General features: G+C 26.4%; 2 protein-coding genes across 4 annotated transcripts in view; one reads left to right on the top strand and one right to left on the bottom strand.

Moving 5' to 3' along the window:
• LOC145830027 (sphingolipid delta(4)-desaturase DES1-like) overlaps positions 1–4,658 on the bottom strand; it is a 12,222-nt gene extending 7,564 nt beyond the window's left edge. The window contains exons 1-3 of the mRNA XM_082937922.1: positions 4,559–4,658; positions 3,714–3,924; positions 1,850–1,954 (exon numbers count right to left, since the gene is read on the bottom strand). Of these exons, the coding sequence (XP_082794048.1) occupies positions 1,850–1,954; positions 3,714–3,924; positions 4,559–4,640 (398 nt within the window). The 5' untranslated portion in view covers positions 4,641–4,658. The remainder of the gene's footprint in view (positions 1–1,849; positions 1,955–3,713; positions 3,925–4,558) is intronic.
• Positions 4,659–23,956: 19,298 nt separating this feature from the next.
• On the top strand, positions 23,957–66,548 carry LOC145849762 (guanine nucleotide-binding protein subunit alpha-14-like). 3 transcript variants are annotated; one of them, XM_082954814.1, is made up of 7 exons: positions 23,957–24,111; positions 36,826–37,010; positions 39,176–39,336; positions 47,839–47,967; positions 53,482–53,611; positions 58,641–58,794; positions 66,238–66,548. In XM_082954814.1, exons 1-7 carry the CDS (start codon positions 23,988–23,990, stop codon positions 66,420–66,422), a joined length of 1,068 nt encoding a protein of 355 aa, XP_082810940.1. In that variant the 5' UTR covers positions 23,957–23,987; the 3' UTR covers positions 66,423–66,548. The 3 variants fall into 3 exon arrangements, with proteins under 3 accessions (XP_082810940.1, XP_082810938.1, XP_082810939.1); XM_082954812.1 differs by lacking the exon at positions 23,957–24,111 and adding an exon at positions 28,777–28,941; XM_082954813.1 differs by lacking the exon at positions 23,957–24,111 and adding an exon at positions 32,807–32,939.
• Positions 66,549–72,089: the final 5,541 nt, after the last annotated feature.

Raw genomic sequence — 72,089 nt, 5'->3', positions numbered from 1 at the left:
TTTTGTGTAGGAAGCTTCCTACAGCGTCATTGTAAAAATCAACAACGCAGCCTAGAAAAAATATACACTTATCAATTGATAATATATTTAAAGTTACAGTAATTATTGTAATTTCTTTTTATAAATGAACTTAATTATTTAAAAAACTGATTGCACTTGAGTTGGTTGAATTACTTTTTGCTTGAATGTTTATAGCATAACAAGATAATTTTATTAAATAAGTGTTTGGAATAAACTTTCTAAAAATGCTTTACAAATGATATATTGTAAAAGTGCTTATAATTGGTTTAGCAGACTATAAAAAACAGCATAAACCTATGCGTAGTAAAACTACACCTAATATAAAAAATCAATAATATTTCGTTTTAAACAACATTTGTACACATTTCTAAGTTGAATCAAAATATAGAAGTTAAACAGAAATATAAATTTTGTATTTAGTTACTAAGCTTAAACTTGAGCCTTGTGGCTTGAATTTAATTGAAAAAGAATTGATTTTAAATACAGACTTTCAGACATCAACAAACCATCATTTAACAATAATTTAGCCTTATCTTTTCGTATATTAGTTTTTTTCAAATAAAATAAAAGCTTATTTCTGTTTTTTAAATAAAACAATATTCCAAACTAACTCACCTTCAAATAAGGTTAATTTACAATTTTTTCACATAAATAATCAACTTATTTTTATTAGATAAAAACATACTTTAATATTTAAGACTACAACATAAATAATAAAATATAACAACAACCTCAAAACCAAAAATAATTTCAAAAACTCTACACAACTTGATATTGCATTTTAGATACTATTTTATTTTAACATAATGCTTATCACTTTCTTAAACCGTTTAAAACATGCAGTCTTATCGATGCAAAACACTGTAATCTAGTTACATAGAAACCAACTGTAGGCGTTTGAAAAAAAAAGTCATATTGAAGTTAGGGAAAACAAATCAATTAGGACATAAAACAATTCTGAGTGACTTAACTTCATAAATTTCTGTGTTGAAACGAACAATTAAACTAAAACAACATGTCTTGGTTGGTTGACTGTGTTTAACTACATAAAATATTTTTTCATGGATGTTTTTTTTCAATTCAAGACATGTAGTATTTTTAAATTCTTAATACGTACATTTCACATCATTTTTTAAACAATATTTTTAACTTAAATACTAAAGGTTGCCACTCTTTCTGGTTAAAAATCTAGCCTGGGTTGGGAGAGAATATTTTTTTAAAAGTGGAAGACTGAATAAAAATACTATAAATCAAGTTTAAAATAGGTGGAAATGATAAAATATTTAAAAAAAGAATTACTTTCATTGCTGAATACTACTAGCCTTTAACACAAAACAAAACCCTACACTGGTCATCTTAAAAATTACATTTCAAAAACACTTTCCTGGTTTACGCATGTAAGAACAGACTTGAAAAACCCAACAACTAATTATTTTGAAAATAAACAAATTATTTAATAAAAACCAATTTTGCGCTGAATAAAAATACAAACTAAAAAATTTAAAGAATTCTTTTATCAAATAATGATTTGCCTTGTAGGTGTCTTAACTGTAATTCAAAGAGAAAAACAAAAGATGTAAAAAATTAACGTAAATTTATATACTATTTGCAACTGAGTGTATAGAAATTACTCTTTTTTTTTTTAGATTTCATTTCACAAACGTTTTCAAAACTATACGAGTTTCATTATCAAGTGGTATATATTAAACAAATTTGAAAAAACTTTTGGTTAGTAAAACATTTTGAAAGAAAATTTCAACTTATGACGTGTGAACAAATTCAAATAAATGCATGTTTCAAAGTCTAGCAAGTAAAACTAAACACAAACCTGTGGTGGTCGACATGGTACTTTTTGAAGCCGATGGACATCGGGACGCCTATGGGCAGGTTGGCGATCATCCCGAAGTACCTGTTCCACAGCGTCTTGTGGTACCTGCGCGTTTGAAAACACTTGAAATTAGTTGTGGTAAATAAAAATCAATAATGTTTACTGTAGGTTGGTAACATCTGTAAAACAGTAATGAACGTGTGTAACATGTTAAAATTTGCTATAATTTCACGTGTGCATTTATGTGCCCCAGTATATCATGTGCCTAGTGTGTGTTTTTTAGCAATGTTGAAACTTTATGAGAAATGTGTGTTCTTTTGTTTTGTGCCTTGGTTTGAAAAAAATATTAAATTAGTTGTACTGCTGATTTTGTTGTAATCCAAAAATATCTGTTTTAAAGTATTATGTAATATGTACCACTTTAAATTTTCAATAGCTACCAAATGTATGACTTAGTGTGACTATTGCAAGCAGTGTTAAAAAGAAGTTAAAAAAATAACCAAGTATATTATGTTCAGGGTTGCCACTGGTTTTTGAGAAATTCCTTCCAGGTTTTTGAAAGTACATGTTTATGGGTTTATTTTTAGTTTAAAGTTAAATTTAAGGTGAAAAACTGTGTTAGATAGTATAAAAACATTGAAAAGATACTGTAAAGCTACTTCAAATGTGTTTTCTAATCAAAACTTTCCTACTTAACATGTAAAAATTGTATAAAGCTCCAGGTTATTTTTTTTGCCTAAATTTTCAAATGGCAGGTTTTTTGGGGTTTCCAAGTAAAGTGGCAACTTTGTATGTTAAAGGATATAAAAGTTTTGTTAAAATATGTTGCTTATTTTGTCACCTAGCAGCTTTGTTTTTTTTTTAGTAGAATTTGCAATTTAATAAACATGTTCTACTTTGTCATGTGCAGATTGTTGTATTTAGCTGTATAAAAGCATTTTTATACATTTGTGACAGTTTATACTATTTGAAAGTTTTCCATCATTTTGTCTAGTGGCGCCTGTTTAAAAATGTATTTTTTGTTTTCTGTAGAGATGTAACAGTTGCAGATTTGAACAGTTTTAAAAATTTAATTTTGTTTTCAACTGTAAATAAACTAACACACATATAGCAGTCAAATTATAAAATAAAAATTAAAAGTCATGTATAAAGTTTATAATTATTTTTGTATCATCATTCAACATACTGAAATGTAGAGTAAAATATAGTTTGCTCAAATGCAACATTTTGACTTATATCATGTATTGCAAGTTGACTATTACAAACGAAAAACATAAAAAAATATTAAAATCTTGTTACTATAAATATTACGTATAATAAAATATACTGAACAACTGTATGTTGATTATTTTTTTGTACAATATCTAAATCACTTAAAAGGTAGATGTGTTGTTTATACCAATATGCCTTAAAAAAACAAAAATAAAAAATATGCAGCTTTTAAGTGAGCTAATTTGTTAAATTACTTTAACATGTTGATACTTATTTATTAATATAATACAGTTTTCAACTCAAGCAGAAGCTGTATTATGACTTATAAAATGTAGAAAAAATATAAAACTTCATTCTTTTAAACAACTATACTTTGAAACACTTAATCAATTAATCAAATATAAAGTTGTTAATTGAAGTTAAGTAATCAAAGTAAAGTTTGTTTATTTTGCTTTACATAAAACAGCAAGTTTATTTTCCTTTGATTTATTACAAAACATCTATTAATTTTTGTAGCAATGTTTATACTGCTTTATTTTAACACCTGGGGGTTCAGTGGTGTAAACTAACCATTTCAAACAATAACTAAACAGTACATAGCACATGTACATGTTTAAAAAATAGAAATAATTTAATGAAACATCCAACCAACCCGAACGCAGTGTTGTGGCTGATGTCGTGTATGGCCAGCGTCAGAGAGTGGTTGATGGTGCCTCCAAACAAGTAGGCCAGCAAAATCAACGCGGTCCACGACATGTCTTTGACCAGGTAGCACATGATGACCTGTGTGCACACCATTGCTAGGACGACGTACACAAAGTGGTTGTCAACCGTGAACAGCTTCTTTATTTGCGGGTACTTTTCTGGTTGAAATAAAATTTGTATAGATTGTTGTTTACAATAATTTTTGTGTAGCTTTAAAAGCAGTTTTGATTGAAATATCTATTTTTAAGTTGTGTTGGACAACTTCTTTATATGTGGGTACTTTTCTGGTTTAAAACGACTTAGTGAACCTTTGCTAGATTCTATCTGTGTTTTTTTTTTCTTTTTTTTAAAGATACTTTCTTTGGAAACTTTAGTTTCTTGTGGGTTTTAAGTAATGATGAGTTAGTAGTGATGAGTTTTAAGTAAGTAAATGAGTTTTACTAATTAAAATTATACACAACTTTAGTATAACAAATTCATGTCAAAAAATTATCTGAAAAAAAAGTATTTTCTTGATTAACAGCAGTTATAATAATAACAATTTGTTATTAGTAAATTTTTTATAAAACTTGCTATATGTATAACAAAAAGTAAACTAAATTTGGGTATTTATACTTAGTGGAAAAATATAAACTTATTTTTCATTATTGCTATATGAATATTTGTTCGACAACAGTCTAACAAACATTTCATCATACAAACTTTGTTTAATTGTCAAGTACTTATTTCAAAGACACTTTATATTAACAATCACATGAACAATATTTTAATCAATTTATATACAAAACTAACTGAACATGGCTTTCCTTCTGTCACCATGGGGCTGATCCGTGTAAACCCACTCAAAATCTGCTCTGGACACCTTACCGCCCATATTTATAATTAAATAAGCTGAAAGTACTACATAAAAATTTGCTGACTAAGTATGATATTTATTTACAACATTAGCTTATATAAACTAAATATATAACATAAAATTTGATTTTTGTAATGTAAAAAATTTTTACCACTCATCAATATCAACTGAAAGCATAGAAACGAAAATAGAATACTTTGTTATTTTTGTTTCATAGCATCAAAGATTACATTGGCAAAAGTCTAACAGATCTTGGACTCACAAATGCAGTGGTCCTGATAATTGGAGTATTATGAACAGTTTTGTGAATCTTGCATTATTATAAAGTAAAAATGTCTTTAAATATTTGCTTTGTTTCATAAATAAAATAAGTTTAAAATAAAGTAATTTTTAATTACATTTACAACTCGAAATGACACTAACTTTTCTAAATCAAATATAATAAAAAATACAGTATAAATTATTTGAATGTAGTATAAAAAAAGTTACATATTTTACATTATTTACATGTTGTTTTATATACTATATAATTACTTTTTAAACATATTTTACATTACTTTAATGCCAAAATCTTAACAGTTTGGGCAATATTTGGAAAGATGACATGAACAACTTTTATTTAATTTTATTTCTGGTTTTTAAATAATTTTCTAAAAATGTTGACACTTTCAGTTAAATTTTGGGTGAATAAACTTAAATTTTTAATGTTAATTGATTCATTACCTATCAACTTATAATTTTAAAAAGTTATCAAACTTCTGTCCACTCTTCAACAATATACATAGACTTAAGGGCATAGGGGTGGGGGGAATCCGACATTTTTATTTACTAGAAATAACATTGGATCTTATATGAAAGCTTGAAGTATAAACTACAAGCCAGTTTTTATATAATAAAAAAATATTATTTAAGTATTGAGATATTGTATTTTTTACAAAAAACTTCCGATACAATCATATGGTCTTCAAATTCTTTGAGGTCAATTTTCTTGGAAGTTTAAAAAATCACTAAAAATCTATCTCCTCCTTCATTTTTTGAGCTAGAGACCTCAAACTTTCAAGAAACGTTCCTTTTATAGTTTATAAGACTATGAAAGTTGGAATTTTAAAAATATTGAAAAATAAAAATCATAGACAAAAAAAAACAAAAAAAATAGATGTTTTTTTTTAATAAAAATTTTATTTTTATTAATTAAAAAAATTCCTGCATTTAATCTTTTTAAAATTTAATAATACACTTTCTGTGAAAATTTGAAGAAGATTGCTTAAAAATGAAGGAGGAGATAGATTTTTAGTGAAATGGTCTTTTTTTGCATTTTTAGTTTTTTGAAAAAAAAAATACAGGTTTTCTTTTTCCCTTTTAGAATTAAACAAAACGTAAGGTAGAAAAATTCCTTAATATTAACCTAATTACTGAATAAGTATTGTAAAGCTATTTAAAATTTAAAAATTCTGAGATTTACTTTATCTAAGGTTTCAAATATCCGGTTATTCCAGGTTTCCAAAGAAAATAGCCATCAAAATATTACTAAAAAGATATATATACTTCTAATATTAAATAAATGTTGAAATACAGGCTAACAACAACTAAACTGTAGGTGCCAGTATATAATAATACAACACTGCAAGTTGTTCTGAAACAACTATTTAACTATTCTGATAGACAGAATAGAATTTATAGACATATACAAATTTATATCTAAACACAGAGTTACCACCAAAAATATTTAAATAAAACTCTAGGCAAAACCATAAAAAATGACAAAATTTAAGAAAAAACTCAAAAAATGTTTGTCTGTTAGAGAACAACTATATTAAGCTACTGATAGGTACTTTGGTTTATTTTATGTCCATAAAATTGTCCTCATCTAGCAATGAATACTGAAAACATGCTTTAATATTTACTTAATACATTCTGATGTCTAACTAACTACATTTTTATTTTGACAAACCCGCAAGTTTTTACATGTTAATTGCAAATAAAAAATTAGATTGATCATAGGCAGACTTTCTAAACTACAAACATTATCTGTTTAAACTTTGAAAACTACTAATTGAGAAACAATAACAAGTGTTATCTACCTCTACTATTACAGTACTAAAATAATTTTAAATCACTATATTTCAAAAAAAATTTAATATTTAAAAACTAGTAGTGGACAAAATAGGGATATTTTAGTTTTCTAAAATATAACTTTTTTATTAAATTCTTAATCAAAGAAGACAAATCATATAAAAAAATATTTTAGATCATCATGATTTAACCCTTAAATTACAAATTACTATAATTAAAATAGATTTTAATACTTAAAAACAAGTAGTGGATAAAAAAAAATAGAGATACTTTAGTTTTCTTAATATTTTTTTTTACTTAAATAAGATAAAATTATACAAAATACTACTTTAGACTATCATGCTTTAACCTCTAAACAAAGTAGTCAACTAATATTAAAAGACAAGGAAGTATACAATAAGTAAAAAATTAACACTTTTTACATCTTAATTCCTAACCTTTTATTCTTTAGTTCCTTCACATAAAGTCAATTTAAAACTAAAAAATATAAATAAAATACAGTGAAATATTCTTCAAAGTCTGTTATAGTTTAGAAACTATATTGTCTTTAAGATTTAACTCTAAAATATAAATAAAAACGATAAAACAAAAAGCAATATTGGTTACACTTACACAAAAATTTCAATCTTTTACAAAAAAAAAAGTAAAATCGAGAGAAATTGTCTAGGGATGTAAACAAATTTAACAATTATTTTTCTTGGAAAACTGAAGGGTTTTTCAGAAAATTGCAAATTCTAGGAATTCCTAGGGTAGTAAAAATCTTTTACAAAAAATAAAGAATAGTTTGGTACATTGATTTCATTGTTCTATCAAAATAAAAGTTTCTAATATTTTTTTCAGCAAGGAAGTATTAGTATTGTACTCCCCCATTTAAAAAATCTTAGCCCAACAAGACTGCAATAAACATATAAGCTTTTTGTCAATTCTGATAAAAAAAATAAATCAACACTTAGCATATATGGCACATCTATAAATACCTACATAGCTTTAATAGCCTTAAGAAGTCTGGTTTTAAAACTTTTTTGTAAAGATACAAAGTGTGTTTTATACTTAAGACTGATGGAGAAAGTACCTATTTTAGAGTTTTGTTGCTAGCCAGAAAAAGATGCGAACTTTGAGCTTTGTGGCTTTTGAATAAAATCAACTTTAGGCAGCTCTGTTACAGTTTTAGTTAGTAGTTTTACAACGTTTTGATATTATGCGTTTTAAGTTTTTGGAAACGTTGAATAAAAAAGTTAGAAATTAACATTGATAAAAAAAAGTAATATCTACTTGATCGAAAAGTTATTAATAATGATAATTTACCGTTGATTAAACAAAAAGTTTATATAATAAGTATAATGATACGCATAAATAACTTAATAAAAATGTAAAATGTTGAGTTTTTTTTGATGTTTTTTTTTTACCAAATCTTTAAGGTAAAATATAACTCTAACTAGTATAACATACCATTTACAGATTTTGAAAAAAAAATAGTGTAATTTAGCTGTAAGTAAATTTCAAATCTACTGCAACTTATAAAATAGTAAACTTTTTTTTTTTTTCTGAATAAATTAAGTTTTGTTAGTGCTTATATGTATTTCTTTAATGCTGGTCTAGTACTGTTACTGTAGTACTGTAGACTTCAACATTTTTGTAGACTATTTTATGTAAAATAGGTTGTATAGTTGCTACAAAACTTAGAATATTTAAAAAAACTAAGGTTAATTTTGTAAAAAGGCTTGTTCTTCTGTTAGTTTTATTAAATTAATTTAGTTTTTAACTGCTTTAAAACCAAGCATTAAAATTATCCCTACTTTAATTATTTGTATACCTTTAAAAAATCATCTCTTTTTATTGTTTTATATTGTTTATTAAACGAAAAAAAACGCTCAAAATGTTCTAAGACCTAGTGTACAAAAAACCTTTTGTTATCGAGTCGTAGATCACAAAAATCCTACACTACTATTCATGACGATTTATTACTACTTATATTTGTAAAGTGTTAGGAAATTCAGCTATTTTAAAGTTTAAAAATCTGTAATATTTTACCAACGACAACAAGTACAATATAATTTACCGGTAGTTTTTAATCAAGTTTCTTTATAAATGCTTACATATAAAAAAGTATTGTTATTTAGAATTATATTTTTAAGAAGAAAATATTATTTGACTGGAAATAGTTCAAAATAAACTAATTGACATAAGATACATTATAAAAAGTCTATCTATACTTCAGAATTAGAAACAAGTTTTTTAATTTATTAGTTACTTACACTAATTTATATAACATTGGTTTTCAGTAAATAGATACATTTAAAAATAGCATAATAATAGCACCAAAGTACTGTTTCTAATTTAAAAGCGCAAAATCTTTGATTATTTCATTTAGTACTTTAGTCTAATAAAACTTTTGTAAGTGCGGGATAATACAACTATGTTTTTTTGTTACTTCTCTTTATTACTGTATAAATTTTATTGTCACTATAAATTTGAAACACTATTAAAACGAAAGTTAAAACATTATTTATTTGTCAAAGAAAACTTAATATAATATTAATCAAAGCATAAAAACTTCAATCTTTCAAAGTGTCTTTTATTTGTTGTATGCAGAAACAATGTTTTTTATACTGTTATTAAAAATTAAGTGTTTGTTTTACTTTTAAACAAATACCGATTACTAATAGTTTTAGTTCTGATAAAAGACAAAAAGAAACATTTGTTATTGTTTACCTGGTATCTTGCATGAGATAGTTTTTTTCTAAATATACTCAATAAACGCTTGATAACAACATCAGCAAAATAATTTAAACATTTAAAAATGTTGATGATTAAAAATGATAATAACAATACCTTTAAGTTACTTCATATGTGCATCAAATGTATGTTTGTAATCAGTGTTACTATAAATAAGTTAACACTTGAGATAGCCTATATTTGATGATGACATTGTCACACTTAGTCAAGGTTAATGTTGCGCTTCATTGAATATTGAAACCTGTGGATTTATTGAGCTTTTAAAAGTTTAAAGAGTTTAAACTTAGTATCGTATTTGTGACAGTGCTTTTTAGCATTAAATAAATTAACATGTATTTATATGATTTTTTTTGTATAAAGTTATTTTTTATTCAATTTGTTATTAAGTTTAATTTAATTTAAATATTTAAAAGCCTTTTTTTCAATTAATAATAATATTCTATTGCTTATTTTTTATAACAATTAATAAAATTTTTGAAAAAACTATGATTATCTGAATATGTAAAAATTTTGACAAGTCTACAATGGTTAGCATAAAAAAAATTTTTACAAGTTATTAAAATATTCATATAATTCACGATAGTGATAAATAGAAACTTTATTTCATTTATTCACGAAAGTTTAAATTTAGATTTTTTGTATGTAAAAACGTATATATTTACACTCTTATTGAAAAATATTTATTAAGGTTTATGCTTATATATACGAAAAATATAGATTACATTAATCTGAGTCTAAACTATATTTGAACCTGTTAAATTTAAATATCGATCTTATGAAACATTGTAAAAAATAAATACAAAAGTCATACAACTTTAAAATAACGAACTATTATAGAGAAGAATGAAAATACTACTAAGCGAGCTGGATACAAAAACACTTTAAATCTGATTAAATATTTGCAAATACCATATATATTGTTTACGTGCTACTATTATTTAAGTTTAAATCACAACTGTAGTGGAAGATACACTTCGATTCTTTGTATAGAACATCTGGAACTGAAATAAGTTAGTGTAAAAGGAAACGGTTTAAACAAAAATATTAAATAAAAACAAAAAAAAAACTTTAGCTTTAAATTCAGTAAAAACTGTTTTGAAAATTATTTAGTTTGATAATTTATTTTTTAATTAGTTTTATAACTCCAAAACCAAATTAGATTATCTTCTTTTTTAAATGAATTCTTTACAGTTTGTATAAATTTATCTTCATTAATTATTTTTATTAGAGTTCTGTTCAAGTTGACAATAAATTTTATAATTTAATTATTGCTTATAAATTTATTTAAGTAAGCTTAAAAATAAACTTTTACTTAGATGATAGTTTTCCAATAAAAACACAACTAAGCTAAAGTATAGAATTAAAACGGCACACCTCTCAGTTAAAAACATATAGTTTATGCAAACTTTTATAGTTATTTGCATTTCGCATGAAAATTAAAAGTAAATAAAGACATAACATCCACTAACAATTTTAAAAAATATATACAGCTACAGATAGGGGCATTCAATAAACTCATAACTTCTTATTGTAAAAGGTTAACTTTATCAAAAGTTAAAAATTCATATTTGAATGAATCAAACAGTTTTTTTCTATGATATTGATTCCAAACAACACTTATTAACTTTTTTTGTCTTCTAGTAATAATATAAAACAGGGGTCGGCAAATTGGAACCCGCGAGGTAGTTTTAAACTGAAAGTATGGTTTATTAGAACAAACATTTTTTGTTTAAAAACTTAAAATTAGGCTCGATATTTAAAAATTACTTACAACTAGTGCTGTACTGTCGCTTACTTATTTACACCTTTTTTCAGATACTAACCTTAAACCGAATACTAAAACATTTTAAAATAACTACAGCCTTTGGAGAATCTTCTTGTTCATAACTTGGCGTAAAGTGAGTTTAACAAGGAAAGCAGTTTTTGATAATTTGCTGAACTTTTATGTAAAAAAAACTTTTTATTTACCTTTTTAAGCAGATGTGTATACAAACTGGTTTTATTCTTGTTTTTATTAAGTTTTTTGTGCACCAGGTCCTACGACCAAATATTTTGAGCGCTTATTTTTCGTCTTTTGATAAACAATATTGATCTAGTGAATGTTGTTTTTATTTGAACGTGAAGAATATTCAACTTCCAAATTTTTTTTAAATTGGTATTTTATTTAAATTTTTATTCTGTTTGATAAAGTATCACCATGTTTCTAGAACTGCGTTGTAACTGTTATACTAGTTGCTTAATTAAGAACTGACAATCATCGAATCAAGTAAGTTGCGCAACAAGCGTTGCTCGAAAATACATTTGATAGAGAGTTTTTATTTATTTTAACTGGTGCTAGTTTTTAATGAAACAAAAATTGCATCTACTAAAGTTTTTTTTTTTCTTATCAAAATTTAAATGTATATTAAAATTGACCGTAACCAATGTACATGTGCAAATATATCTTTTTATAAAAAGAAAATTATATAACTTATTTTTATTTTTTCTTTTAATGTCTTTATTAAACGATATTTCTTGTTTAACTTTTAAAAGCTGAACCTCATTTATAAGCTATAAGTGTTACAGATGATTATGAAATAAAATAAATTAAACATATCTAAATTGTTTTAAGTTTATTTAAACATCGAAACTTTGGAATTAGTAATTATGTTAATAACCTTTTACGGTTAACTTAATATAAAAATAGGTTGTTATTATGTAAACCAATTCCTTTTGTTCTACTACTTATATCAGGTTTTGTTATATTTAGAAATATTTTCTTTTAGAAGTCTAGAATTTATCCGTTTTGAATTCATGTTTAAATGAAAAAATATTCATCAACCGAAAGATCGCTATAATTCAAAGTTGGGACCAAAAAATCTTTTTGACTATCTTTTCTGCAACCCTCTACCTTTTTGACTTGACTTTAGCCCAAAATTAAATCTTTAACTTAAAACCTAGTTTAAAAACTTAACAAAAGGCATTCTGTTCGTCTAATTGGCAACAACCACCATTTTCAACGGTCCTATCTTTGACGAAATTTTTCGCGGTAAAAACTCTTGTCGGCTGTTTTATCACAATCTTGCTACTCTCACCGTTAACATCAATGCACACCGGTTCCAGCTTTTTAGGGAAATCCGCGCTTCCTTGCGCTGAACCTTCGCTCAGAGTCTCGTACTCCGCTCCGTCCCTGATGGAGATCCTCAGCTCTTTCCTCTTGATGTAGCACTTTATGAGCATCGCGATGTACGCGAAGTAGACCAGGACGCTGAGGGCGCAGAGCCAGAAGAAGTAAACGCCAGGATCGCACAGCGTCTCCAAGCTTCTCCACAACGCTCCCTCGGTCGTGCTTTGATATTCGCTCCGAGCTGTCGTGACGTTGCTCTCCAGGTCCGCAATTTCGGTACGGTTGTTTGGGAGGTATTTTGAAGTGCTGTACATTTTGATTTGTTGGGTTTGGTTGGACGCTTTTCTGGCCTCCAAAGGTATATCTAGTTCGCTTTTGTAAACGTTCATTTTGTTTGTTTATTTTAAAAAGTTTGCTCTAATCCTAAAATAAATTAGATAGTTAATACTAATTTCTTCTTACGTTATTCTTTTAATACTGTTTTCAAAGTTTTCTTTTCTTAGTTAAGTTATTTTTGTTCAAGTTTTACACAGGTAAAGAGTACGTTATCTTTTTACACACTTTTTGTTATTAAGTAAAGTTTTTTCAAAGTTAACAATCTATGCAAATTTATATTTTGAAAAATAGTTATAGAACTTTTATACAAAGAAAAAAAGTAAAAAAAAACTGGTTTATGTTAAAATGTTTAACATTTTTAGTAGGTTTTTAAAACAAATCCATAGTTTTTGTACTCTTTTACTTATTTCAAAGTATAGCAAATCTAAAATGATTTCGGTATGTAAAAAAGAAACTATTTATGTAGTTAAGCTTTTTGTAGTGGAGTATATATTTATTTTACAAAAAAAAACGTTTTATCTTCAGGTCAGTAAGTTTTGTAAAAGCAATGTTTTAGTTATTATTAGCAGTTATATAAATCTATTAAAAATACTTAATATATTAATAATAAAAATGCCTAACTTATTAAATACAATTTATAATTAAGCAATAAAAAACATTATGGCTTACAATTTTTTCTTTTATTGACAGTCGATTTTTCATAAAAACAGATAACTATAAAATCCATTACTATAATAAAATTAGTTTACTAGTTGTAGAACAAAACTTTTAATTTTACTAAGCTATTATACGTTTAGTTTTATTATAGGTTATATAAGTAAAAGATTATCCAACAACATAAGTTAAACATTAAAATGAAAGTAATAAAATTAAGTACTCTAATTGTTTTAGAATTCCAAGTACAAAAACTTACTAATATACATTTTTTATTGTCTAAATTTATTACATTATTAAAACCTGTAAGCTAAGAATATAATTATTATTTCTTATGAGTTTTTAAAACTCAACTTATTTTATAAACTTTTGAATTTTTTTAACAAAAAACTTAATAAAATTATCAAATTTAAAAGTAAAACTTTGGCATACAAAAGTAAAAAAACTAGTAAACTTCATATTAAAAATAAAATACTTTTGATTATTAAACCGATCAAGCTCTAACAACTGAAAACTTCTAAGTTTTTTTATTTTAACATATTGAAAATTTTAAACTTATTTTAAGCATATTTATTGAATTGTGAACTTCAAAGTAAATTAAACGAAATATAGTTTATTTGCAATATCTTATTAAAACATCTTAAATTTTACTAATTAAATTGTTTTGGTATTTTTGTATCAAATCTAACAACTAAAAATATTTAATAAAATAGTTTTACCAAATTTTCAAAAAACAAGTTAACTCAGTTAACTTCATTATTATTTTTTAAATAGTTTCTTTGTAAACAGGTTCATAATGAAAACGATAATGAAAAAACATACATTGTTTATTGAACCAAAAAAAAAGCTCAAAATAATTGGTTTTAGGACCTGGTGCACGAAAAAACCTTTCAGTCACAATTTTAACTTTTTTCTTTTTTCACATTTATTTTGACTATGTGTTTGATTTAAAAAAATAGATGATATAGCTTGTGCAATAAAGTGTTGTTCATTTCATACTTTTGTAAAACTTGAAATTAGTTTATATATCATTTTATACAAGTATAATCTAGCTTTTTATGCTCGAAGACATTTTTAACAGTTTTCTTTTTAATTTCTTTAATTTTTTATTTTTAAATAAGTTTTTATTTATCCTTGCTTTGAAAACCCTTTGTTGCTTTTATACCTGATTCAACATAATTTAAAATAATGAGTCTAGATTTTTAATGAATACTTTGAATAACAATGTGCAAATTAAATATTTTGTTTACTACCAGGTTTCGGAACCAAAGAAATTACAACCTTTTCAAGGATAATAAAATAGTAAACTACACATAATAATGTTGCTTATCTTTAATGTTATTTAAAAATATTTCACGCATGAAAATTAATACAATACTAATGAATGATTTAAAAACTTTAAGGTTTTGTTGTTTTGTAATATTCAGCAAGTTTCAAAGTCGGCTGTTTTTATTATATGTTACCCAGGATTGAAAGTAGTTTGTTTTTCTGTCAAGTTGATCGTATGGTAAAATTAAAATTATAATGAGATTGCTTTTCAACCATTTAGAAAACAATCACTGATTAAACCAGTGGTCGTCAAGCTAAACAAAATCTGTGCACCCCAAATTGCAAAATAAAAAAATTTCTGCACTCCAATGTACAATTTTCTAATAACTTTCCAATCTTTTTTTTTTAATAGGCCCCTATTATCGAAAATGAAAAAGTTATGGCCCACCCAACAAATTACTCAAAAAGCAACAATCAAAAACACCTAAGACCTATTTTTTTGTTCTTCATGTGCAACTCCAAAATAATTAGTGTAAGTTTCCAATTTTAGGGTTATTTTTCATGCACACCAAATCGGATTTCAGGCTCACCAAAAGTTTCGTGCACACTAAAACAATTTTCATGCAAACTCTGAAGACCACTGGACTAAGCTATTTGAAAAAGGTTTATTCATTTGAAAAGCAAAGCAAAAATCGCAAAAGTTACAAAATTAAAGTTTTTTAAAACAGATTTTACTGTAACCTTCTGGTTGATTACGGGTTTAACTTCTTCTTGAGTGCAGAATTTCAAATCCATAAACTTTGTGTTATGAAATGTTTTTTTGTTGTTGATTTTACTTGAATTCTGTCTGAGTAAGTTTTCCGTGCCTACTTAATAAACACGTCAGTTTATTTTGTTTCAAACTTTCACAATTTGATGTTCAAAAACTTTTATCGCAAACTAGGTTTGGTAGCGTAAGTCCCAACAACTTAAAAATTTATTTGTTTAAAACAGGATATTTAAGTTATAAAAAAGGGCGCACGCTTTTATATAAGACATATAACAAAAATAAGTTAAAAAAGTAACTAATCAAAATTTAAATTAACATTACATCTGCTCCAAAAAGTTGGCATGAAGTTTTTTTTTTGTAATGATTAAGTTGTTCTAGACTAACCAGTTTTTATTCCGGCCATCATCAACAACGTTGAGATGTATTTAGTAACCAATGAACTTCGCCACGCGTTCGTGGGTGAGTTTTTTCAACTTGTACAGATATCAATATATCTTGCAGTAATTAAAAGGAACTATAATATCATATTTATTTAATATGTATAATTTTTAACTTGTTTACCTTAAGCCATAGTGTAAGTACTTTTAGATACTTTTGTTATAGTCTAATTACTTAAAATCTACTTTTCTTAATAAATTATTTAAAATCTAAGTCTTTGAAGTGGGCTATGTTGAAAGTGCTTAAGTTTGTTTAATCCTATTATTTTCTATGTATACATTAATTGTTTTTGTGAAGTTTGTGGATGGTAAAAGAGCTACTTATACCTTTATACGTAAAATCTTGTTTATGAAGTTTTCTTATTGTGCTTATAAGATCGCTTTCGATTGAATAACATACCTTGCTGAACAAAGCGTTTATAGCGCTGAACTGAAACAGCTATCTGAGGCAAAAGTTTGTTTTGTCAAGCTGAACTTGTATACATAAACATTTTTAAAACATAGTTGATTTTGGTATTGGTTAATCGTAACAAAACAAAACAACAAACTTCTTGGTAAAGATAAATTAAAGTTTGAGTATTTAGCATGCATGCAGTAAAGTTGCGCACGGTAATACGTATTAAATTATTTTTGTCGCCTGTTTAATACAGAGAAACGCGCGTCAGCTTTTAATAATTTGAGTCATCTGCAAATAGATTTTATTTAAAAAGCCATTAATTTTCAAAATGAAGGTGGAGAGTTGTTTTTTGAGTATAAGTTTACTTCTCACTTTTTTATCTTCTTTACATCAAGTTTTTTAACGAAATTGTTAATGTTCGTTTCTTTCTTGAAATCTCAAAAGAAAAATTTATGAAATATTGACAGGTTAAAAGTTTAATAGTGCTTTTGCCTATGCTATTGAAACAAAGTAACATTTTAGGCTAGTTATTTTCGGCTTTGAACATAGCTGAAAAAGTTTACTAACCTGGGAATACTTTTAGGTTAATCTAATTATGTTAGTTTAGAACTTTTAACTTGGTACGGCGATTAATAAGTACCTAAAAACAAAATATAGACTTTTTATATAGAAGCTATTAAAAAGATTGAACATTTTTATATTGTTTATATAACGGCAAAAATAAAATTGCTCAAAATATTTAGTCCTAGGACCCGGTGTACGAAAAAACTTTTCGGTTATCGATTCGCACAACACTTGGATAATTTTTAACGTCTTGTCCAGGACAGGAGCTGTTTTATAATATATAAAAATTATTTTTATTGTACAATTATTTATTAAAACATATTTTAAAATATTTTTGAATAGACTTAAGTTTTGTTTTTAAAAAAGAAGTGAATAATAAAATAAGATATTTTGTTAAATTCGACATTATTAGAAAACTTTGAATAGATTAGTGTTGTATTATTTTTAGGACAAAAAAAAATTAGGTTATTTTTAAGACTAAGTAAGTTTTGAAAAAACTTTGAGTACAAAAAAATACAATTTTTTTTTATTTTATTGCCTATATACTTAAGTTTTTAAAACTTTCTTAGATCACTATGCCTCATTAGTTATCTTACATTTTATAAAGCAACTTTGAAAAATACAAGAAAGCTATAAAAAAAGGTTACATTCACTGGCAGAGTTTTTAAACCAAAAGTAGTAGAAGCAAGTTTTTACTTTGAACTCAACGTTTTTTTTTGACTTAAAAGTTCGTACTCAAGTTAGAGATGACTGATTATTAAAGACAAGCCTGCATATATGGTTTTTGGAGTACAAAAATAATCTTTTTTTTCAGTTCCAAAAGCTTTGAAATCCAAAAAGATTATTTGTTGTGGCGTTTTTAATGAATGCTTGAATTCTCTCAAATGCACTGAAATTCTATTGTGTTATTTCTGCATTGAATTTCAGTTATAATATAAGAGTGTAATGTTTTGGACATGTTATTTAAAAACTATCAAAAAAACATTTTGTAAAGCAACTGAATAAGTTCTGCATTTGAAAGTTTATTATGGAATATCTTAAAAGTTTATGAATAGTTTTTTTGTGTATAAAAAGAAAGAAAAATGTAAACACTCACAGCTATAGTCAAATGAATGGTGTTGAAATATCTTTCTGTCATTGAGTCTCACACCATTTAATTACGGTTATAAAATGTCAGTCTCTGAGTTTACCTTTGCACCAAATATGTTTTCCTGGCAAAAGCGAGTGTGCTTTAATGTATGTATTTTAAACTGCCCTTCAATATTTACTTTTTTATTAACCAAGAATAAAATAAAATATTACTTTTAAACTTGAATAAAAAATCCTTTGGTGACTTGTCATATGGAAAACTTTTTTAAAGTTAAAACAACAACGAAAACCATAATGATAGACTACTTATCAGAGTGTTGTCATGAATAATTAAAGTTTTATTGCAACATAAATACTAAAGTGATTAACTTGAACTTTTTACCCTGTTAAATAAATGTTATCAATATTACCATATGAGCAGTAATTTTGGAAATTGATAGGTATTTAGCTAAAAACATATTTTGCCTTATTTTAATTAACTTAAGGTGCTTATTTTTATGGGTGGGTGTTAAAATTACAGGAGCAGAAAAAAATTGTACAAGGAGACTAAATTGCATAAAGACACTTTTGCACAAACTTTAGCACAAGGGGACTAAATAAAGACAAAATTGCACAAAAGGTCACTTTTGCACGAAGAAACTTTTGCATGGGTTAAAATTTTTTACATTAAAAAAATATTTTTTTTATTTTGTTTTTTTAATTAATTTAATTCAATTTCTTTTTTACTTTTACTGATATCACTAACCCACACCCTTGGTTAATAACTTTTATTATTATTTTATTTTTTTACTAATTAATTTTCTATTTTTTATTTTTATAACAGTTATTATTTGTTTTTTTTTTTTTTTTTACTATCACTGTTACCCTTAACCCCTACCCTTGGTTAGTAGCTTGTTTCTTATTTTTTAAATTATATTATTTGTGTTTTTTTTGTTTATTTTAATAATTATTTCATTATTTTTATTTTTATTTTTACTATCACTGTTACCCCTAGGTCGTTAAACTTTTTTTGTCCTTTTTTTTTATTAACTTATCTTTTATTTTCTATTTCTGTATTTTTTTTATAACTTTTTTTATACTTTTTTTACTCTTGTACAAAAATGACCCACCGTGCAAAATTGACGCTTTGTGCAAAATTGTCTTTGTGCAATTTTGTTCCCTCATGCAATTTTATCCCCTTGTGCAGATTTGACTTTGTGCAAAATTGACCCTTTGTGCAACTGTGACCCGTTTCCCATAAAAAACTATAAATGTATTAAAGAAACTTTTATCTTGGCCTAAACCAATTTTCTAAAAATGACCCAAATGCAGAATGTATGGGATCCAAAAATGCAACCTTAGAGTTTAGCTGAATTTTTTTATACATGTGGCTAATTATCTCACAAACACATTGTGAACAATTTAAAAGAATTCATAAAAAGTTTAGTTGAGTAATTTCTTGATTTTATAGAATTTTTATCACTTTTCGTAAGTTTTCTTAAATTTCCAGTTTTCTTTACAAAAAACAGCAAATGCTACAAAAAAATTCAATAATTTTTTTTTGAATTGTTCACAATGTGTTTGTGTGACAATTAGCCACATGTAAAACTATTTTTAGCTTAAAACTCCAAGGTCACATATTTTGGATCCTATACATTTTGTATTGAAGTGGTTTTTAGAAAATTGGTTGGAGCCAAGGTGAAAGTTTCTTCAATTCATGTTAAAATTTTGCACAGGGTGTTTTTGTAATATTTCAAAAACACAATCCAGAAAATCAAAAGCAGCTGTAAAAATAACCACCTTACAGTACCTACTTGAAATTTAAATGCTGTGAAATAAAGTCTCTAATTATACTTTAAAAAAAAATTATAGTTGAAAGTGTAGTGATTTGATTTGATTTTTTTTTGATTTGAACTCTACTATTATCAGCCGTACTTAATCACAAAGTGTGGGAAAATCATGAAGTCATAAATCCCCAAGCTGCAAATGTTCATGCTACAAACAAAAAAGTTGCACCAAGAACCCAAACATGTAATGCCACAAAAATGTTCTAATGGGTGGTCTATCATGTGTTAAGCACTAAGTTTTGATCTTCAACGTTCAACTTGGAGAGTTTTTAGAAGTTTGGACCCCTACCTCACTGGGCTATACTTTTTAAATTTTACACTAAACTAAAGTAAAGAATGTAAGTCTTGCTAAACTTTTTGTTAAAAAGAAGGTAATTGAACAATCAAGATATTATTTAGGATAACTTGCTAAATTGTTTTACTAAGAAATAAATTAAGTCTCAAACTTCTTTTCAGAATGCAGTATGAGTTCACTTACATTATAAGTTAAAAAACAATCAATTTTGTCATTTCCCAAACTTTTTTTCATAAGGCCTCCTTTGAAGAAATTAAAAAATAGTGTTTGCTCCAATAAATTTTCTCTAACTATTACCCTACAAGGTTGCCAAATACAATTGGAATCCTGAAAAAACCAGGAATTCTGAAAAAAAAACTGTAATTTGATAATTCAGACATAAAAAAATCTGGAAAAACATGGAATTATGAACATATTTTACACATTTAATAGTCAAATTTTAGTTTGACACAAAAAATATATTGTATAGGTCTAAGTTTAGTTATATGTCATCATCAAATCATTTTAAAATACATTTAAAAAAGCTTTGCAGTACCTTATAAATGTTATTATACTAGTTTTTAAACTTAACTTAAATAAAAATAGACTTCAAAATGTTTACTTTCAAAAACCTGGAAGCAGTTTCTCAAAAACTAGTGGCAACCCTGTGGATTAGATCAGAAGAACAATTCATAAAGACAAAAATATTTTTGTATCTTATAAATTTTTTTTCATCAAAAAACATTTCAAGTAGCTTTACACTATCTTTTTAAGTTGTTATGCAAATTAGATACAGCTTTTTCACCTCAAGTTAAATTTTATACTAAAGTTAACCAAAATTTGTTTTTTAAAAACATGAAAGAAATTCAGAAACCCTAAAAGAAATTAGAAAATATTTAGCAACCCTGTACCCTAAGACTAGCCTTTTTAACCACAAGCTCAACAATATCTAGTTTAAATTCAGATGATGGTCTATGCCCCCTTCTTTGCAGCTTATTGCCCCCTAACTTTTTTAGATGGCTCATTTAAAAATATTCAAGTATATTTTTTTGCTTTTCATTATCAACACCAGAATGTTCAGTTTAAAATTATGACCTCCCAAAGGCCATTTACTAGCCATTCCAACCTTTGGCCCCTTTGCAGCTTGTGGCCTCCAAAGGGGGCATATGACCCACTATTGGAAACTCTTATATTGGAATATAGGTTAGTTTAAAATTATGGTAAATTAATAAAAAAATGTATTACAAACAAAGAAAAGTCTGTAGACTAGTACTAGTTGTTTGACCTTATAGACTTGTTGGTCGTTACAGTTTAATGAGAATGTAGTTTTAAATAATTAGAGTGTTGTTGCATCATAAATAATGAGCATATTGTTTGAAACTTGGTATAAATGTTAAATAGAGGTTGTGAATACTACAAATATGAATTTCATTAATGTATAAGCAGTAATTTTTAAGTTTTATGTATATATCTTAAAATTAAACCATGGTCCAAAAATAAAATTCATTGCAAAAAAATAACTTCATTGTAAGATCATAATTACTGAACATTATAAATACTTATTGATTTGAAATTTGGGTATTTATTATTTAGCTTATATAGGTTATTAATAGTCTGTATATGTTTATAAAATCATAACTTACGTTCAGTTATTTTGGAAGTGGTTTGGATTTTAACTAATTTTTTTTCAGTGATAACATAGTTATCATCATTACCTCAATAATAGACATCAAATTTTGATAATGTTAAATAAAATTCTTTAGTAGTACACTTTGAGTTTAAATGTTGTAAGTGAATTAATTTTGATAAAAAGTGTTTTTTTGACCAGAACTCAACTTTTCAAAGTATGTATTGATGTATGATATTTCTTCATGTGGTATTATAATAACTAGGTGTAGATTTGAAGTAAAAGCTAATCTTTGAAAGATCATATGTAGTTTGCATTCGTCGCTTGTCATTCTACAAACGCCCACAAAATTAAAACTTTTACATTGAAAACTAAGGTTGTTGAAAAATTCCAAAGTGTAAACTCCAAAGCAAGTGTTTATTGCCTTGCAACTAAAAAGAACACCCAAAATCCAACTGCGGGACCACTGCCACCAAGGTGAAACCAAATCAGCTGTTATAACTTCTGTTTCAGACTTATAAAACACTCAAATCAGAAAGTGCTAATTCATTGTTTGAAATGAAACTGATTTATAAATCATTGCACTAAACCTTAGCTAGTATATGGCCTTGAAATTTTGTTTGAAGGTGTTAAGTTTTTATTTCACCTATTTTATTTTCAACACATTCTTATTTCCAATTAGGATAATAGAGCACTATTTGAAACTTATCTAAAATTTCCTCTCAAAAGTATTTGTGGTCACACTTGCTGCTACTGTGCAGTAAAGATGTTTTCTTTATATATTTCTTCATTCTCTTTATATTAAAATAAGTTTTTACTTAATATCTAAACTTATACATATCTTTTAAATTTAAATTTAAACATAAACTTATTTTTTTGGGTATTGCGGTGAAAACTACTGCTAGATACTTTAATTTGTTAATTTTCATTAATGTTATTTATTTAAGTCATTTAGTTTTACTTACACAGCCTACCAAAAAATAATTCAATAAAATGACAAAAAAAGACATTTTCTGTTTTAAATTGCAATTTGGTCAACAAAAATCTAGTCAAGTTGTTAAGAAAAATAGATATAACATTTTTCAAATATTTAATTATGTTATGTTTAGATAAATAATTATTTCAATTAAAAATAAGGTGACAAAAATAACATTTTTGTTTAGTATGCATGATCATTTTTCAGTATGGAAAACTATAAAGTTTTAATTAATTTAGAGACATGCTGCAAGTTGTTACACAATATTGGCCGTGCCCTCGGGTCATATTTAGCTTTTATTGATATAATTTAATAATAGCTGTATTTCAATAAGAATTAGTCAAAATACAAATGAAAGTTTCTAGATTTTAAAGTTTTAACTTGATCTGAATATTTTTAATACCAGTAAAAACAAAAAAAAATTCAATATGTAGTAACATGCTTCATAAGTAAATTATTAAAGTTAAATGTTTCATCTTGGCTGTTTTCTTTTTATATAATTTCCTGGTACATTTAAAATGTTTTTGCTTGAAAGTTATAACTTTAATCAAATGGAAAGTCAAAATAAAGTAGTTAAATAAATGAGTATACTAATTATGGCATGAAATTTTATTAAAACTGATAAAACATATGAAATAAAAAGCTCTTAAACTTTAAAATCAAGTACCTTTAAATGAATCAAGTCAGTTAAATTATTTATGACAAGTATTTAGTTCTTTTGTTTCAATTGTCAATGAACTTAAATTATATTTTTACTATCATTTGTTTTTTTTTTTAATAATTTTGTTTATTTAAAAATTTTTAAGCCTTTTAGTACATTACAATAAAAAAACTAATTAATACCTACTGGTAAAGTTTAACCCTTATAATTGGTTTGATTAAAGTTTTAATTAAATTTCAAAAAAAAGAAGAAACAGTTTAAGCAAATGCTTTAGTGTTTCAAATCATGAGTAGTTTACTTTGTGTTCAGTATATAAAAGTTATACAAACTCTGATAATAAACAAACTAAAGGCAACCTTACAAATTATCAATGTTCACTTTAGACTTTGTTACTTTACTGCGTTGACCTATTGATCTCATAAATTTAACACTTTGTGAATTTAATTCAAGTATAAATAAGTCGCATAGCAGTAATTGAAACATGTTACAACCGTTTTTCACACCCACATCCCGGTAACTTATTTTTTACTTTTCAGAATCATTTTAAATACTTTCAAGTTATGACGTAACAATGCTGGACTGCATAAAAAAGAGCTGCTGCCCGTCGGAGGCGGACAAGGACAGCCGGATAATCGAGGAGAGGCTGAGGAGGGAGAAGCAGAGGCGGAAAAACCTGCTCAAGCTGCTCATGCTGGGTTGGTTTGCGTGTTGTTGATAAGAAGCTGGGTTGCCACACACTCAGGGAATTTTCAAATTAAAGAAAATATCAGGGAAGTTCAGGGAGACTCAGGGAATTTTGATGTTTTTTTATAAACTCAGGAAAACTCAGGGCAGTTTTGATTTTTTCTAAAAGATTCAGGGAAAATTTTTCTAGACCTAGGATTAAATTTACTTAATCCAGTTTCAATATTTTGTTCAAAAAATTAGTTTCATTAATATTAAAGTGTTTATTTAGAAATTTTTTAGCCTTGCGGTTAGATCTTTAATATTCTTACAATTAACATTGTAGTTTTTAATTAATTTTTAATAATTTTTTTTTAGTTTTTAAGGACTTGAAAAAATCTCAAGGAAACTCAGGGAAGTTTCTGGTCACTCAGGGAAGATTTTTTGACTCAAAGAGTGGCAATCCTGTTGTTGATAAGAAGCTGGTAGAAATACAAGACACGTTCAAAATCCACCCAGTCAAATTCCAGAACTGCTTATCAATCCTTACCAATCGAGGGTAAGGGTTAGGGGTGACATTGGTAGTGAAAAATAAATAAAAAACTGCAAAAACTATCTAAAATTAATTAATAAACAAATAAAAAAAGAGTGGATATTGATAGTGTACCAAAAAATACAAGTAGTACCACATTATATTTAAAATATTGTTTGTCCTCTTTACCTAGTTGACATTAATTGTTTTTCCTCAATAATAAACCTATTTAGTGTTTCAAATAGTAAGAATCCAACTTTATTTATTGGTGAATTAATGTGTTTGTTTAAAATTTATCAACATTTTTATTTAAAACAAACTTTTTTATCTTTGCTAAATAAATGGTTTACTTTATCTGTTTTAATTACCCAGTTTTTTAGATTCTAAACAGCATATTAATGAATAAAAACTAAATGCACCATAGTTTTTTTTTTAATGTAGATGCTTTTATTGAAGCTACTATTTGGCTAAACTGCTTTATTGTTTATGTCCTTAGCTAGGTCAAAACATTATTAAAATAAAAATTACAATTTCTCTCAAATGAAAGCCCATAGGTGTTTACTGTAAGTTGCTTTTTATTTTTAAAAATGCTGTAGACTTCAAAACTTGAAAAAACTGTTCAAGGCATACATGTAAATAAAAACCTTGTTAAGTTAAGATTGTTAAGAAGTTTATTTTTAAGTTGCTTGTTTCATTGTTAAATGCAGTGGCTTTTAGGCTTTAAAAAACGTGTGCAGTGCATAGGGTTTTTGATGTATAGAAAAAATTGTAATATAATTTATTAAGCTACTACAATAAAGCTTTAAAATTCTACGTTGTCTCAAAAAAGAATGATATTATGTAAAGCATTTAAAAAAATAAGTTTAAGAGAATTATGTTAGAATACAAACCTGTTAATTTTCACATGTACTGTTTTGCAAGTTTTCGTGCAGAGTTAACTAACTTACTTTATTTTTTTGTATTAAACAGTTACAAATTGATCAAATGGTTCTGTAAGTAAAACTTTAATTAATTAATTTATAGTTGAGCATAAATCAGTACAGTAAAATAGATGTGTGGTTATTTTTTAAATTGTTTTAGTAAAGGAAAACTTTTAAATATTTATAAGGATCATTCTACTCCAAGACAAAACACTTTTTTCATTATTAAATTAAGCTAGCTATCAGAATCAACATATTCCTATGTCCAAAATATTTATACTACAAGTATATATACTCACAAAATAATTGAAACAACATAGTCAGAGTAAGACTTAATCAAAATACTCAAGCAATAATCACACAAGCAATTAACACAAAATGGGTAGTTAAAACGAGCAGCTGATCAAAACAAACCTGATCATTTAAATATGTTGTTAGTTATTTTTGATCCTCTATCCTATATAAGGACCAAGTTGTTATTCGAGTTTTCTTGAAAAAAAAATTAATATCTATAGTTTTAAATTTTAACTTTCCTTCTTTAAAATTTACTACCTTTTTGTTTGTCCTTAACTACTTTTTAGTTGTTGAGTAAATTATGTGTGCAAATTTTTGTAAAAAAGTTGTTTAGCGTCTAGTACATATTAGAATTTTAAGTTCTGATTACAATAAATTTTTGTGATAATCTAAAACTGTAATGATTACTTTTTGTTGACCAAAAAAAAGTTAAAAGTTTTTAGAGTCTGTAAAAAAAGCTTTTTTTTAAGCTTTCTGCTGCTTGGGTGTTTTATGTTTTGATATTATGTAATGATGTTTATGTTAATTTTGTGAAAAAGTTTAGCTAATATTATATTTATATATATACTGAACTTGTCTGTTTTCTGAATGAGTAACTTTTTTTATGACATTAATTTTGTGCATGATACATTGTACATAATTATAATTGTGTTTTTTACTGTTATTATTTGTATATAAAAAAGTATTTTTTTACTAGTTATGGTGTGCACACTTTTAGGGTACTCAGAATATTTCAAAGTTTTTAAAAATCTCAGTATAACTTAGTACAACTCAGGATATTTTGAGCAATTTTTCTAACTCAGGCTGACTCAGGACAATTTAAAACTTAAAAAAATCTTGACAGATTTTTTTTAGACCTTGAATGAGATTTAGTTGATTTAGTTTCAATATTATGTTATTTAATAGAAAAAATTTTGTATAAGAACTTGACTTTAATTAATTTTAAATTGCTTATTTATTTTTTTTATAGCTGTGCAGCTAGCTCTTATATACTCTAAGAAGTTACACAATTTAGTTAAAAATAATAAAGTTTTTAAAGCTTTAATTAAGTTACAAAAAATCAAATTGGAACTGTTTTCTGTTATATACGAAATTACAACCAAGGTTACATGAAAGCTATAAGGGGGGGGGGGGGGGTAAAACACTTTTTTTTTTAAATTAACTTTGTCTTTTGTATGAAAACTTTAAGTACAAACTACAAGCCAGTTTTCATAAAATTCAAAAATATCATTTAACTTTTGAGATATTTTATTTGTTGTAAAAAGTTTCTGGTACAATTTTCTAGGAAATTTTATAAATCACTAAAACTCTATCTCTTCGTTCATTTTTTAAGCAGTATTCTTCAAATTTTCAGGAAATGTTCTTATATTAAAAGAAAAAAAATACTTATGAATAATAATTAAAAAAAAATAAAAATTTTATGTACAAAACTAAAATGTTTTTTTTTTTAATGTTTTCGAAAGTCCGAAGTAACGTTTTTTTGGTTATTGTGTAAAGATTAAACTGTAATAGTTTGAAGAAGATTGCTTAAAAAATGTAGGATGAGATAGAACTTAAATAAAATAGTCTTTTTTTGCTGTTTTAGTTTTCCCTTCCCATAGGGAATCTATTATGCGGCCCGACTTTGACTGGTCATATCTCAAAAAATAATTTGAATTTTTTAAAACAATAAAAAGCATCTTGAAGCTTAGAAAAATCTCTTTAAAATAAGATCAACTTGTAAAAAACATGGCCTACCCCCCATATCTTTAAGTTATCCATAGATTAAAAAAATCTCAATTGATTTAAACTTCAAATGTTGGATCTTCAAAAATAGTATTTTTCATGATTTAGTAAAAATTAAGTGTAAAATTGCATACATAGCTTTTCCTTTTGTTATGTGGAAGAAAAATTACTATGAGGTATAACTAGTTTGTGCCAGGGGAAAATTTTTTTTTAAGGATTTTAAAACTCCGCATGACTCAGGAGAGTTTTTTGACTCAAAAAGTGGCCCTTTTGACCCTGATGAGTACTATTGTTCAGACTGAGCAGTGTAGGTGGAGTTTCTTTCTAAGCTTCCAAGTTTCAAATGAAAATGACTTGAGTAAAATAAGTTAATAAACTTCAACAAGAATTTCAATTCTCGCACACCATTCCGACCTTTCCAAGCTAACTTTGGTCGGTTTGTAATTTCTAAAAAGCATTGTGTTCGCTCTACTTTTTGTTGAATTTTCTTCCACGTTTCACACCCTGCAAACAACATTTGAAAATAAATTGATATTCTAAAATAAACATTTGTTTTGTAAAATATAAAACAACAAAGTTATTACTAATATAGGGGTGTAAGTCTAAGTTTGATCATATAGAATTTATAGAAATGCAGACAGGTAAGTAATAAGGTAACAAATTAGAATTGCACAAGGGGACAAAATTGCACGAGTTACAGTTTTGTACGGAGGGTCATTTTTGCACAAGAGTAAAAAGAACTAAACATATATTAAAAAGAGCTAAAAAAAAAAAGTTACTGATCAAGGGTAAGGGTTAGGGCTAACAGTCATAGTAAAAAAAAATAACAAAAAAAAATTAAAAATTGTTATTAATAAAAAAAAAAGTTATTGACCAAGGGTCAAGGTCAGGGGTAACAGTGATAGTATAACAAAAAAAATTAAATTAGTGAAAAAATAAAAACAAATAAAAATTTTATTCTGTGCAACATTGTCTGCTCATCCTAATTGACCCTTAGAGCAAAATTTCACTATGACTAGCGATTTAGTGCCATTGTTCAAAAGTGCATTTGTGAAAAAGCATCTTCGTGCAAATTTGACACCTAACATATTAATAAAGTAGTATATGAACACACAAGTTTTTTATACTTCAAACATTTTAAATATTAGAAGGTTGTTTTTATTAATTCAGCACAACACAACCCAGTATGTCGTAAAAATTTTTGTTTTTCTAGAATCAGTTTTTAAAATTTTTATTTGCAAAACATGGCGTTACAATGTTGAACTGCATAAAAATGAGCTGCTGTCGCTCTGAAGAGGACAAGCAGAAGAAAAAAGTTCACGATTTGCTGCAAAAGTGGTTGAGAGAAGAAAAAAACAAGCAGAAGAACACGCTCAAATTACTCATGCTGGGTTTGTTTGCGTTGATTGTAACAGTGTTTTCTCTAAAAACATTTCTTAGCTCACAGCTTAGGGATGAGAAGTAAAGCGCCCGCGGGCTGGACCTAATCTGCCAACAAGAATATCTGGCTTGTAAACATCTCCTACACATAAACATTATTAAAGTGACACTTGTTTTGAAAAGAGCTTTTAGTTTGTTTTCAGGAATTATAATTGTTTTATTTATTTTTTAACTTGAAGTGCTTTCTGATTATCATAAAAACTGTTTAACAAAATTACCCAGCCTGAATTTTTTTTTTTTTGTGGTAAATCTGGCCTGTCAACTGTTAGAGTTTCCCACTTGTACTCTTATAGATGCATGTGAACTTCTGTTATGAAAGTCAAAGATTTTTAGAAGCTTTGTAGGAGACATGGTTGCCATCCACTCAGGCCAACTCGGCCCAGCTGGAAACTTTTGTGAATCGCAGGACAACCAAGGCTGGTTGTAACTTTTAAAATATTTTTAATAAGTATTTTGATAAGCTCAGACAGATTTAAGCTTTTTTTTACCTCAAAATTTGGCAACCCTGAACTGAGTTTCCTAGTGTCTCAAAAAATCATTCCAATATCTAAAAGGCATGATCTACATGATGATTCTATGTTTTTAATTTAAAATCCAAGATTTTTATATAGGCCATGTCTCATAAGTAATAATAATTTACAGGATAGTCCGACTAATGTATTTTCTGACAAAAAAAATATATTCAAACAATAGTTGATTATTTTTAGAATTTGGAACGTTGTGTACCCATCCCTAATTAAAAGTTATTATTAAATCTTAGTAAGAATTGGTTGTTAATACTGCAAGTAGTAGTTTACAAACTTTATATAAATTAAGGGCAGGGGGGAAACCACTTTTTTCAAGATTTGATCTTATTTTATATAGTTTTTACTAAGCTACAAAAACTAAAAATACTTTTTGAGATAAAGCCGGTCAAAGTTGGAGGCAACAATAGGTTCCTTATTTAAGGCGCAAACTAAAACGGCAAAAATAGACTATTTTACTATAAATCTATCTTCTTATAAATTTTTTAAAATAACTACCTCACAATTTCAGGAAGTGTTCCTTGATATATTCTTAAAAATCTGTCGGAAGAAATTTTAAAAAAATTAAAAAAATAAAAGTTTGTATAAAAAACAAACAAAAAAACAGTTTTATTTTGTTATAAAACTTTTGTTTTTTAACTTTTTAAAATTTTGTTTTGATATATTTTTCTAAATATTGCAAGGAACATTTCCTGAAAGTTTGAGGTAGTTATCTTAAAAAACGTAGGAGGAGATAAATTTTTAGTGATTTCTAGTTATTCTCTGTTTTAGTTTGTGCCTCCCAATATATTTTAAAAATTATTTTAAATTTTTCAAATCTGTAAAAAACATCTTGTTTCTTAGAAAAAACTATAAAAAATAAGATAAAATTGTCAAAAAAGTATTTACTTTCTATAGCATAGAATAAATAGTAGAAAAAAAATTAAGTTATATGTTTTATAATTTACAAAAGAGTTTTCTAACTTTGCAACTAAAAGTTAAAATTCTCAAAAATGCAGTTTTTTCTAAGAAAAGTAGTCTACCTAAAAATTCATAAGATGTTAGAGCATTTAACAAAACTTTCTATTAGTGTAAATGTGATAAACCTTATGTTGTTGAAGAAACAAAAAGAAAATAATAGTTTTCTTGAAACTCCTTGTTTAAATAAACAATTTTTTTTTAAGAAGAATATGCATGTATTTACTTTTCTGCATGATTATTTACATTGTTCATTCATAGTTATAAAACTTTGTTCACTATTTATTTTTTTAATTTAAGGGATATATTTTAAAATAAATAATTAGTATGTAAAAAAAAGTGTAAGTTAAGTTTAGCTTTAAATTTCTATTTTATAAGTAGTGCAATGCTATTGCTTATTTATTGATGGCATAAGTATATCTCAGCATTGCTAAATATAAGTACCAGTTGTTTAATAGGTGAAAATAGTATCAATTAAAGATGAAATTAACTAGAATTCGTTAAAAGAATTAGCAATGTAATCTCTGCTTACTTCAAGTAACTCTAATTACTTTAAAAGATTAAAAAGGCCATGAGTTCACTTCATTTTTTATTAATATTTTTACTGTGTTTTGCGCACTCTGCAGCTTCACATTTAAAAATCCTTGTCTTTTGAAATATTTTGATTTAAACTTATTTATTCATTTATAAAATCAGCACTTTTGCAGCTGTAGAATGTGCAGTGTCATCATTCTGTGTGTTATGTTGCTAAAAAGTGGCAACTTACTATACTTTAAATTTAGCTTGATTTAACACAAGTTATTAAAGTAGTATTTTTTATTTATTTTGACTTGTTAAAGTTTAAATCTAGATTTTGTTTTGATTACAAGCTATTTATGAAGTATAAGCTATTTGAATTTTTTGTTAAAATTAAAGTTGATTATTTTTAGGTTCGCTGTGAGATAGGAATCTCTGAAATAGTCTATAGGGCCCTTGTGCTTTTATATAAGCCCTCTGTTTATTTATTTAAGAGAAAAATTATAGTCTGTCAAATCTATTACTTTTTCTGCTGATAAAAAATTGAAAATTTAATAGATTAATTTTATCACTACTTTACTGTTAGTATTCAGTTAAAACATAAATAACTTTGTTACTTAGTTAAAAATTTCTTTTGTTAATTTTTAGTTAATAAATAAATTAATATTGATGCTTAAAGTAGTATTAATGGTTGTCAGATTTTATTTTTATAAAACACTTTAAGAAGTTGATCTATGTATTTATAAAGAAATGACAAGTTTTTTGGTACATGTAAAATCCTTAAACCTCAAAAAATAAAAGTCACGATTTTATTTGTTAGTTGTTTATATCCCATCACTATAAATAACAAATATGTATTCAAGAACAGTAAGTTGACAGATTAAAGTGAGTTTTACTTCAATACTTAAAAGTAAAGCATTTGAAAACTTTACTTAAACAACTTACTATTTTTGAGAGTACATTATAAAATAACAAACAAAAATTTAATTAAAATAAACAAAGGCTTCAACAAAGAACTTTTTTTAGTACTTAATTGTTGAAAGTTATAGTATTAATTTCTTGTTTGGATAAATTTGAATAATATAAAGAAAAAGCTATAAATTTAATACAATAACTTTGTTTTTTGAACTTGAAAAACTAATGCTCATATATAGTATTGGTTACAAGTAGGTTTCAGGTGAATTTTTTTTTTAAAGTTTTATAATTTAAATATCAAAGTGTCTGTTCTAATGAGCTTATGTTACAAAAATTTAAATAGGTTTACTCTTGTAATTTCACTGTATTTTAAAAGTTTTATTGTGAGTTTAACACCAATAGTATGCTTGTGAGACAAAGTACATATCAGTTGTAGCAGGTAAGTAGATATTTACAGTGAAAGCAATTCAGAAGGACGCAAATTTTTTGTTTTACATATTTACTTATAACTCAGAGAAAACCTTTGGTTTCAATAATGTTTGTTTTCAGTCGTTTGTCAGTTTTATCAATATTAAAAAATATTTCTATAAGTTAATAATTTTTTTAACTCTTTCTCTTTCATCAACATTTTTTTACAATTACATCTTGATAATTACTAACAACTATATACTTTAGTTAATTGTTTATTAAGCTCTTAAACACTTTTGCTGAGGCCAACTGATGTTTTACTTTACATGCTTTAAAATAAATTTCAGAACTTGCTTCAAACATTAACTTTCACTTACAACTTATCTTCATTTTTATAACATCTTGAAATGAATACATTAACCTTACACTTGCTCGCTTGCAGAAACTTGTAAAATTTTAATTAAAAAAAAAACTCCCCTCAATGAAACTGTGAACGATGCTGGGACGGCTGCAAGAGTGCTGCCTCTCCGAGGAGGAGCTGGAGAAGAGGCGGCTGAACAAGAGGATCAACGAGGAGCTGAACCGGGAGAAGAGGCAGGGCAAGAACCAGCTGAAGCTCCTCCTGCTCGGTCCGTGCTTGCTTTTCGTTCTTTGGTTTGTGGTTGCCAAAAAACCTGGAGTTTGACAGCTTAGAATAAAAAGTACCTTGAATTTTGAACAAAAATCACTAGAAAACCTGGAATCTGAGAAAATTTGTAAAAAACCTTGAATTTTGAACAAAAATCACTAGAAAACCTGGAATCTGAGAAAATTTGTAAAAAAAACCTTGAATTTTAAACAAAAATCACTAAAAAACCTGGAATTTGAAAACAGAATTTGGGAAAATTTGTAAAAAACCTTGAATTTTGAACAAAAATCACTAAAAAACCTGGAATTTGGGAACAGAATTTGGGAAAATTTGTAAAAAACCTTGAATTTTGAACAAAAATTACTAGAAAACCTGGAATCTGAGAAAATTTGTAAAAAAACCTTGAATTTTAAACAAAAATCACTAAAAAACCTGGAATTTGACAATTAAAATAAAAAGTACCTTGAATTTTGAACAAAAATCACTAGAAAACCTGGAATCTAAAAAAAATTGTAAAAAACCTTGAATTTTGAACAAAAATCACTAGAAAGTCTTAAAAAACCCAGAACTTGGCAACCATGTTGATTTCATCAGGGTTGCCACGCGCTGCTCAAGCCAACTCAGGTCAGTATAAAGTTTTGGAGAGAGTCTCAGGAAAAGTTGAAGCACCCTTGCTCAATTCATGCTTGGTTCTGTAAATTACAGGGTCGCATTGCTATTGAGGTTGTATGCAAGCCAACTCAAAGTTGTTTAAAGTTTTGGTAAAACCATAATAACTTTGGCTCGGTTGATTTTTTTAAGCAAAGCTCAAGCTAGTTTGATATTTTCTTAGTTTTATTCTGTTTTTTTTTCATAAATTTGAAATATTTTTTTTGTATTTAAATTTTCTAATAATTTTTTTTAAGTATCAGAGCTTGAGTAGACAAAAATGGCTTCAACTTTTTACTTTTAATACTTTTTCTCACTTCACCATTAACTCAGGCTGACTCAGGTTATTTTGACGGCTGGTTTTTGCTTCAAAGAATGGCAACCCTGTTTCATGTTACTTTTACTTCTCACTAACTGCGTTTGAATTCATACTTAATTAACAATAAAAATATCAAAACGGGAGCCTGAATCACCTCTGCTTTGTGCATTTTTTAACAATAAAATAACTAAAATCATTAATTTTTTTCTTGAGTCATTCATCCTATTAATTTGTCTTAATTTCAAAGTTTTTATGTTTTTCTTGAAAGTACAAACCTTATATTTGCTTAAACTCTGCTTTGTAAAGATTGTCTTTACTTACAACTTTAACACTAATTACACTTTGGTACTTCATTCAAAACCCAAGACATGCTTTACATTGAGAAACAATCATGCTTACTAATAAATTTTATAAATAAAAAAAAAAACAGAGAAAAGGCCACATGAGGTTTATTACTTGGTGTGCGCTCATGCAGTTTATGCTTATGACTCATTCTTACTCAGCAGCACCGTTGCCACAAATAATATTTTTGTAATTCCAGCTTTGTAAATTACAGCTTGGATAGTCATGCAGCTAGTTGTAGTGAATTCAGTGCGAGAAAGTTGTAAGATGACTGGATGTAGCAAGTAACCGACGCGGTTTATAAAATCAAAATCATAGTTGTCTGAATGTTAGGTGTTTCTAAAAATGTGCATTGTGCCTCTGTACACAAAAGAGTATATATAACAATGCCATGTTGCATTGTACTACAAAATAGATATTAGTTCATCACGGCATAAGTACAAAATAACAATACATATGTGAGGTGTAGTACAGTTAAATAAACCCCAAACTGTACAGTCGTGCTGAAGAGTAATGTTTCAATTGTCAGAACATGATTTGAAGTACATTTTATGATCAGTGCCTCAACTGTAAGGTATCAGACTGGTAGTGACCAAAATTTGTTAAATTTTCCAAGCATAACGCGTTATCATAAAAGCGTACATCTTGTGAGCCAAAAACATGTGGTTCATCATAGTTGTGCTAAATAGTTCAAATATTTTGTTCAGTTTTTATTTGTTTAGACCAGGGGTCGGCAAACTGCGGCTCGCGGGCCAAATGTGGCTCTTTGTGTCAAAATCTGCCGCCCGCGAGCTCCTTTTCAGCAAAAAATATACATTTTAAAAATAATAAAAATTATGTTTTAGTAATAAAAACTTACATTTAGGCTCTTAATTCAATAAATACTAATTAGTTAAGGTCTATTATTGCTTAATGTGTTAAATTTTTGATCTTAAATAGTATTCTTTTAATTTTTACTAGAATGGTTTTAGACAAATGCGGCCCTAAAAGGTTTTTTTTTTTTAAATAGTGCGGCCCGCGAGCAAATTTTTCTAAGAAAATTGGCCCTTGAGTCACATAAGGCTGCCGACCCCTGGTTTAGACCATGTGGATCATCATAATTTCGCTAAATAGTTCAAATATTTTGTAAAGTTTTTATTTGTTTTGACTAACAGCAGCTGATAAATATGAACATAATTTAAACAAAAAGCTTGGCCAACTGTTTTTCATAAAACAGTATAAAGTAGTTTGATTTACTAAAAAGAAAACAAAACTATTTGGTAAATTAAAGAAAGAAAAACTTTGTCAAACAGAAGCCTGAAACATTTGCTAATTGATCTTCATCAAACCGATTTGATACACATATGTGATAAACATTTTGTTCAAAGTTGCATTTAGTCAACACCATCGAACTGCACTCTGTTCAAGATCTTAAAATAAATATGCTATAGAATCGTTCAATTTGAATTGTATTTCTGTTGACTCTCCTTAAACCCAAGTTAAGGTACTCTATAATGGTTACAAAAAAATACAAACACATCCACAAAACAGGAGCAAGTTAATCTGGGTGGTCAACAGGTTTTAATTTTAAATTAAAATTACATAAATAGTAATGATCTCTCAAGTAGCAAAAATATAAAACTTCTGTATAAACCTGTTCAAGATACTTCTCCAAAATACAAGTATATCTTTAAAAAGTATACAAAACAGCATTTAACCTCAAAAAATTCATACAAGACAGGGCTGGGTTAATCTTCGAAGTCGACATTCATCAAGGATTTTAAAATAACATAAAGGAACCTTAAAACTTATTTAAAAATTTTAAAAATATATTTAAAAAATGTTAAAAAGACTCAAAACTTGATTATCTATGATATAAATTGCCGTTTGAAATTCTCTTTCGATAATATTAAATGAAAGTTTCATTCATTATTGCGCGAAACAGGAGCCGAAGAATCTGGGAAAGAGACCTTAATCAAGCAGATTTAAATATCATTAAAAAAAACAAATAATTATAAGCTAAGTACACCGTAAAAATCGTAAACTAATTTTAAATACATACTCATCCAAAGTACAAATATGTAAAAGCAATATTTAAAACAGCATATTAAAAGTAATTAAAAAAGTCACGAAACAGGGAACTTGAAAATCTTTGAACTTAAATTATTTGTTATGCAAAAACTCAATTTAAATATTTTTCAAACAACATCAAACGAAATCGCAGGGGCGGACGAGCATATTAAAAATAGTTAAAAAATCGCGAAACAGGGGAACTTGAAAATCTTTTAACTCAAGTGATTTGTTATGTATAATCTTAATTAAAACATTTTTAAATGGCAGGAGCGGGCGAGTCGGGCAAGTCGACGTTCAAATGATTACGATCTTTCATGCTAAGCACATTATGAAAAATCGTAAAAAAATAATCAAATACATACTCATCTAAAGTACAAATATAGAAAACATTATTTTAAACAGCTCATTAAAATATTAAAAAAAGTGAAGAAACAGGAAGGGGGGAAACTTGAAAACTTAAATGATTTATTGAAAACTCAATTTAAATATTTTTATTTAATATTTTTCAAACAATATCAAACCGCAGGAGCGGGCGAGTCGGGCAAGTCGACGTTCATCAAGCAGATGCGGATCATCAACGGGGCGGGCTACGACGAGCAGGACCGGAGGGGCTTCGTCGAGCTGGTATTCCAGAACATTGTGACGTCACTGCACAACCTTATTGACGCCATGGCGACGCTGGGAATCGAGTACCAGGACGAAAACAATTACGTTGGTTTCGTTTGATCTAAAATAATGTATCTTAAATGGTGTTGAACGCTAATGAAAAATAGCGTTTTTTTTGATTATTGATTCGTTTGTGTTAATATTTTAAATAATATTTTGTATAAAAAAACTATAACTACACAACCTTACTGACGCCATGGTGGTGTTGGAACCAGAATAAAAATAATTATGTTGGTTTATTGGTATTATTATAAAGTGTTTATGTTTGTAGTAGTTTATTTTTTAGATTCTATGTTTAATAATTACCTTATTATAAATGTTTCTGACATATTTCTTAAATTATTACCAGGGTAGTTTAATTTAAACATGAAATAAAGTAATAAAAACCTGTATTAGCAGAAGTGTACGAAGTGACCTTTTAAATTAAAAAAGTAATAATGTTACTACGGATGTGCTTTATACTAAAAAATTTAATATATTTTGATCTTTGGAACATAAATAATCAAAACAAACTTTTGTGTGAGCGTTTTATATCAATGGAAATATTGACTGTCAAGCTTGAATTTAATAGTATGTATTCTGTTTTGTTTATCTTGCGGGTAAGACGATATGCCAGTATCGAGTATCTGACTTTAGTATTTAAGAACTTTGCAATTGTTTTTTAGTTTGTGGTTGGTAGATTTAGCTAGAAAAATTTCGTCTTCTAATGAACTTTATTTTGTTTTCAATCACAAGTTAACATAATAGTGCTAATAGTTAAAATTGATGATTTTTCAATCCATTTATTAAAAGCTAGTTATAACTATATTAGGTTCGTGTAGCAAATACCTAACACATGATTTCAAACAATTGTACCATCTGAAAACGACAATAAAAAATACAAATCGTTGATATCTAAAAAGTTTAATATTTTTTTAGTGTTTGAGACTGAGGTTTACTGGGAAATAGCATTCAAAAAACTAGAGTTTTTTGTTTGAACAAATTTATATGCATCATTATGATTTAGGTGTCGTATATAATATTTACTGAAAAATAAAAGTTCTCAAATTACGTGCATACAAGCAGATTAAATACAGTTAAGCTTTGTGTTGTTTTTTTTTTTTGTTTTTAAAATTGAAATCTATTTATGATTTAGAGACAAATTTGAATTAGTCTATGAATAGTTTTCACAAAGGATGTTTTTGTTGGCCAAGTTAATCTAAACTCCAACAGATTTTATGTTTGACCTATCTCATGACAACTATTAATTATTATTTATTATCAAATTAAGTTTTTATTAAATGTTTAAAGGGGCAAGCTTAAGAAGTGATATATAATCGGAAAAAATAAATGTGTTTACCTAGGTCTAACTAACATCTACAAACACTTTTATTGTTCTTGAAAAAAAATATTAGTTTTTTGGAATTTTTGAAATACCAAAATTACAGTATTTTAAAAATTCTTTGTCTATATCTCCTAAAATTAAAAAAACTGTTAGTAGTTATTAATTATACTTACATACGCATTATGAATATATTTTGAAATATATGTTACTTTTTAAACCGTTTTCCTTTCAATTTTTTTAAGAATTTGAATTTTTTAAACTTGATTGTCCAAATTTAAATTGTCCGAATTTGAGTTTTTTTGAATTTAAATAGTCGTGCTCCAGTCCTATCAACAATTAATAGTTTGATAACAATTATTTCTTATATTTGCTGTCAAACACAAGTAAAACATATTCTACTACTTATAAAAAAAAATCTGTTTATGTATATAACAACTTGACACAAAAAAATGTTTCGTTAAAAATAGTCCGCGACCTACCTGTGCCCATCCGTTTTTCAGGCTGGAAATAAATTTTAAATTAAAATAAAAAAAAAACTGCAGGAGAGTGCGGACGTGGTGAAGTATATCGTATTGTATTAAAAATTCATTAAAATATTAACAGCTAACTTCAACAAAAAGTATCGTAAACAATTAAACTTTAATTGCGCAGGAAAGCGCGGACGTGGTGAATAAACTTATTGTGTTGAACAACATTAAATATCACTTATAAACAGTTTTATTTTGTAAAGTTACCAATAAAAAAACTACGCCACGGGAAAAAGCTGTTTAGTTATATAACAACTTGATTCAAATTGAAATACTTCATCAGAAAAAGTCCGCGACCTGCCGGTGCCCACCCGTTTTTTTCAGGCTTAAAATAAGTCTTATATTAAACAACACCACAGGAGAGCGCGGACGTGGTGAAGGGGGTGGAGGCGAGGTCGGTGTACAACCACGAGGCGTTCATCAAGCTGGTGCCCCACATAACCAGCATTTGGAAGGACGAGGGGCTGAAGAAGTGCTACGACCGGAGGAGGGAGTACCAGTTATCTGATTCCACTTCATAGTTAGTTTTATTTTTGTTTGAAAAATTACCATTTATCAATTATCGGATTTCACTTCATAGTTACTTTGTTTGAATAATATATATTTGTTTATTTGGTTATACAAAAAACAATAGTTTAGACGTACGTTTCGTATATCAGATATGAAATCCCATATACTCCTCAGTAAGCTAAAATCTTTAAAATATATATATATATATATACAGTTTTTTAAAACAGTGTTTTGTTTTTAGCATAACTATTGCATCTACGTTTAGTAAAGTGCTTTTTATTTTAAATGGAACTGGCAGATCATTAAAGCTTTGTGAAACATTAAGGCTTTATGAAACATATGTGCCAGTATTTTTATAGTTGTACTTTTCCAATAAATTATTAATATAATTATATATAACAAGTTTCAAAATTACGTCATAATCTATTTATGCTAAATTATTTAACTTTCATTTGTGTGTTTTGTTTTGTGCTTAATTTAAAACTTGTTTTGATAAGCACGAAACTTGAGTTCTTTGAGTTTTACATCTTGAAATAAACCTTTATATATATATATAATTTATTGAAATGGCGATTTTAAAAATTCTGGAACATATGTTTCACAAAGCTTTAATTTTTCATAAAGCTTTGATCATCAGCCAGTTAAATTCAAAATAAAAAGCACTGTACTAAACAAAGATACAAAAGTTATGCAAAAAAACAAAAAACAGTATGACGTAATATTGTACATTACAAATATTCAGTACAATAATCGATCTACCTTCTAACTAATCAAACAACTAAAATTAACGAAAACAACAGTTAATTGACTATAAAATGCTTCAAAATTTGTTGTGTTTTAAGAGAAGCTTTTTTATATGTCGACAAGACAATATAAATTCGCTCCTCTTATTTAAACAACCTTCCTTTTTTAACGCATACATAACGGCTGTTGATTCTTTTAAGCACAGCCTACAAACAGGGTTGTTACCATCTGCTATTGGCTGTGCTCTTTTTATCACCTCCCAAGTTAATTTAAAATCAATGTTTTTGCGCTTAAGGCCGCAAACATACTTCGAAAGCTCAGTTTCATTTTCGTATACACCACCTTTAAAGGATTTTTTATGGTTGGCATACCGAAATCTGAATTGAGTGGAGCATAAGCCGATGTAGAACTTCTTTTCAAGGTCAGAGTTAACTGTTGCCTTGTAAATAATGTTCTCTGACCGGCAATTGCCCCCCTTCAAATTGTATTTACAGCCACCGGCGCAATTACACTGATTTTTGATTGAATTACTTTTGTTTAAAATCCTTTGATTATGTGACTTGATTAATCTCTCCAAATTCGCCATACATGAATAACTGATTCGCATATTATGTTTGTTAAATATCTTTGATAATGGGTTATTTTTGTTGAAATGTTTTTTTACTAGATTTATAAATTCTCTGCCGATGTTTGTTTTAACTGAAGTACAGAATGGGGGATTATACCAAATTATATTTCGCTTTCTTTTACTTTTATTGGTCGTTTTGTTTTTTTGCTCCGTTGTTTCAAAATTAAGTTTATCATTGTAACCGCATTTTTTCATTATTAGTTCGTAATCTTGTTTTGTCTTTAAAAAGTTTTCTTCGTTGCTTGATCTTTTATTTAAACGTTTATTAATTATTTTTGGTATTTGGTTTATAATATTTTTTGGGTGGCTAGAATATTTATTTATATACATAATTTTTGCGTTTTGCTTTTTATAAGGCATATAGGAGAGATCATGCAAGTTGAGCTTCACATCCAGGTAGTCAGTCGTCAACATTGGTGATTTAATAGTGACTCTTAACCCCATAGACTTGAAGAAGGCGTGCGTTTGTTTTTTTAGCCTTTCAACTATAAAGCCAGAAGAATTGGGCAGTACAGCTAGACCATCGTCCCTGTACAACCCAACTCTTTCTAAACCAAAGATATTCTTCAACCCATCTAACAAAAAAAGACCTACTAATTCACATAACTCTGCACCCATGAACGATCCCTGCGCTACATCAAAAAGAGAGCTGGTGTTATTTGCTCTCTTCTTTTGCCACAGGTTTCCTTGTTCATAAAGTACTGATTTACATGCGTTTTTTATTAGACTTAAATCTTCAGTAGGTACGCTAGTATAAATACCAGCAAATTTTAGTGATTTTATTACCAATTCTTCGCTGATACAAGGATAAAAATCGACTACATCAAACTTAAAAAAGCTGTACGTTTGTTTTTCCAAACTGTTACAATGCGGTTACAATGATAAACTTAATTTTGAAACAACGGAGCAAAAAAACAAAACGACCAATAAAAGTAAAAGAAAGCGAAATATAATTTGGTATAATCCCCCATTCTGTACTTCAGTTAAAACAAACATCGGCAGAGAATTTATAAATCTAGTAAAAAAACATTTCAACAAAAATAACCCATTATCAAAGATATTTAACAAACATAATATGCGAATCAGTTATTCATGTATGGCGAATTTGGAGAGATTAATCAAGTCACATAATCAAAGGATTTTAAACAAAAGTAATTCAATCAAAAATCAGTGTAATTGCGCCGGTGGCTGTAAATACAATTTGAAGGGGGGCAATTGCCGGTCAGAGAACATTATTTACAAGGCAACAGTTAACTCTGACCTTGAAAAGAAGTTCTACATCGGCTTATGCTCCACTCAATTCAGATTTCGGTATGCCAACCATAAAAAATCCTTTAAAGGTGGTGTATACGAAAATGAAACTGAGCTTTCGAAGTATGTTTGCGGCCTTAAGCGCAAAAACATTGATTTTAAATTAACTTGGGAGGTGATAAAAAGAGCACAGCCAATAGCAGATGGTAACAACCCTGTTTGTAGACTGTGCTTAAAAGAATCAACAGCCGTTATGTATGCGTTAAAAAAGGAAGGTTGTTTAAATAAGAGGAGCGAATTTATATTGTCTTGTCGACATATAAAAAAGCTTCTCTTAAAACACAACAAATTTTGAAGCATTTTATAGTCAATTAACTGTTGTTTTCGTTAATTTTAGTTGTTTGATTAGTTAGAAGGTAGATCGATTTTTGTACTGAATATTTGTAATGTACAATATTACGTCATACTGTTTTTTGTTTTTTTGCATAACTTTTGTATCTTTGTTTAGTACAGTGCTTTTTATTTTGAATTTAACTGGCTGATGATCAAAGCTTTATGAAAAATTAAAGCTTTGTGAAATATATGTTCCAGAATTTTTTAAAATCGCCATTTCAATAAATTATTTAAAAGCCCTTCAAGTGGGCTCAGTTGAAAATGTTTAAGTTTAAACATTAACCTTATTTTATTTATATATATATATATATATATATATATATATATATATATAATAAGAAGGTTATTATTTAAACTTGAACACTTTCTACTGAGCCCACTTATAGGGCTTTTAAATAATTTATTAGAAAAATAAGATTTTAAATGTACCAGTATTTTAAAAATCTTATTTTTCCAATAAATTATATATATAAAATAAGGTTAATATTCAAACTTGAACATCTCTACTGAGCTAACTTTAAGGGCTTTTAAATTTTTGTCTTTATGAAAGATATGTTCCAGTATTTTTAACATCGTCGTTTCAATATATTATATATATATATATATATAAAGGAATACCAATTATCTGACTTGACTTTATAGTTAGTTTGTTTGTATGAATAAAAAAAGGTAGTTAAAAGGTTTACCAGGTGTCTTATTCAACTTCATCGTTAGTTGGTTTGAAATAAAGTAAACTAAAACAAAATGATGTTCTTGTTACCAACTGTCCGATTCCTTCTCATAGTTAGTTTTAATTATAGATAATAAATTTAAAACATGTTACTATTGTCAACTATCCGACCCAACTCCTGTTTTATTGTTGAATAAATAAAAAAATTAAATTAAACAGAAGTACCAATTACCCGACTTGACATCGTAATTAGTTTGTTTGAATAATAATAAAAAAAATTAAAGTAACAGCCGTCTAGTTCAACTTCATAGGTAGTTTGTACAAATAAGTAAAATGGAATACCAAGTGTCTGATTCAGCTTCTTGTAAAATTTATAATGTTATTCTGATAAATAATAAGTCATAGTATCAGACATGCGATACAACTTTATAGTATGCGGTTGTGAAATGAGTATTTGTGTGAAATATGATAAATTTTATTTTTATTTTGTATATTTTTGGTTTGTTTTAAAATTAAAATAACCAGCTATCTATACTGATATATTACATACTGACATCAAGATAAAACTTTATATCATTTATAGTTGTAGAATCATATTATTTTTAAATAATTTGTTATACTTTAGCTTAATGTTATAATAAAACTAAACTTTATTCATCGTTTTTTGAGCACAAAATTAGCATACCATCATTTCAAGTTTTACTTCGTAATGTTCTCATTAAAAAGTATAATTATTGTTTTAATGAGGGCAATTAAACTAAATCTCAAATTCTACTTTAATGTTTTTATTTTGTTTTTTTTTAAACTGTGTCATAGTTTGAAATAGCAAGTAGTAAACCTGTTTGAACTCGGTAAAAATGCAGCTGTCAGTCTAAATTTGGTACTTTATTGTTTTTTTTGCTTTAGTTTTTTAAGGTGTCATCTTGGAGAGTAAACATTTAAGGTTCTAGTTTAAAGACTTTGAAAGCAAGCATTTTCAGATGCGAGAGCTCTTGTTTTGCAATAAGTTTTAACTTGTAATTTTTATCATTTTCTATGATATTAATTTATTTGATATATTTACTAGTAGTTTCGTGTTATAAATAAAACGCGTTTGCTTTAAAAGTTTTTTGTTTACTTTGAGCACATGAAAACAAACTTGGAATTTAAGTGCTCGCCGTGGCATATGTTATGTTTTATAAATTAAGCGTACTTGTGTACAAATACAAAAATAGATATCTTTATACTTGATTAAAAAGTTACAAAATAGTAGTAAGAAAAATTCTATTAAATACTTTGTTAAGAATGGGAAAGAACTATACTCAATTACGGAGCTGTTTGATTTAAACTTTACTAAACGCTTCACTATAACAAAATAGAATATAATTAAAAAAAATGTTTCATATTTTGCAACATCATTATTTAATGACTCATGGGGCCTTTTAGTAAGAAAAACTTGTCATTGGCAAGCATTGAAAGTTTATGAATCATCTTTGGGCAGTGTTCAGCAAAATATGCGTATAGATGTTTGTTGTAAGAAATAATTCTATACACTGTTTTCAAGCGCAACGTCTATCCAAACAACTCGAGTATTTGAAAAATTGTTTATCTGAACAACAAATTTTTAACAAAACGTTAATCTTATTCTGTCATTTTTTTTACTGGTTTGAACATAAAACATTGTTTTGTTTATGCTGGCTCGTAAAAAACATACAATAAAATATTTAAATTTAAACTGAGAAAGTTGTCTTGCTTAAAAATTGTTTTCTCATAATACTGTTTACTGCATAACGCCAAGTATGCATGTTTTAATTGCAAGTTTGTATATTTTTGTTTTGATGTAACTTTTACTTTGTTTATTAAAAGTACTACAACTTTCTGTACGTTCAATTTTTTTGAGAAAATTATTTGTTAATCGACCACGTGGTGTTTAGTTTGGAACTAATAAAGTTTATTGTATCCCGAACTTCTTTTTGCAGGGGGTTGCCATAAAATCAGAAAAAAAAAATCAAGAAAAAATAGGGGTTTTTGAAAAAAAGGCAGGAAATTTGATATTAACATGCTCTAAATAAGAAAGTCAGAAAAAAATGGGGGTTTTCGAAAAAAAAGTCAGGAAATTTGATATTAACATGATCCAAATAAGAAAGTTTATTATCACTAGAAACTGCATTTTGCTAATGTTATTTTCAAAAAATTTACCTTTACAGTTCAATTTTTTTTTCGGGGTAGTCTAATTGAGTTTTTGGATAAATTGAAATGTTTTAAATGTTTGTTTTTATATTTTGAATCGGTTTTAGTTATAAATTCGATTTTGAAAAAACATATTTATTTATTCAGCTCGATATGTGGCAACCCTTTATGCGTTTGAATATTGCTTTTACATACAAAAATAATTCTTTCATTTGATCTTTATTTTTTCAGAAAATGAAAATATTTTTGTTGCTAACAATTTAGTAGGTCGTAAAATCACGTTTTTCGCTTTACAAAAAAAATTATTTCCAGATTAGATTTAATTTTTTAAGATTTTAAAACCTTTTGTAATAAAAACGTTATAACAAGCTATTAAATATTATGTTTTTTTTGCTAAAAAGTACGAACTTTTGCTGTTTATCGCACAGTACGTACGTTTTTTTCTTATGTAACAAGGTTGCCACTTTACCTGGAAAAATCTGAAATTTTAATCAAAAAACCTGGAAATCCCGGAATTTTTTAATAATTTTAATATTTTCTGTAGTAAAATTTCGATTTGACACAAAAAGTCTATCATATAAATATGATTTTTTCTCTTCTTAAAAATTTTATTTATTAAAAAACACATTTAAAATAACTTTACAATATCTTTTCAATGTTTTTATACTATTTAACACAGTTTCTTATATATAAATTAACTTAAAACTAAAAATAGACCCAACAATAAGTACTTTTAAAAACCTGGAAGAAATTTGGAAAACCTGGAATTTTTTTTTTAAAACGAGTGGCAACCTTGATGTAAGCATATAAATTTGTAGAAAAATAATTCGTAACGAAGTTTTGTTGTTTTAGTTATTTGTTACTTCTGTCTGATGCCAGCTATATAGTTTTTTCTATGTAAAGAAAAACAGTTATTCGTACAACAAAAAAAAAAGAACTTAGAAAATTTGCAACGATAGAACTTTGTTAGTTTGGAAATGAGAACATTATAAAGGATGACAAATGTGAAATATATAATAACTGCAGTAGCAAAACTTATTTGTTGTTCATTACCAAAAGTACTTGATGATTAATATGAAATTGTTTGTTGCTGAATGTGCTATCATTTGTCACACGTTATGTGTACTGATTGTTTTCTTTAAAAATAATAAAAGTTGAATAAAGTTGATATATAAACAATTTAATTATTGTAGTTGAGCAGGTTAATGCTTAAGTGTGCACAGATTTAATTCTGCTAAACAAGTGTGCATAGTTGTTTTATATTCAAAGTACATAAAAATAAAATACGGTGTTGTTTTGATACAAAAAAAAAATTAAAAAGTATGCTTTAAGTAAAATTTATTTTAATATTTATTTAATATAACAAGATGATATCTTATTGAACGCCTAGTTTGCACAATTTGTGTTTAACAAATGCAGTTTTAAACGTCTGAATTTTGGTTTGCATTAAAATTAAACAAAAATTAAGCCGATTAAAGTCTGAGTTGTTTAAAACCAACATGTTGACCGTCATCTGTTTAAATATTTTGTTTTTTTCGCAGCTTACAATTAAATTCTTACGCTTTAAGGTTATTGATAATGTGTGTGAAAAATTAAGTTACCGACCAATTAAAAGAAATGTTTCGTTTCATCTCAGTTTAATTGTGTTTTTTTTATCTACAAACCAGTTTGATCTGTGCACTATTAATAAATACTTGATGTATAAATATATGTTTGTAAACAAAATACTGTAATTCGTTGAAGCTTAAAATGCACCATGTAGTTGGTTGCTAACTGTTGAAAAAATCTTGAAAACAATTTAATAAATATATGAACCGTTTTTTATTGCTTTACCTTTGTGTTTTTTTTTCTAAACTTTCACAACTGTTGCTATAATTTAATCAAATCACGAACTTTTTATTGGGATTTTCAAACAATTTACATTTATTTATCAATTTATTAAGTTTATTATATTTTGAAAAATACTAACACAAAAAATTGCTAGTGTTCGGGTTATGTTCGATGAAAACCCGTTTGTTGTGCAATTATTCCAAACAAAACGTCAAAATAAACCTGTGAATTTAAAGCTCTGTAAATTTCTGACCGCAGCGAATTACTCAGATAATGAAATGTTTATTTAAAAGCTTAAAATAGCATTAACTTGCCACAAAAAGCACCTGTAACGTTTTATTTCTGTTATGATAGTTAGCTAAAGCTAATTCACTCAGTAATTGTCAAATTGAAATTTAATAAGTGTATCCTGATTATTATTTACGTTCAGTAAATTTACTGCTTTGCAACTGTGTAATTTTGATTAGCACAAACATACTTCAACTGTTCAACAAAATTTAACAATGATTAAAACTAAAACATTAATGTGTAATATTTAATTAATAAAGTTGCTTTGAAGCATTAAGTCAAATGCAGTAACACATTTTTATCTTTAAAAGACAAGATAAAGCACCCTTAAAAATTAGTCATAAGCAGATTTTTTAAAATAAAATTTTAGAAGCTAGGTTGTAAATAAAATATTCAATTTGCACACCTCTATATACTAAGTTAAATAAAAAAACTAAACGAGCTATACTTTACGCTAAAAAAGTGTTAGCAAACCTAAAAAAGCATTTTACTAAACAAAATACCATCAAACAACAATTTAATCATTTTCCACCACGCAGCTACCTGGAGGCGATAGAGAGGATCCAGCAGGTGGACTACCTGCCCACATTGCAAGACATACTGAGGGTGAGGGTCCCCACTACGGGCATACTCGAGTACGAGTTCAGAATAAAGAAGGTCATTTTCAGGTGAGATTAAGTGTTTTATGTATTTTTTTAAGTATACTGTGTTAATTGCCGGAATTTTGAAATAAGAGTTCAGAATAAAGAAGGTAAAGTAGGTGAATTTAAGAGTTTTTTTGTTAAATATATGTATAATGGTCAACTATCGGTGAGCCATGCACGAACGTTTGTATTGAACAAACAGTACATGTTGGTACAGTATTTAAAACACTTTATTACATGTTGGCAAGTTGTTACATGTTGATAACAAACAAAGAACTTCATGACCAACAACAACAGCATCCTAGACAACCTTCGTCCGGTCCTTCTTGCGACCATGTCTGCCTGATGAGTCATTGTTCATTGTTTGTTATCAACATATAATTACTTGCCAACATGTAATAAATGTGTTAAATACTATACCTAAGAATTTCTTATTTATATGTTTATTATCGTTAGTGATAGACATCTCAACTTTGTTGATGATTGGCCGAAATGAATGCTGGCTGAATGTTAATAAGTAATTCTTCGAACCACATTTCGCTTTTTCTGAACCACCAACAGCTATGCGGGGTTTGCAATCAAAAGTGTGTATGTTTACTGTTACCAATATAATCTCAGTATGACATGAAATCAACCTTTTTGACCTGAACTCTTTAAACCTTGTGTTTATATTATATGTTTGAAAACTAAGTATTTTAATGACTGTTTGGTATGCCAATAAATGTTTAAAATTGTTTAGAGTCGTAGGGATCTCAATTTATAAACTTTTATAGTTGTATGATCGAAGCCTGTTGGCTATTACATGTTTTGGTTGCACATTTACAAAAAAAAAACAAAGAACTAATACAGTTGTTTTTCATGGTAAATTATTTCAAAGTCGAATAAAGCCAATGCTAAGCTGAATTTACTAATTTTAATTCGTTTGTTTCTGCTGTTTGAAATTTGTTCATATCGCTAATGGCACGCATAAGTTTTTTTATAAATAAATGTTGTGGGAAACGTTTATTAACAAAATTTTAAAAGTATTTTGAAGTATTATATATTTTTTTAATAATAACACTAATGTATGAATAAAATTAGATATAATTCAGTTCAGAAAAAAAGTACTTTGTGTTATTTGAAAAGTGTGTTTTATTTAATTTAAAAATAAGAAAAAAACAAAAAAGCCATGTACTGATAATATGCGATTATGTATAAGTTTGAGCATAAACACATTTTTTAACAAGCATTTTTTGTTGATTACTTGAGCTACCTAATTTTCTTGTAACAAAGTTTTAAGTATGTATGTATATTGTTTTCTATAGCTTAGTGTTTGTAGAATTTTATTAAAAATATTGTTGATTGAAATTTGATGTGGTAGTGTTTTCTTTTTGTTTTACTGACCATAAAGTTCTTACACAGTTTAAATTTACATCTAAAAATAACTTAATTTATTTTTTTAGTTGAAAATATAGAAGATTAGTGTTTTAATTTTTTTGATCGTTTTAATTGAAATAATATATTCTCGATGTAAAAAGGCCATCGGTTTGAAGTAAGTCGATTAAACTAATTTGGAACTCATTTAAATTAGTTGTAGGAGAACTTTACAACTGATATATCTTAAATTAAGTAAGTACTTGTGCTTGTTAAGTGTTTTTACTTGTTTTGAATTATTTAGTTTTTTTAATTGTTTTACAAGCTAAACATTCATCCTATTTTCAGAAAATAGCGACGTACTAATTGAACAAATTAAGGTGATAACTTAGAAAAATATAATTAAAACTTAAATATATACATCTGACATTTTAAAATTTAACTTTATTTCCTATTTTGCATCTTTTTTATGTTGAAGTTGTAATACATCTTGTATTAACAATTTATTTTCATGCTGTTTCAAATTTTAATCCTTTTTTTTCACAATTTTCACATTTAAGCGTCGGTCAAAAGCCCGTGAGACAGTTTTTTCAAATTATGTTTTTGTCCACAAATAGAATGATTAAAACGCCAAATTTGAGAAAGATTGATTTTGATTTAAATGCCAATTTTTATGGGAACACACTCAAATAAAAAAAAGCTATAATTAGTTGACGTTTGTTAGTAATTTATGTTTTACAATTGAAAGTTAATTTATTTAAAAAAAACATCAAAGTTTTAAAATTTTCTTTATGCAAAAAGTTATACAAAACCTTTTAAATAAAAGTATTAATTTACTACATATTACAGAATACTAGTTTCTTTGGTCAATAAAAACAATTTGGTTACTACAGTCTTGATATGTTATTAATGCTTGTACTTTTCCCTAAAATGTTAAAAATTAAAGTGAAACTAAATGTTTGACTTTGTTATAAGAGTATAACTAAAATTGTAATAGTTTCTACATATTTAATAAGCTCAATTAATTCTTAAAACAGTTTTTATTGAATTTCACTAGAAATTAGATATGATTAAAACAACCATTATTATAACACTGTGTAAAAATTTACTAATCAAAAATAAAGAATTACAAAATAATAAAAAGTCTAAAACTAACTTAGTTGATAGTAAATAATATTTTTTTAGTGGCACATGTTGATTTTTAGTCTTAATTTACTACATTGAATAAATAAAACAAAAACACAAGATTTATTAAATTGTTTACATGTTTTTTTTAAACCCAGAACTATCTTATGGTACTTGACAGAACTTGCAAAAAAGTTTTATGTTAAAATTATAAACTGCTGATCATGCTGATCAGGCAAAAAAATAGGGTTTAATTGTAAAAGAATTTCTAGTGTTTTTCTTTTATTCACTGCAGTTTGGGATACGGTACCGAATTTCGTCATATAGGTTTGTAAAAAATATACTTTTCATTAGTTTTTCCCAAAAAGTATCAAAAAAGTTTAGTTTAATCAATACTATAATTTTATAGAAAAAACACATATCTAATGTTTAAGCTTAATAAAATTTGAGCTATAGCTAATGACTTTTTTTACACACACACATAAAATGATCATTAATCGAATTATCTTTTAAAACAAGAATACAGAAAAAAATCATCACAACTGTTTATAAGTGATTTTAAATTTTTTTCTCAATCTCATTTTGTCTTAGTATCTTTTTATTCAGAGAGTGATTACATATTCGAGTACTGTGAAATAATGTTTTTGAAATTTAATAATACACTTTTTGTGAAAATTTGAAGAAGATTGCTTAAAAAATGAAGGAGGAGATAGATTTTAGTGAAACTGTCTTTTTTTGCGTTTTTGTTTTGCGCCTTCTATTAGGAACCTGTTGAGGTCACCGACTTTGCCTGCTCATATCTCAAAAAATACTTTGAATTTTTTCAAGCGGCTAAAAATTTCTGATAGCCCAGATAAAACTCTATAAAATAAAATCAACTTGTAAAAATCAAGTTGGACCCCCCCCCCCTATGCCCTTAATTTGAAAATAAAACATTTATATTAACTTTTTTTTAGACTAGGTAGTTCGAACAGTGATGTATAGGTGTTTACTTTATGTTAACAATAACATCAAACTTTTCACCACAATGCAAACCGATGATTGATCGCATTAAGCACAACAAAGGAAAGTTTGCGTAATTCGATAAGTCGTAAAAGTTTTCATGAAAAATATAAAGGACTACTGAATGAGAAATGAAATTCTCAGTCATTAACAGCGTTAATATTTTGCTTGCCAGCAACTGTTGTTTATGAGCGTTGAAATTGAGTAAAACCTGTTTATCCCTGTTAAGTAATTTATTAATCCTTTATATTTTTTAATGTTTTATTTTTATTGTATGTGAAAGTTTAAGTTTAAAAGCAAAAAGGAATTATTTTTTTCTTCAGTAATAGTAAAACTGGCAAAGCTAAAACTTAGTACTAAATTTACCAAGCAAATTAAAAAAGCCTTTAAGTTTTGAAGTTTTTTTTAAGATGCAATCTAAAATTTTTGCTTCTGAAAATTTTGGAAGAATTGATATTTTTCAATGATTGATATAAATGCGTGAAATTAAACAAGGCTGTTGAAAAATATTTGTAAGTCAATACCTCATATCCCAGTTAAACTAAATTTTTTACAGTACTAAGCTATAAAGTATCTTACTATTTATTAAGTTAATATTTTAGTAGTTTTAAAAGTTATGACCTTTTAAAGAAGTTTGAACTTAGAAATCGTTTACTTACAATTTATGGTAACTTAATTTTGAAATATTATTACAAGGGATATTATTATTAAAATTATTATTATTATTATGGTCATATTTCATAATTTTCGATTCTCAACTATCTTCGCATTAATTTCAACTTAAATATTGTTAAAAAGTCGGTTTGTTAAACAACTAGGTAAATTTTAAACGACAAAAACTCGAAGGTCGAAATTTTAAGGTCCAGTAAATTTACACCGGGGTTGTTTTCAAAAAAGAATGTAAACAGCGTGACGATGGTAAAAGGTTGGAAGCTAATTTCTTATTGTGTTTTTATTAAGCTATTCTGATTTGCCTCGCACAAAAAGTTAGACTGAGCTCCAAACTTTTGTTTTTGAGGGGCAACAGATGCACCCTAATGTACGTACAATTTTTAAAGACTACTCTGAAAAAATAATCAGAAAACAAATATTAAAGTATAAACTATGTTTTCATCTGTTTAATTATCTAACAAATATCTAATTTAAGTAATTGTTCGTTGTGTTTAATGACATCATGTAAATGTTAAGTAATTAAAACTGTAAAGTTCTATCTTGATTTGTTTCATAAACGTTTCATAATAAAAAACAACGTTTCACTCTATTAGAGACCTTTGGTTGTAATTAAATACATATTATTTTAACAAAACAAATTCCATAATTCTTCAATGTTCAAAGATGTTAATCTATTACCAATCAAAATATTTTATTAAAAACATTTTTTTTTGAAATAGTTTTAGTATATTATAAATGCATGTAAGATAATTAAAAAAAAATAATATTTATATAAACGAAATCTAATCTACAAATTATAACAAAGATCGGTAGATGCAAGACTTCACTCGAAAGCAGGAAATATAAGCATGAAAATAAACAAACACCAATTAATTAACATAATGGTAGGCAAAGGGGGTCAGCATAATAAAAAAAATCAAAACAAAAAAAAAACTAAAACTGTTTATCAATTATTTTGAAATAAGTTTACGAGTAATTTGTTAACAGAAATAAGAACGAAGGGGTCAGCATTTAGGAAAAAATAAACTAAAAAACTAAAAGTATTAATTGTTTATATTGAAAATATCTACAAGTAATTAACAGAATTGTAGACGTAGGGGGTCAGCATATAGGGAAAAAATAAACTAAAAATTAAAACAATTAATTGTTTGTTTTGAAATAAACTCACAAACAAATTAACAGATATAAAAAATAAGATAAACTAAAAAGCAAAACAATTAATTGTTCATTTTGAAATAAACTCACAAACAAATTAACAGATATAAAACAAAGATAAACTAAAATGTAAAACAATCAATTGTTTTGAAATAAACTCACAAATAAGTTAACAGAAAAAAAATAAACTAAAATGTAAAACAATCAATTATTTTGAAATAAACTCACCAGGATGGTGGATGTGGGTGGGCAGCGCAGCGAGAGGAGAAAGTGGATCCACTGCTTCCAAAACGTCACCTCCATACTGTTCCTAGCCGCCTTGTCGGAATACGACCAGGTCCTCACCGAGTCCGACACCACCGTTAGTTTTAAATTATAAAAAATAAAAAAAAATTTAGTAGTTACCGTTAGTTTGAAATGATAAAAAATTAGAATTTTTAATAATTACCGTTAGTTTGAGAAGATAAAAAATTAAAATTTTAATAATTAACATTAGTATGAAATAATAAATATAGAAAATTTTTAATAATTACCGTTAATTTGAAATAATAAAAATAGAAAGTTTCAAATAGTTTTTCTTATTTTAAGATATAATGTTATTATTAAATTTGTAAATAAGTAAAATAATAACCCGAGTCGGTAAGGGATTTAATCACTGGGCTTTCGTTGTTTTAACAGTACACCACTATTAGTTGAAGTTACAGTTTAAATAATTTAAAACTAATAAAATGTTAAAGACAGTTTGTTTGATGGCAGTAAATAAAAAACAAATTTTGTTAAGTTTATTGTTAACAATTAACAATAATCGGAAACAACTGTCAGTTTCTTTGAAATGACAAGAAATTATAAAATACTTCAAACGAGTGTTTTATGCAGCAAATCTAAAATGAAAAGTCTTTGTCAACTTATACTATAAATTTGATTGGTAGAAAACAATTGAACATAAAACATTTTTCTTTTTTATAGAAGAGCAAATCTGTTTTATTTAGTTTTGCCTTCTCAAAAAATTGTTCATTAGATTGAATTTTGTTAAAAGATCTCGTGAGTACTAAAAGTAAAAGATTAAGTTAAATAAGTACTAAAAGTAAAAGATTAAGTTAAATAAGTAATTAGTTAATTAAATTTAATTTACTAACTGACGAGATCTATTAGCAGAACTTAATTTGCTTGATAAATTTTCTCACATATACTTATTTTTAATTAAATTTAAAACAAGTCTAACCAAGTCTTCGTATCTCTTGTTTTATTTAATATAGTCTACTGTGTGCTGAGAGTTTAAGTGAGGTTGTATTTGAACATTTGTAGTTTGTTGGGTTACGTGAAAATTCAAATTCCGACAATTCAAATTCTTAAAAAAAATTCAAAGGACCTTAACTCAAAAAGTAATGTATATTTTAAAAAATATAAAAAATATATATGTAGGTATTGCTAATATATACAGGCCATTTTTTAATTTTGTAAAACTTATAATATTTTTTTATTATTAAATAAGTTTAAAAATACAGTTATTTCTAGTAATTTCTAAATATCTTTAAAAATATTTGAAATTTGGAAAAAAAAAATAAAAAATGGCCTGTAGATATTAACAATACATACATACATTTTTAAATTTTTAAGATACACACTACTTTTTGAGTTAAGGTCCTTTGAATTTTTTTAAAGAATTTGAATTGTCGGAACTCGAATTTTTGGAATTTCGTGCACCCGGTTAGTCGTGGTTTATAAAACATCAGTTCTGAAGGTATGCTACTAGTTGCTTGAACTTTATAGTTTATTTTAAATTTCGAATAGTTAAACTAAGTTGATTTTATAATAAGTTGTGAATTTTTGTTGTTTGTCTTTTGGTATGTAATTATCTTTGTTAGGTATAAAACCTTTCTTAGTCTGATATAGTTATACTTTTTTTGTACAATTTTTTTTAGATAAAGTAGGTATGTTTATGTTGTTTAAAAGTTGATATTGTGTAAAATGTTTTGAAATTTTATCAATTAGTTTTACTAACAGTGCGTTAAGTATTTATAGTTGGATAAGTTTGCATTTATTGTGTTCTAATACTTTTGAAAGTTTTATTTCAAGATTTATATGTTTTAAAGTTTCTAAGTATTTGTTTGTTTCTAATTTTACTATAAAGTTTTGGACAATCTTAGCGATTAAACTTTGGATATAAAGTTGATATAACAACCGTTTGTTGCAAAAAATTTAACTTTTCAAAAGGTTTTTTATCCTGTTTCCTTTAACGTTAAGCTATATCTTACCTAACTCTCCCGTGGCTGCTAAAAAAAATGTTTAGAATCTTGTTTAATTATAGAAATTTTATTAAAATTTTTAAGCTTTGTACCTAAATTTTTTCTTTATTTTAATGTACTTGTTGATTAGTAGAATAGTATGATAATAGTATGAAAGTGGTTGTGAATAACTATTTTCTTAATAATAATGATGTCATGTTTACTAAAATTTGTAGATGTTTACTATATTTATATTTTATGTAATTTGCTTCATATACTTTATAAGTTTTTTTATTATTTAAGTTCTATTTGTACTTGCTTATGCTTGATTCAAATGAAAATTTCAGTAAAATGTTCATGCTAACAACAAAACACTTCTAAAGATCAACTACGTGGAACACTGAAATTTTTTTTTAAAGTTGTATAAAAAAATAATATTCATGAAGAACAACATAAAAATATTACACAAAGTTTATATATACAGCAACAGTTTACACCTACTGATGATTAATAGTAAGACTGAAGTTTGTATTATTGTTTGAGCTGTGATAACAATACCTTTTTATTTGTGTGCCATTTCTACGCCATTTCTAAGGGCGTTGATAAAAATAACGTTTTCTCAAACTTTTGTGAGAAAGTACAAATAAAAAAAATGTTTATCACAATATTATTGTTTCTGGAGCGCTTGTAGCTAAACATAAGTCGGTCCATATTTTTTATTAAATAAATTGGTATGTTTGTTTAAATTTATAACTTTGATTTAGCTGGTTGAATAAATTTTTATCTTACATTAATTATCTTGCAACGTTGAAAAATTACCTAACGTAGCAATGAATATTTTTTAGTATATAAAAAAACAGCATCAAACCAAAGTCTACTAAGATGTATATAATTTTGATTTTCTTATAATTTAAGGTTAGTTGATGGCAAAAAAATAGTAACAACTTATAAAAAAAACATTTTAACACATTCAAAGCACTGTACAATTTTTATAAATCAAACGAAAGGAAATAATAGCCTTGTTACTATTGCTTGAAAATGTTCTTTTGTGTAAAGTCAGAAATGCTAAGCATTCGGTAAGTTAAATCTCATTGTAGTTTAATTTAGCATGCAACTGCTTATTTTTAGATTTATTCAAGTGCATTTCTCTTTGATACGAGTGCAGTTTTCAATTTGTATTTAAATTTTACGTTGTTCATTGTTTTTAAGACGGTATATGTTGTTTTGATACCTGTTTAACTTTATAATTATAAATTTTTTTGTTGTTTTGGAAAAGTTAGTTGTAATTTTTAATATATTCATAAAAAAGACTTATGTAAAACATATTTGCTTGATATTATTACAAAAATATCACATTTATATATATTTTTTACTTTTTAAAATTTTAAATTGCGCACTTGGTCACTTCCTGAAAAACATTTTATTTTTACTTTTGTTTAAAACCTCCGAGGTCAAAAAAGTTTAAAATAAATGAATCATTTGTGCACGCAGAATCATAAGACCACAAAACGCTTTCAGTTTAGTTTGTTTATAAAGTTTATTTTTAACTTTTGGTTTACAATATTTAAAATTTTCAAATCGTCTTTAGGTATGTAAATACTTAATTGCTGAAGAAGAATCTGAAAATACCCCTACCAATATGAGTATAAATTAATACTTTATCAATTGTTTTTATATGTAGTAGTAATCTTTGTTTTATAAAGTTTTACTGTAAACAATATATTTTTACTCCTAAGTAATGTATAAAGAATGTTTATTTTCAACTTAGTGTAGTGTTAATAATTGTCTTAGAATCGAATTTTGAGAACTAAGAGCTGTAACATACAATTTGATCTATACTTTTTTCTCGTTTTTAGCCTGAGTGATTTTTAAAATTTTACATACTATGCTCAACAAATTTAAAGTTGGCTTATAGTATTTTGTATAAAATTTGCACAAAAATTTGGTTATCTTGATAACAAACGTTGAAAAAGTACATAAAAAGACAACAACAATAAAAGACAACTTGAAGTTTTAAAGCTAACTGCAATATAAGTGTTGTTTAATGGTTTTGAAATATTGTGGTATTTTATTTATCGTGCCGTGGGAATTGTTCTAAATTTCTCATCATTAAAGCAAAAACTATATATTGAGAATTAACTAATAACTTAAAAAAAGATACATGTGACTTTGTTAAGTTCTATTGTTTTCAGTATACAACATTAATAAAACGTTATTATCAATAAAATAATGTAGAAATTTCAATTAAATAAACGCAAATACTATGTGAAAATTTGTTTTTTTGTGGTTATTACTTGTTTGTTGCATTCATTATTTATTTATTTTGTTAATTCCTTGAAAACTTAACACTAATATGTGTTGTACAATTGCTGTCTAGTTTTTAAAACTGGCACACATAATGCTTTCTTATATTTTGTCTTGTGTTTCAAAAATATATATTACAGAAACAAACAATTGCAGAATGAAATAATAATGCGAATGTAATAATAAACAAAAAACTGAGAAAATATTGTTTTTGTAGAAATAGCAACTAAATGTATTAGTTAAACAAAACAAAATGGTGAAGTTTAAATTCCTGTTTATAACCACTGTTTGTACTAAGTAAAAGTTCAACATTAATGAAGTAATATAAAAAATAAATAGTGAATAAATGTAAAGAAATAATATATTTATAATCATAAGTAGAAGAAGGTATTTGTCATCCCTTAAAAAATCTTTTCAAACAAGTATAAATGATAATGTTCCTTCAAAGATCCCTTAACATTTTTTGAGGTGTAGGGTTGAAACAGACCTTTCAAAGGTTTTCAAATTCATTTTCACAATTGGCCACTTAATCGATAAATAACCGCCCCCCTCCCTCTTAACAAGTATATTTCCCTTTTAAATTCGCTATCTCACATCTTGATTACCTTTTTGGTAATTCCGTTTTTAAATGGCTTATCCAAAGGTAGTGTTTAATTTTGTATTATAACAGAAACGCATAATTGAATCATTGCACTGTTTTAAACGATAGCAGTTAGTGATTAAGATAAATGCCAACTTAGAAATAATAAGCTTCATTGAAACAGAACCGTATGGTGGAGTCGAAGGCCTTGTTCAAAACAATAGTGGATTCTGAGTTAAAAAATAAAATGTTAATAATAAATTTTCTTTATATTACAACAGAACCGTATGGTGGAATCGAAGGCCCTGTTCAAAACAATAGTGGATTCCGAGTGGTTCGACCAGTCGTCAGTTATTTTGTTCCTGAACAAGAAGGATTTGTTCGAAGAGAAAATCATGAAGTCGCACCTTTGCGACTATTTCCCCGACTACACAGGTTTGTTTGAGTGATATTTATATTTGTTAGGATAAATATATAAAAAAAAAACTACCTTTAAGTGTATTGAAAATAAAAAGTTTTGTTAGTACAACAGTAACGTTGGAAGTGTGATAGCTTTTAGATTATTTTTGTGATTATACAGGTTTGGAATGTCAGTTAACAAATTTATAGTGTTTGTCTGAAGTTATAATAACAATTAATAATGATAATATTTGAAAAAGTTTTTTAGTTCTGTTAGTTTTAAAGTTTATGAATAAATTGTATGAAATGGTTGTTACCCCATTTTAATGTTTTAATGCTGAGATCACTCTTTGTTTTAGTTATTTGAAGTTATATAAGTACTAAGAAGAGTTTTTTGATCGAAAAAAAAGATTAGTTTGGCTATAATAATTGTTTGCTTGAATGATGAATTTAATACTATGTTTTAATAATTTTACAGGTTTTTTTTGAACTATATTAAAATTTGGAAATCATTTTAAAGTTAATTAACTTTAAGAATATCTTGTAGTGTCTTTTTATGTTGTCAGACTAGATTTTGTTTACAATTATTTAGTTTGTGTGTTTGCTTCATACGTACTATTAAGGTATGTTTATTGAGAAGTTCAGATAACATTGTGTTATTCACTTATAACACTTCGAGATTAAATACCAAAATGTAAAGCTAGTCAAAAAAAAGTCTTTTTATTCTAATGCTTTAAATTTAATAAGTTAGATAGCTATCGTTTTTCTGTTTGAACTTTACTTAAGTTTTGTTTACATAAAAATAAAAATACTATACTATTATAATATTGTGTGTCAGTCATTTTTAGAAAAAGTATTGTTTTTTTTCAAGACTTCAAAGCAGTGTTATAAAAGCTTGTTGTATTTTTTTTAATATTAGTAAAAGGGCACTGAAAATTTCTGAATTGACATGTAAAGTAAGATTGAAAAACACAAGTGTTTGATTATTTAAAATGCAAAAGCTGGTTGCTTTAAGTGTTTCTTAATTAAAAATATATTTAAAAAACTAAATAAATTTAATTAATTTCTTAAATATTATATTTAAAAAATCTTATTGGGTTATAATACTCATATATAGTAATTTTATTTCTTATCAAACAAATAAAGAAATGTTGGTAAAATAAATTAGAGTTAAGTAGTTAAAATAAAAGTTTTGGATAAAATATTTTTAAATTTTTATTCATAGTCTAAAGATAATAAAATTGGTTTGAATTTGTAAACAAGTTATAATAAATAATGTAGGGTAGTATATTTTTGCACAAATCTATCTATTTAAGTTTTTTATCAGTTAAAATAACCATTAACAGACAAACAATTCAGTACAAAATAAACTATTACCAAGATGTAAAGTGCTGGTCAGTTTTAGTTAAACTTTCTCACTAATAAATTTTTTTTCCACGTAAGTTTTGTAATTTAGTAGCCACGCGGTAACCATATCATGATAAATTGTTTAAAATCCGACTAATTAGTTAATCTATCTGCTTGAAATACATTTTCATTTTTGAATTGAAGCGTAGAACATCTTGAAAATTTTAATTGTATTTCAAAAATCTTGGTAAGTATTTACTTTATAAGTGTTAAAACCATAGGGGGGTCCAACACTTTTTATCAAAAAAATTAACTTGGGCCGTTATATGAGAACTTAAAGTACAAACTACAAGCCAGTTTTTATAGAATTCAAAAATGTTGTTTAACTTATGAGATATTTTATTTTTTGTAAAAAGTTTCCGATACAAACGTGTGGACCGCAGGTTTTTCGGGGTCAATTTTCTCGGAAAATTTAAAAATCACTAAAAATCTATCTCCTCCTTTATTTCTTAAGCAATCTTCTTCAAAATTTCAGGTAATGTTCCTTATACATAAAAAAAAAGTTACCTATGAATTTTAATAATTTTAAATAATAATAAGTTTATGACAAAAACTGAAAAAATCTTTTTTTTTTCAAAAAAATTATATTTTTACTACAATTTTTTTAAATTCCTAATAATTTTATTTCATATAGATTAGACTGTGAAAGTTTGAAGGAGATTGCTTGAACAATGTAGGAGGAGATAGATTTTGAATAAAATAGTCTTTTTTTCGCCTTTTTAGTTTTCCCTTCCCATAGGGAACCTATTATGCGGCCCGACTTTGACTGATCATATCTCTGAAAAAAATTCGAATTTTTTAAATGATAAAAAACACCTTGAAGCTTAGAAAAATTATATATACCAATGTGAAATCTGTTATAAAATGTTTTATTGCAAATATTTTTTATTCTTTATTGTGTATAAAAGAAGTAAAACAAAATTAAGAGATAAAGTTTGTTATCTCTTTTTGTAATCGTTGCAATAAAAATGTTCTTCAAATGTTCTTTAGCTTTTGTTTATCCCCATTAATTTTGTTTAATACTAAAGATTAGCTAATTCGCTTAAAATATGATTAATGAATTATGTTGTTGAAATTTAAAGTATTTAGATAATCTTGCAAAACCTTGAAAGAAGTTTTTGTTTGGTAATGAAGCGTTAAACTTTTAAAACTTGTAGTTAATTAATACAAAACTGATTTATTTGAGCTTAATTTTGCTGAGATTGAGTTTGAAATACTGATAACGTTTTATGATTAATTTAAAAAAGTATATGTTTAAAACTTTAATTAAAAATTTTATTTTGTTCTTAATCAATTAAAACTTTTCGATCATAATTATTTTCACTTTCACAAAAAAAAAAGTTTATTTGATTTCAGTTTGAGTATGTTGTATGCTGGAAGTATATTTAAATATAGATTTAATTTGTTTACAACATTTGCATCGTGATGTTCCTATGTAAATTGCGGCCGCATTTTGAATAGCAATAAAAGTTTTCATCAGATCATTTGGTTTGTGTAAGAAACAGTAATTATTGTTTTTGATGTTAGAATTTTTTCTGAAATTTATTTACTTCTTTGTCTACTAATTTATTATCACAAGCTATGTTTAGCCGCTTATTTAATGTTTTACTTTTACGTTGTTGATAGGAATTGTTGACTAACTTCTAAATTCTCAAAGAAAATATTTTTATACAAGAAAAAAGGCTCAAAAAAAGTTTAGTGTTACCATTAACTCATTAGTATTTGACTTTTTGCTGATTTTTAAAATTAAAGTAAGACACTAAAAAATGTTAATTGTAAAAAACATGCATAGCTCATTCAGTATACTGCACTGGAAGCAACAAATTTTTCTTTAATATAATTATCTTTTATGTTTAATATTGTTGTAAAAACTAATTAAAGGATTATGTGCTTTCTTTCTTATTGTTACAAAGAACAAAGGCGCAACTAGAAGTTGTGATTATTAGTTTTTTTCACTACAGCTGAAAACCTAAAGTGTTTACAAAGTGATGAAAAATATTTAGAAAATTAAGAAAACACTACTTGGTTCAATTAAAATAACGCGTTGATGAATGCATGAACAATTTTTGTAATGCAAGAATGTTAAGTTAAATGAAAAATAATAATCTTTTGATTGAATTATTGTGTTTTAGATGCCAAATTTCGGTTCGAAGTATTTAAAAGCCAAAAGTTAAAGCAATTAGCTTGAAATGCATAGTCAGTTATAAAGTTTTTATTACCTTATAAAAATAGGTAACTTATTAAACAAAAGTTGTTTAGTTTTAATAACAGTTTTTAGATGATACTTATAAACTAAAAAATAAGTTTAATATGTATCTTCATAAGTTAAAGTAATAAATTTTGAAAATATATGCAAAGTTTTTTATTTTGTTGTAATAAGATTGTATGTCGTAAAATATAGTTGAAATACAGTATAACTAAATATTTTTTCTAGGCGTAAATACTTTTTGTTACAAAATATACATTTAAATGGACTAAAATCATATTCTCTAAATACTTTTTTTGTTTAGTATTTAGATTTAGTCTCTTCTTCGTACAATTTTTAAACAGCCGTTTTTTAACATTATAAAAATCTCTGTGATAGATTAATTTTTATGATAATTCAAATTATTGTTATATAAAAAGTTATTAAGTTGTGATGCAAACACTTAAAAAAAAATCTAAACAGTTGTCAAACTTGAGAAAAATATACTTTTAATATATTTTCATTAAATAGCAAATTTATCAAAACCTTCTTGTTTTATTCGTAAATATTCTACAACTTAGTTATTCCATAACAACTATAAGTTGTGATGCGTACATTAAAAAAAAAACACAATCGTTCCATTTCACCAGTTTATGAACCCGAACTTTTAGAAACAAACTTTTACTTACATCTTTCATTTAAAAGGTACATTATTGTTTTTTTTATTAAATATCCCACAACTTCCAGCATCAACAAACAATGTTGAAAACCGCGATGTTTCTGAGTGCCACTCACATCACCAGTTCAGCCCTCGTATTTCACGTTTGGGTTGCGGCGCGGAATTTCGAATATCTCGGGCGCACGAGAGCGTGACGATCGGTGCGCAGTCAGGCGTGACGAAACCGGTTGCCATATTGAATTTTGTTGTCATATACGCCTTTTTGAAACCGTGATGTTGCCACTTTGTGAGTGAATGAGAAATTGTCTGCGAAATTGTTGTATGTTTAATATTACAGATGTTACAAACTATTACGCTCTTGCATTCATACAGTTAAGCACTACACCAGTTCTTTAAAATTTTGTGAGTTCGAATGGTAAGAATGAGACGTTTTATATAGATTGTGAAATCGTTGAAAAGTAATACTGTACGTATAGAACAATGTACAACATATTACTACATGTATAATTGTAATTATTTATACGCTGTTCAACAATTGTAAAACTGTAGAAAAATTGTTGAGTGTTTGTGCAATAGATTTTAGAAAGTTTTTAGTTTTTGGCATCTATAAACATATACGTTGTTAAGTATTGCGTGCATAGTTGTAAGTAATTGATGCAGTTTTGAACAGATACTATTGTGTAAAAACAGACTGTTTCTGTTATAAAAATATTATAAGTTTAAAAATGTTCAGTTCATATACAGAATTTAAATCAATATACTACTTTTGTTGGTAATTTTTCTGGAAGTTTGATTACTTGTTATATGTGTTAAATTTAATTTTGTTGACACAAACATAACTATCTGTAGGCTGTTTAAATTGTTTCTTTCTAGTGCGCACACATTTAATATTTCAAAGTCAATGTGATTTTATAATGTGTTGTATATTTCTCTAGAACTTTTTTGTTAGAAAAACAATGTAACAACATATTCAATAAGTAAAGTAGTATGTTGAGTTGATTAATGACTGATTTTACTTTCAATTTTCTGTCATATTGTTTTACTGTCCTTTTTTTATTTATTAAGCTTCAAATACTTTCTATCAAATAATTTTTTCAAGTGTAAAAAAATATGTTATTGATGAAAAGTATTTGTTACAAGAAAGTTGCATTACTTATATAGATACTATAAGCTAAAATTCAACGCTTTTTATATTCCTAAAATACCTTTCTTGATTGAAATAGTAAACGACTTGAAAGAAAATTTTTAGCCATTTGATGGTTCTTGTTGTTTTGTTTTTATTTTATACTTGGGCACAGCTGAAAATTGTATGTTTGAAATTGATTTTATTTCCTTTTTTTTGTGCTTCAAAAGTACTTTATTCTATAGTTTCAAACACTTGCAAAACTTAAGTTTCTTACGTATTCTTCTATAAGATCCAAGGCGTTAGCAATAGAAAGAGCCAATATATACTTTAATCCTCAAATCTCAACTGACAAAAATTTCGTTCATTTAAATCATTTACCGAGGATTACTGTTGCACTTATCTTAATTCGGCATAAGCTTGAAATTTATTTTCCCAAAGTATTTGTAAAGAAATCTCATTCTCAATACTATTGCGTGTAAAAGAGATTAAAAGTATGAAATTTATTTGTTCGCTTGACTTAATAACATTGGAAGTTGTGAAATTATAAATGCAAAATTGTGTTTTTGTAGATGAACTCATATTTGACTATTTTTGTGCTTAAGTGAAAAATTTAATTTTAGTTTTAGTTTTCAAATTTTTGATTTTAAGTCGATTTTAAAAGTTAAGTTCAAATATTTATTTGAAGTTAACTTTTAAATTTTGTTTAATAGTGCCGTAATAATTATATTACAGAATAAAAATAGACTAGTATATTGTAAGTTTGTTTAGAGTTTTTATTTATATAACGTTTAAAGATAATTAGCCTAGTATGTGACTATTAGTTTAAACAAATGTTTTTTGAGTTCTTTTCAAATGAATCAATATTTATTTAAGTAAAAAAGCTTTACATTAAAGATTTTAAGTTTTTTTATAGCATAAAACTACTGTTGAAATTATTTATTAAACAAATTGATGTATTAAAGTACATAAAGTTATAACTAATTTGAAAGAATAGAGTAAGCTGTATGTATTTACAGCTTATTTTGAAAATTCTTTTATTATTATCAAGTAAATTTTAAATAAGTTTTGAATATTGCATGTTTATATATTTTAAGGTGTGTGTTTTATTTAAAACTTTTATGTATTTCTAAAAATATTTTATATTTTAATAAAACCGATGTTTTTCATAAAATTTTAACTAACTAAATGTTTTTAATATTTGTTAAATTTACAAAAAAAAAACAATTTAAGAATCAAACAAACATGTTTAAATTCTTGGAAAACCTTGATGTAAAAATTTGTTTGTAAAAACTCAGCAATTGAGTTAATTTTATACAGATATATATATATTTGTTTTATTAATATTATTATATATATATTTATTTTCACGGCACTTTATTCTGCTTGTTTCTGCACTTTTTACTGGCATGCTGGTTTCACAGAGTGGTTTGCAAATATTTAGTTCGAAAACAAACAAGCTCCAACATATGCCATAAGCTGTTGCTATTGCAGCGATACACCCAAAAGTTAAAATTAAAGTGTTCCTATTTAGGTTAATATTTATTAGTTTTCTCTTTACTTGGTTGTGTCCATTTTCTCTATCAATTAGTGTCCATTTCTGAGTGTGAGTTAATAAAACTGTTTTATGAATTACGAACTATTATTTCTTTTTGAGAGCAAACTTTAACTTTGCCTTTATTAAAGAACCTCAAATATCTATTTTCCTTGATTAAGTTTTAAAAAGAGAGTTTATAAGCCCCTAACACTAAAATAGTTTAGTTCAAACTGGTTTAATAACGATTTTGAACTGGAAATAGTTAAAAACCACAAAACTTTGAAGTCACCTCTTAATAATTGCAAAAAACAATTTGAAGTCGAAATATTCCAAAACTGTCCCAACAAACCAAAAGTCTTCATAGATCTACGAAGCATACAAAACAGTCCAAATACGCCATTGTACCTCCCAGCAAACTATTGTTTTTTAAATTTAAGAAATGATGTTTAAATCCCCAAAATAAGTCCCAAACATTTTTTGGTCAAAAAGTGCAGAAACGTCAGAATGAACCCGCCAAACAACTCGCAAAACCCCCTCAATCGAAACAGGGCCGAAGATGTGCATCAGCGCGGGGATGGAGTTCCTGGCGGAGGAGTTCATCTCGTGCGTGACGAAGCAGGCCCTCTACCACCACTACACGTGCGCCACCGACACCGAGAACATCCGCATCGTGTTCGAGGTGGTCCGGGACACGCTCATCGCCAACGCCATCGACGCATTCAAGCTCAACTGATGACGTCACGCTGCGAGGGTTCGCGTGACGTCATACGTGCGACGTCGCGGTTGGAGACTGCGACTTGCGACTTGAGTTCGGCGGGGTTTCGTAAATTTGTTGTATGGGGCGGGAATTAGCCGGGGTCAAAAGGTTTTCAAGATTTTTTAAGAAAAAATTATGTTAGAAATTATTTGCTTTGACTACTGTTTTAAGGATGAGCCTTTGGAATTTTCAACTCTTAATTTTTTTGATTGTGCCGTCATTTAAATTCAATTAATAAATTGATCAAATTAGTTATCAGCCATTTAATTTTTTTTCTTAAAAAGTCATAAGTTGTTAATAGTTGTTTTATACATTTTCGAAGCTTTATTAGCATCTTCAGCTCTTTTAACAGTGCTGCAGTTTCTATTAGGACATTTAACATCCTAACCATTAGTATTTTATGGTAAAATTTATCACTTTTAATTTCTGCAACAGTCAATTGAGTATACTTTTATTATTAAGCAACCTCTTTTTAATTTTTTTATTGTATAAATGTTTTCTAAGTCTTGAATGAAAAAAGTATAAACTTGATAGAATTTTAAACAAAAGTAATTCTTAAAGATCCTGTTAAAATTAAACTTTAAATTTACTCAATCAGTTTATTAAATGTTGTTTGTGGTAAAGTTTAAAATAATCAGTTGTGTAAAAGTCCTTCTATAATTGTGTTTTTCTTTAATTCTAATTGCTAAACACCTTTAAATATTCCTCAAAAGTTTATATTTATTCCAAAAAATACTCCACCTTGCCTTATAACAAAACTATTGCATAAGAAATGATTATGTCCAAAATATATTTGCACTTTTTTTACACAATTGTACATCATAATTATATTTCTTCCACAAGTATTTACTAAACATCGGTGCCTATCTACTAAAATGCAGTGACAATTTATTTATTTTATACTGTTTTACATTAAAGTTTTTATATTTTTTGCGCACTTATTTCAAAGTGCCTTTCAACTTTAAGCGTGGCTACTCGGATTTTGTATCATATTGTTTTAACAAGCGCTCTCAGGAACAAATAAAAATATGTTTGTTTTTTTTTTTTGTTTTCGTTTTTAATAAATTATTTGCACAACGTGTTTTGCAGCATGGATTTTATTTTTATGATTAATGTTTTGCTTTTTACACATTAATCTAAAATGTTTACTTGGATAAAGTTTGTTGTAGTAAACTTTAAACCATTTAAAGAAATAAGTAGATAGTGTTTTTCACTAATGATGAGAAGTGTGATTCAAACCAAATTAGTTTTAACTTTTTCAACTGGTTATGTTTTCACAATTTAGTTGTCAATCAATAAAAAATTACACAAAAACATGAAACTTCAGTCTTTAAAAGGAGAAAATGACGTTGTATTAATTTCAAAAATATTTTTTGATTAAATTTGTAAACAGTAAGATCACAATTTAAAAAATGGTATTCACTATTTTCTAAATTCAACAATAACAAAATGTTAAACTCATAATAAACATTTTATAGAAATTTTTGCATATATTTACAAACAACTTTGATCGGGTATCTAGTTCGTTAAATTAGTCACACAAATTATTTTCACGAATGAAATTTTGCGGGCTAAGAAATTTTTGTTAAAATTAACTGACATGAGCTTAATTGGAAAGTTTTAATAAAAGAAAGGAATGAGTTTAAAGTTCCTAAAAGCTATAAAGCCATTTTAATTTGTCAAACTAAAGTTGCTTTTGTTTCAGCTTAATTCTTGTTGTAAAAAATCAAAGTTAAAGCATTTTTATACATTGAACAAAAAAAGCTAGAGCAAAAAAATACAAATAATATAAAACTGTGAGAAAAATCAAAAACTTAAATTTAATTAGTTTTCACATCTGGTAATTAAGAAAAGTAATATTTGCATTGTTTATTAATTTGTAAGATAATATAGTGTTTAGTGCAGGGTTGCCAGTAAACCTGGAATTCTGAAAAAAATCTAAAATGTGACAATTTATGCTAAAAAAACCTGGAACCTTGAATAAAAATCACTACAAAACCTGGAATTTTGAACTAAATATTTTAAAAACCTTGAATTTTAAACAATTTTTTCATGTTAAGTTGTAAAATTTTTGTTTAAGACAAAAACTCTACCACATAACAAAAGATTTTTTGTCATCATCAAATAAAAGTTATTAAAAACACACTTGAAGTAGCTTTACACTATCTTTTCAATGTTTTTGTACTACTTAACACAGTTTCTTACCTTAAACTTCGCTTTAAACTAAAAATGGACCCAAAAACGCTTACTTTTAAAAACCTAAATAAAAATTTCTAAAAAAAATTGGCAACCGTGTTAGTGTGATTGCAATTTAGTTGAAAAATAATAACCAATTTTAAGCCAGGGGTCTGCAAACTACGGGCCAAATGGGCCCTCAAAGTTAAAATAAGCGACCCATGAACTACTTTTTAGCTAAAAAGATACTTTTTTGTAACCATAAAATGATGGTTTTGTAATAAAAACTACCAGTTGGGCTCTTAATGCATTAAATGCTCTTTTTAAAAGGCTCTAAAATTGCTTATTTTACCATATATTTAGACTAATATAGTAATTTTTCTACTGATTACTACAGCTGTTTTAAAATAACTGCGGCCCTCGAAGACTTGTTACTAATAAGTGCCGCCCGCAAGCAACTTTTTATAAGAAAATTGACCCGCTAGTTTCAAATGGTTTCCGACCCCTGGTTGAAGCATAGCTGAGTTTTCAGATAATTTTTAAGAAGTTACTTTAACGGGTTCTGTCCACACATACAATACTTTTTGAAGTTTAATATGGTTACTAGTTGAACAAAAACTATTTTGTTTTAATTATATGTTTATTAAAACTTAAAATTTATTTAAAATTCTAAGGCAATATCTTTTTTTATTAGTTTTTACGCAAATTTTCTTTATATCAACAAAATCTTTTGCATTTTACGTTTTGAAATTTGTACTATTTGAATCAAACATAACCTTACAAAAAATAACGAATAAATAGTAATAATTATTTAACACATTACAAAGATATTAAAGTAAATATTTCTAACCTATTTGGTATTCAAACAAATATACTTAAAATATTAAAATCATTAATACTTAACAAAAAAATGTGTATAAATTCATTATGTTCTTTCGAAAGCAAGGTGTTAATTCACCCAGTAATAATTTTACTAATAGGTAAATAATTAAAAAAACATCATTAGTATTTCTTCACAACTTTTGATTAATCTACTACATTGATCTAAAAATATATTTTTAAAATTAAATATAAAAAACTAAAACTTTTATGCTTAAGTTGTTGCAAAACATTTTTACAATTTTTTAACCTTAGATACAAATATTTAAAATAATAAAAGTAAGTCAACTTTTACAAGTTGGTTAAAAATCGTAAAAATGTTTTGCAACAACTTAAGCATAAAAGTTTTAGTTATTTAAATTTAAATTTAAAAATATATTTTAAAGATCAATGTAGTAGATTAATCAAAAGTTGTGAAGAAATACTAATGATGTTTTTTCAATTATTTACCTAATAGTAAAATTATTACTGGGTGAATATTTTCAGAATCTAAGGTAAATTCTAAGTTTGAGATTCATACATACAATACAAGAAATGTACATTTAAAAAGCTTTAGTTGTAAAAATGTTTTGAGAGATTTAAGTACATGAAGATCTCATTATTTATGTACACATTAAATATTAAGAGTTATTTTGTTCGTAACAAATTAGTTTTAAAACTTTTTCTTAATATTTGCAGCACCCAAGCTTTAGTAAAAAATCATATTAAGATACCTGTTACATCTATAAATATTATATAAATATGGCTTGAAAAAATTGAATACATTTAAGGTTTATAGTATAGATAATTCAAAGAGGTTTGTTTTATGTGAAAGATACAAACACTTGATACTGGTAGCAAAGAAAATATATGTAAAGTAATTTTAGTTGAATGTTTCTTACAAGCTTTTTTTGCTTATACATTTGATACGACTTATTAAAAATCAACCTGTTTTACAGCCTTTGTATAAAAAGTTTTATGGTAGATAGTTTTTTTTTTTTGATATAAGTTAAATTGCATTTATTTATAAAATCAAATTAGGATGTCATAAACCGTTTTTTTTTTTACTTTAACACGATAATTTACTTTTAATTTTAACTCCACGAAAGAACTTTGTTTTTTTTTTTCTTTGATTTTTCATTTAAATTTGTTGTAGGTTATATGTCAGTAATTACCATTAACAAAAACATTAGTTAAAAGAATAACTAAGATTTTTTATAGCTTTAAACTAACTTATATTGTGAAAGCTTTTTTTAACAGCTATTAGTCAAAGCAAAACGACCATTTATATGTTCAACGATTATCACATTAGAAATAATTTTTAAGCTAATTGTTTTAAAGTTTTACCAGAAAGTTTTTGTACTGTTTGTAAATATGTGGGAAAAAAGTGAAGCTTAAAAATTTTGAAGCTTAAACTTAACTAGTTTTATACTTGTCGGGATACTTCAAAAACACATTTCTTAAACAATAATCAACTTTCTTTTAATACTTTATATAGTTAGTTTAACATAAACAGGGATCTTATTCATACACAGAAAAGCTGTTGACTGTATAGTATTATACTATTCCCCTAAATAGTAACCTAAAGTAACACTAGGATCACATGTTATTAATGCCTCTATAATGTTATAAATATTGCATGAAAGAATGTTAAGTAGAAGGAAAGGTTTCAAGATCTTAAGAAAAAAAGATACAAATGTATATCTTAAACTCAACAATGACAACTTGCAATGTAGTAATTTTTTTTTAAAGAAGTACTACCATCTGTATTGAAAAAATTCCGAGGAACTGCTACATTAGTTTGACATATAGAAACGTCAATATCTTTCAATAAGTTAATTACCTTGCAAGTTGCTGTTGTTAGATTTCAAGTATTGTTTTGTCCAGACCTCTAAAAACAAGCATTACTAAGAATTATTGATTATTAAACGTTTTTATTTAAAAGTCGTAAGTTTTGCTACTAGAAAATTATTTTATTGATCAAGTACCCTTAACTAGAAACTTTTAGAATACTGTGTAACTAAAAAAGCTAGCTAAAAACTTTTTTTCTGGATTATCAAAGTAGGTACATTATAACTTTGGAGAATAGCTTTGTTTTATTTTGAGCTTAAACTGTAAACTAAATTTTAATCAACACTCATAAAAATCTATAATTTTTTTGTAAGTGAAATTCATACCTCCGAGTTCCATAAAAAGTGTATATAGGTATGAAAATTTTTTGGATATAAAAAACACAGACTTGAATTAAAATAAAACTTTTTCAACAATAAAATAATTTACAAAAAGGTTCTTGGTTAAACTAATTAGTTACAAATTTACTGACTGACGAATTTCCTTATTAAACAAAGTTTCACTCAATTGATAATATTAATATAATGAGATGCTTAGCTACAACATAAACTTTATCAAAACAGAACTGTTTTAGTTACAAAAACTACAACTTTCGTTTTCCTAAGAAAAAAATCAAATAAAAAAAGGTAAGATTGATAAAAATCATTACTAAAACAACTGTAAGTAGCAAAGCTCAAATATTAGTGCTTATTAGAAATAGATAAAAACTTTATAGTTACTTAAAAAACAGTTTTTATATAGCATAAACGTACATATCAA

The sequence above is a fragment of the Thalia democratica genome, chromosome 2, assembly GCF_965202585.1.
Source record: "Thalia democratica chromosome 2, ktThaDemo2.hap1.1, whole genome shotgun sequence".
NCBI classification, from domain to species: Eukaryota; Metazoa; Chordata; class Thaliacea; order Salpida; family Salpidae; genus Thalia; species Thalia democratica.
The sequence above is the reverse complement of the archived record's forward strand: the minus strand, read 5'-3'. Positions and strand labels throughout refer to the sequence as shown.

Bases quoted from the DNA above. Each gene is read 5' to 3' on its own strand.
- LOC145849762 (XM_082954812.1), top strand. From the start codon at position 28,806: ATGTTGAACTGCATAAAAATGAGCTGCTGTCGCTCTGAAGAGGACAAG. The intron at 28,942-36,825 runs GTTTGTTTGCGT...ATCAAACCGCAG, and splicing joins GCTCAAATTACTCATGCTGG to GAGCGGGCGAGTCGGGCAAG. The intron at 37,011-39,175 runs GTTGGTTTCGTT...ACAACACCACAG, and splicing joins ACCAGGACGAAAACAATTAC to GAGAGCGCGGACGTGGTGAA.